General features: G+C 36.9%; 5 protein-coding genes across 6 annotated transcripts; 3 read left to right on the forward strand and 2 right to left on the reverse strand.

The window, feature by feature from the left end:
• Positions 1-2,896: 2,896 nt before the first annotated feature.
• On the reverse strand, positions 2,897-3,889 carry LOC133879164 (uncharacterized). Its single transcript, XM_062317700.1, has one exon. It carries the CDS (start codon positions 3,887-3,889, stop codon positions 2,897-2,899), a length of 993 nt encoding a protein of 330 aa, XP_062173684.1.
• A 31,430-nt stretch (positions 3,890-35,319) lies between these two features.
• LOC133879165 (uncharacterized) lies at positions 35,320-36,189 on the reverse strand. The gene has a single exon (XM_062317702.1). The coding sequence runs from the start codon at positions 36,187-36,189 to the stop codon at positions 35,320-35,322; it is 870 nt and encodes a 289-aa protein (XP_062173686.1).
• Positions 36,190-37,549: 1,360 nt separating this feature from the next.
• Positions 37,550-39,910, forward strand: LOC133880057 (UPF0481 protein At3g47200-like). Of its 2 annotated transcripts, XM_062318930.1 has the most exons (3): positions 37,553-37,733; positions 38,297-38,445; positions 38,968-39,910. In XM_062318930.1, exons 2-3 carry the CDS (start codon positions 38,302-38,304, stop codon positions 39,667-39,669), a joined length of 846 nt encoding a protein of 281 aa, XP_062174914.1. In that variant the 5' UTR covers positions 37,553-37,733; positions 38,297-38,301; the 3' UTR covers positions 39,670-39,910. The 2 variants fall into 2 exon arrangements, with proteins under 2 accessions (XP_062174913.1, XP_062174914.1); XM_062318929.1 differs by having other exon boundaries at positions 37,550-37,733; positions 38,297-39,910.
• Positions 39,911-54,414: 14,504 nt separating this feature from the next.
• Positions 54,415-56,847, forward strand: LOC133879355 (UPF0481 protein At3g47200-like). Its single transcript, XM_062317895.1, has 2 exons — positions 54,415-54,642; positions 55,297-56,847. The coding sequence occupies exons 1-2, from the start codon at positions 54,603-54,605 to the stop codon at positions 56,673-56,675; spliced, it is 1,419 nt and encodes a 472-aa protein (XP_062173879.1). The 5' UTR covers positions 54,415-54,602; the 3' UTR covers positions 56,676-56,847.
• An 8,460-nt stretch (positions 56,848-65,307) lies between these two features.
• LOC133879328 (uncharacterized) lies at positions 65,308-71,664 on the forward strand. Its single transcript, XM_062317852.1, has 2 exons — positions 65,308-65,599; positions 71,395-71,664. Exons 1-2 carry the CDS (start codon positions 65,384-65,386, stop codon positions 71,467-71,469), a joined length of 291 nt encoding a protein of 96 aa, XP_062173836.1. The 5' UTR covers positions 65,308-65,383; the 3' UTR covers positions 71,470-71,664.
• Positions 71,665-72,089: the final 425 nt, after the last annotated feature.

Here is a 72,089-nt window from a genome sequence, read left to right on the forward strand (position 1 = left end):
TCCTCCCCTTTGTTGTCCAATAAAACTCTAGGCCTTCATTGTAATTACGATTTTCATTGGGTATTCTTGTAATTTTGCTGTCTGTGTTAAGGTGTTTCCACTTGTCTCTTGCTCGGATGTATACGAGATGGTGAAAAGATAAGCTGTGGAGGATAAATTTGTCCCTTCATATGATCGGCCTATATATTTATAAGGATGCTTAAGCTGGTCTTGAAATAGCTCTCTGTAACAGGTTTTTTTAAGTGTTTAGGATTTTAAGGAAGAAATAGAGATATTAGTAGGAAGAGAGAAATGTGAGAATCTGAGAAAATGGAATATTACTGTATTTTTCTGGATATTACTATTAATTCGGCAATTTCTAGGATGCCAAAACCTTCATGGACTAATCAAATCATAATTCTCAAAAGCTGGTTCTATCTCTTACCCGCTGGACTTATACATTGCCCAACCAGGTATTAGAAAACGCATATAAAAGCCTTAAAACGACTAGGTTGAAAGAAGACAAAAAATGACTAAGCATAACACATAAAACGCACTATAGCAATGTTCCCAAAACGCAGCCGTTTAGCATTAGAGAGGTTGAACCCAGCTGGTTCCCAAACCTCCAAGGCTCCATCCGCATGTTGCCACGTATCTCCTTATCTTCTAAGTCTAATCTACCACTTCTCACTTCAGTTCCAAGCTTTCACTAGGGCTGGCAATTTTGACACGACCCGACAATTCGACACGAACAAGACACAAAATTAGCTGGTTTGGGTCTAGCTTAAACGGGTTTGGATCATAAACGGATCGACCCGTTTAACTCAGTCTGGCGGGTCACCCGTGGGTGACCCACTAGACAAGATTAACTTTCCCTTTTTTTTCTTTTTTATTTTTTTATTTTTTTTTTATTTTTTATTTTTTATTTTTTTTACTGGGATCAGTCTGATTAGATTTAGAATCTTAGATTATTATTATTAGGTTAGGGCTGAAAACTTCTTCAGAGTTTTCTTTCTCCTTCAAGTTCAAGCTTCAGCGCCGCCCCATCGCCCCGCCCCCTATTCTTCTTCAGCGCCACACTGCCGCCGCCCCCTCTTCTTCTTCTTCCTCCCGCTGGACTCACTCGACGTAGCGACGCCAACGGCTGCACACCGTCACTTCCAGCCTTCACCACTACCGGAGAGAACACCGTCTGCCACCGACTGCCGCTATTGCACTCAGCCTAGCAACATTGTTCCGACGTTTCAGCCCTGGGCATAGGGTTACCCACTGTGACAACAATCACAAACACCCACGCACAGTGGAAATCAACTCAGCCTTTGCACGAACAGTGCTCAAGTTTGAAATTTAAGACCTAACTTGAATTGTTAAATGTATCTTTATATTCATTATTTTCCCTCTTCATTGTTGTTTGATGGGTATTCTAATTGATTGATCCCCACACATCAATTTTAAGATCTTAAACATCCCCCCTCCACCCCAAAAAAAAAAGAGAGAAGATAATAAAAAAAGATTGCCCTTTGAGATCTTAATGTTTAGTTGCATCTTTATGGATTTTTTTTTTTTCTGCAGAATGGCTAGTGCAGTAGTGCTGGAGAAGATTTTTCAGTTAAACAGGTCAGACGGGTCGTGTCGACCCGATACAACCCATTCTGCTAAACGGGTTTTACGGGGTCGTGTCGGGTAACCCCTGAAATTGTCGTGTCATGTCTAGAATCCCGACCCGTTAACATAAACGGGTCGTGTTTGGGTCTAGCTTAAACGGGTCGCGGGTCGTAAACGGATCGTGTCGGGTACCCATTTTGCCAGCCCTAGCTTCCACCTTTCAATCTATCCCCCAAAGCTCCACCGACAAGCCTCATGGAAAATACCAGTGACACTCTCCATGAGTGAATAGAAAGAGCTAGCATGATGGGATGTTTGTGGCATGTAGATAGTTAAAAGCCTATTTGAAATTGACCCGAACCCTCAACCTCAAGGCTTTGTTCCTTCCACCCAAATCACTTGGGCTACAGACGCTTTGTGTCAATAAGGGTTCGTTAATACATATAAGCATATCCCTATTTCCAGGCGACGTGGGACGTCACAATCACCTCCTCTAGGGACCCACCGTACCAGCTGGCTACTCTCATGGGATCATTCCATTCTTGGCGTCCCAGTAAGTGTCCGTTGGTGACCCTCATGGGCTTGTGCACACTCCCTGATCTCAGGCTGGGCAATAGCGTACCTCTTGGGAAGTCTGGTTTGGGAGAGCCAAAAGCGGACAATATTGTGTCATTAGGGGTGGGTCGTTACATTTGACTTCATCCATGGTTTAGGATGTGGAGTTAATTGGACCCTTGATGGTATTGTTTTTCTGGAAAAATTTGAACTCTTATGAAAGAGTCTATATGGACTACCAGTAAAAAAATGTGATAGAATCCTGTAGTAACCGCATAGCATATATATAATAGGACTCTATTCACTGAAATACAATCACAACACTGGTGCAAAAACACACAAAGCTGCCATAATTTTTATAGATATGATTTCTTGTCAACTTTTGACAAAACTATTCTATGTGGCAGAGAATCATAGGTACTTTGAAAAAAAAAAAAAAAAAAAAAATCACAACTATCCTATGATTTCCTGCCACATAGGATAGTTGTGATTTTAGTTGTGTGAAAAGTTGGCAATTAATCATATTTCTATTTTTATTTATGAAATATCATAAACCATTTACAAAGTTCAAGATTACAAGCTATTAAGACGGAGAGGGTATTACAAGCCAACAAGATAACAAAGTCGAGATGCCATGCATCCAATGCAACTAAAAGCAAATCACTTCAACAAACACTAAATTAACCACAAAGATAATTCAAATCTACATGACATAATTAAGTCTTAAAGAAATTCCGCAAAGTCAAACCCAGGACAATTAGTCCAACCACAGTTGCGGTTCCTTTCCAAATATCGGGGAATACAGTACTCTTGTTAGGGATGCCAAGATATGGTTGCAAGGGTAATCATAGTGCTCATTAAGATTTTTAGCGATATCATGGTAACATGACGTAGATTCCACAATCTGCTCACCGAGTTTGTTAATTAGATCCGCCATTTCAATGTTGCTACCAAGCAGGTTAACAATGACTTTCTTTTTCACAAGCAAATTCACATCTTCTTCAGTGTCGATAGGACAATCCAATAGCACAACATAATTGCATATGTAAGCATTACGTAGATAGTCGTCAATCTCCAAGGGTGGGACTTCCAAGATACACTGCATACTCTCCACGAACGGAAAGCATTTAAAGCATGGTAAGCAAGCAAGGAGGCATGAGCAATCGAAGCAGCGACAGAAATTCTGATGGAATTGTATCTCAAGTAATGGTCTCTTTTCAGCTGCTTTGAATTTCAATCCTGCATCATCAAGCTTTTTGGCACAATATCGAGTATCCGAAGGTGCGTGAGTGGAAAGGTCCGGTAGTGAACATAACAAATATCTTAGCAAATCTGTGAAATAGTTTACTTCCTCACCGATGGGTACTTCCTCACCGATTCCAAGTTTATAATAGTCAGAAAAATACTTGCGGGAAAGCTTGACAAAGGGAGCATCATGTGTCTTCAGGTCATTTTTGTGTTCAACAATTTCCTTGCCTTCTTCGTGATGGTTGCAACTAGAAGAGTCATTGAAGGGGAACTTATATAATTTCTCAAGAACAAAAATACGAAGTTGATTCTCAAGCAATATCAAGTCATCTTGTATACCAATTTCCAGCCATGGTTTACGTAATATGTAATCATTTCGATAATTTAGAGTCCTCCAAAAGAGCTCAATTATAAAGATGGCATCCAATAAAATCATTTTCACAAAATCATCACTGTTTAGTTCAGTCTTTTGAATAACAATGACGGATTTTTGCTTCGTCATCTATAATAATCTTTAAAAGATCCTCCTGGCCGTTCTAGGTTCAATACAAGAAATCTTTAAAATATCTCAGTTTCTACATTTCCATGTCCTTCAATCCATCCCCATTGTGATGAAACGTGCCTGTTGAGATGTTATAAGAATTGAAGAATTGCAGCCGTCAACCTAGGTTAAGAGTTGATGCCGTCAACCTAGGTTTAGGGGTGGCTATTTCAATAAGGAAATTATTTCCATTAGGTTATAAATTTAATAAGGAAAGGATTCCATCTTATGTAAGATTCTGAGCTATTCCAAAAAGGAGTCAGATTCTACTTTATTTTCCTAGGTCTAGTTGTATTTGTTTTTCCTAATACAAGCCTTGCTCGTATTCCCTGTTATAGTCGGTTATTGTACTCTATTTAAAGGAGAGCAAATCAATAAAGAGGTAAGCAAAATTTTATCAATCAAACTTATTGTTTGAAGAGCTTAGGAACTCTTAAAATTCCTATTATCCCGTTCTTTATTCAAGATAGGCAAGAAGAAGAGATTTATTCCGGCCTCTTTTCCTTTGGAAAGGAGAATTATCCAATCAATCTCTAATTCTTGTAACATGAGAATATCTTAGGAGTGTAGGCCTTTTCATTTACGTTCTGCAGTTGCTTGGGAACCCTGTAGATGCAGCATTCCGGCCACATCCTAGAGGGAAGGTCTGGTTGAATGTTAGTGACAAAGTCCTCGCACTCAGGTTCTTTTCTAATGGATTCACTAGCCATGTTTTCCATACCCCAACAATCAGTGGCAATACAATAGAATCCAATTAGCTGCAGATCGCTTATTTCAATTAGCATCCATTTCTGTATGCATGGAACCTGTTAATTAAGCCCCCACCCAATATGCTTTGTATGAACTTTTATTTTTATTATTATTATTATTTGACTATAGGCCAATTTTTTCAAAGCAATTTTTCTTTGAAAGGCCGACTCCTGCTCGGAGTATGACATTCAATTACAACAATAGTTTCTTAAATATCTTTTTCTCATCATTATTGTTGATACAAGTGATTCCTATACAAAATTACCATCGTTTAAAGCACAACCACTGGATACCAAGATCCTTGTATTTTGACCTGTTATATATCTTGAATATCTAAGAGCATTCTTAGCGAGCTTTTCAAATTTTCTCTAAATTTGATGAGAAAAATTTACTTTTTTCTATTTTGGAGAGCCACTTCTCTAGATACTACCATAAACGCAATCCATAAGCCCTGACTACATAGAATATATAGCTAGCCTATCTATATATATAAGCAACAAAAAGTTTAAAAAACTCAAAGGAGGCATGTACGTTATGTTATTTGTTAGATGAGTTTGTGAAATTGAGAAAGGGATGGAGAAGACCTGAGCATGAGAGTGTAGTGCTGAAGATCATAGAATACGAGAACAAATATAAGCACAGTAGTGATCGATGAAGACAGATCGAAGGCCACATCAGCGATCAAAGAACGAATTGAAATAACATTTAAAAACTAAATAGCTTTCACTTATTGGCACTTGATATTTGGGGAGTATCTCTCACAATAGTTAAAATTTAAATTGAGTAGAGAGCTTAGAAAGTCATAAATTTTCATATTCAATCCTTACTAATTTGTTATAATTAGATTTGAATTTAAGCTTCAAAGTTATTATGTAAAATTTAGCAATTTTTTGCCACTCTCTTCCACTTAATTTTTTTTTTTTTTAAAAAAAAAAAAAATTAAATTTTTGTTTTTTAGTTTTTTTTTCCCCAAATTTATAGGGGTATTTTGTCTTAATAAAAAAGTTTAGGGTAATTTTTGCCTTTTTGCGGGACCAAAAGGTATATGTTGCAAATTTTTAGTGGTTTGCATGGAGCCAGGAACAAAAAAAAAAGAAAGAAAGAAATGTTCCTCTTGAATTATAAATTACATCAAGGTCCCCATTCCCTGGCTCCATGCAAACTACTAAAAATTTAAGGAGATAATTAGTATGTGTACTTTATCCTAAAAGTAAATATGTAAAATTTAAGACAATACTTCACGGTCCAAAGTTCATTTGTTTTATCTCTTACCTAAGTAATTGATAAGAGAAAGGATAATTATGGTTGAAAGAGTCTCCTTATGTGTGAATATTGAAGAAACCTTTTTTTTTTTTTGTGAGTACATTTCTAAAGGAAACAGCCAAGAACCAACAAAGCTAGGCAGAAAACATTACAAGCAAAGGATAAGTGGATTTTTCCACTACAAAAGAGAATAGAGTAGAGAGAAGTAAAGTAAAGTAAGTGAGACTGCAGCCAGAATGGGAGTTGGCCGCAGCTCAATAAACCATATGATGAACACAGAAGTTAACACTTCTGTGAATCTTCTTAGTCTTCCAAGAGGAAGAAGGTGGGATAAAAAAGATAATGTACGTTAGAAATGAGGTCAGCAATCTTTCAATCTTGCACCAAGGATGAGTGTTGAAGACAAACAAGCTTGAATAGGTAGATCATTCGTATCTTATTATTTTTTAGTAGCAATATCTAATTAGTAGATGAGTGTAAGAGCATTTGAGAAAACCAACAATACAAATATATGATTTGCCCTCCCAAAAGGTGAATATACCATTTTTACTATGTAATAAATCCATTTTCAAGAATTTAATGGACAATTTAAGTAAGATGCATCATATGTGACACATTTTTTTTGTCGAAATTTAACAAAAATTCTAATGAAAATGACTAACTAAGTGAAAGAGTTAAGCAGTTAAAGGATGTTGATCGTAACTTAATTTTTAAGGTTTGAAAAACATCACAAATGTGGTGTAAATTGGAAGGGGTAAGTGTAGTTTGCCAAAATTAAAAGATGTTTCTTTGAAAGGTTTGTTGTTCTATAATATAATACAGACAATTGGAACAAACAACTAAAAATGGCTAGGCAGCTATATCTTGATCAATAGGATAACATACATTATGGGAAATCTCCTACAATTGCATGAAAAACTTCAAAGAAATCAAAATCGTTGTACCTCAACCAAGTATATACTGATAATATTCATCTCTAATCAATCTTAATATTGCAAAGTTATTTATACACATATAATTTTGATATATATTATTTTATGAATATATTGAAATAACAAATGAAAATTTATATTATTTCTTCTGAACTTGTGAATACTTGAATGTATTTTATTATTTTGTAACAATGAATTCTAGCTAAACTGATCAATGTATTAACAAACTCAATTGGATCTAAGAACTTTTTTATGAAAAAGTATATCATAAAGTGAAAGGAGCTAGAATGTAAGAACCTGCAAATTTGGCTTGCAAGTAAAGCTGGTAATATTGCTTGATATATAGCACTAAATTCTTCCCTTAATTAGCTGGGAACACTCAGGGTTTTTATCTATTTTTTCTTACTGATGACACATTCACTCTTCTTTTTGCACTTGTATATTGTTAGAACGGTTTTCAGTCTGGTGACGTGTAGATCTTTGATTCGCCTTGTTCTTCGTAATCTGCAAGGAAGAACAAACGATGCGTTAGATGGGGGTCTCCCGATGTCCCTTTTCCGATGCCTAAGTCAGTGGGCCATTTTGGAGAGTATTGAGAGTCGAGAGTTTTGTATATTTTTAGTATATAATCAGTGTGTATTTTGTACCTGGGGTAGCAGCCTATTTATAGGCACATATTATCAACCGCATTGTTCCACCTTCATGTTTTGGCTGAGTGGGACTCTTAGTGAGATGAGATAGAGGTTGAATGGAAGAGTGAGAGAGTGGGATACTTACTCCTCATGGGATAATGTATTTATCCCATGTGTTCCAAATATAGCCTTCAAAGTGTTATAGGACTCTGTTTGCCCTAATGACTGAGCGGGTCAAATTGGGCCAGCAAGATCAACTGGGCCATGGTTCGGGCATAGGCCCATTTGCCTAGGGGATAATAATTTCCCCAACAGATACCCCCCTGATTCTCATTGGCTGATTTGTTCAACTAGTCGAGCATTGGGAATCTTCTTTTGTACTTGTGGATGAGACTATTTTTGTTCGTTGATAATGAGGATTCAATGTTGATGGTCAGACACTTGTGGAGACCATGGTTGTCGGAATGTCTAGCAAGCAGCATAGCTTTTACCCCCTTGTGCTTGTGACTTTTTGCATGTGGTGGTAATTTTGAATGCTCGAAGTTGTTCGCAGTTGAGGCCTTTCACTGGCTGTTGATAAAGCGGAAGATTTCCTAGCTGCGTCAATATGGCAATCTCTTTCATTTGACAATGTTCTACTTGGGATACAGGGCTATCTCGGGAAATTTCCTGTTTTTGCCTCAGAATTTTGCTCAGATTTGGAAAATTTCTTAGGCTCAGAAAATTTTTCATCTCGAAAACTCTTTTAGTTTTAGAAGAATTTTTGTCTCGGACATTTTTTTTTTTTTTTTTTTTTTAAAGTCTCTGTAAATTTTTTGTCTAGGAGACTTTTTCAGACTTGGAAAATTTTTTGTCTCGGAGACTTCTTTACTCCCGGAAAATTTTTTGTGTCGGAGACTTTTTTCAGACTTGAAACTTTTTTTCGTCTCGGAGACTTTTTGCCTTGGCCTCGGATCTTGGGATCGGACCTCAGATTTCTGGCATGTAGATCATGTAGGGTACTACTATGTGTTTCTTTTGTAGGGGTTGTCTCCACTCGACTTCTTTACCAACACAACATTGGCTAGCCACTCGGAATAGTCAACCTCTCGGATGAAACTGGCTTGCAGTAGCTTCTCCACTCCCTCATGTATGGCTTGGTTTATTTCTGGAGCAAAATTTCTCCTTGTATGATTTTTTTTTTTTTTTTTTTTTTTTTTTGTAGGGGTTGTCTCCCCATTTGGTTTGTTATAGGGGTTGTCTCCCCGTATGGTTTTCTGCCATGACTTTTGCCGAAGCCGGATCCCTGAAATCTATTGGAACAGATGTATATATGTACCGAATAATGATCAGTTTGCATACTTGAGTCTATAGGCTGATTTCCAAGCAACTGTGGTTGTCGGCGTTTGATGATGTTTGGAGCCTTGGCTGAGGATTTGGATGCTCGGACTGGTGTTGAGGCTTTAGTGGTCTGAGGCTTACAGCGGCTCGAGGCTTATTGTGGCCCGAGGCTTATGGCAGCTAAGCTTGTTCCGAGGCCTTTTTGTGCTCAAATCGTGCCGAGTAATCTCGAGGCAGGATGAGGCTGTAGTGCTCAAATCCCCTCAATGTGATTCAAGTCTCGGCTCGAATCCCCTTAACGTGATTCGAGTCATATAAATTTCTCCAACCTGAATCCCCTCAACGTGATTCAAGTCTCGGCTCGAATCCCCTCAACGTGATTCGAGTCATATAAATTTCACCGACCTGAATCCCCTCAACGTGATTCAAGTCTTGGCTCGAATCCCCTCAATGTGATTTGAGTCATATAAATTTTTCCGACCTGAATCCCCTCAACGTGATTCGAGTCATATAAATTTCTCCGACCTGAATCCCCACAACGTGATTCAAGTCTCGGCTCGAATCCCCTCAATGTGATTCGAGTCATATAAATTTGTTGCGATGGCGTTTTGCATTTTAGTATGCAACACAGGGTCTTCTGGAAGCCACCTGTCTTCCAAAGAATATTCTTTAGTTGGTTGCCATCAAAATTCTCTCGACGGATCCTCTTGACGAGCTCTTGACTTCTGTAGCCAAGGAAGACCTGCGTAGGAGAAGCTTGACAAAGCATGGGTATTTTTTCAGAATTTTCCGATCTCGCTAGATAGAGACCTCTGGTATGAAATATTAGCCTCGCATGTGTCTAAAAGGCACATAGGGTATGCATATATGCAGTAGAATCTAGCAATTAACAATTTATTATTGCAAAGTATGCAAAATTGCACTAAGATTCAATCATGCGACTTGATATAGTCTTTTGTTTCAGTTTTCTATTTCACCGGGTTGGTACCCCCCAAACTTTTATCCTTACCTGATTTTTAGCTAAGTATGAAAGTTTAGGATATTTGTTTTGTACTACCGGAGGAAAAGTTTGTTGGTACCCCCCCAATTTTTAGACTTGATGTGTAATCATTTTTATATGTTGCGGTGAAAAGTTCATTTTAAACTTCACCGATCAATGCATGAGATATATTTGACTATCTAAAAATTTATGAGTAGGCTAGCATAAATGAAAATGTAAAGAGTGAATTTATCTCAATATTCTGATGAAGTTGTGCATTGAGCCTCGATCGGATTGCTCCCTTAGCTCGGAATGTTTCCACAGCTCTGAATTTATCTTTGATTCGGATTTTTATCCTCGAAAAAATTGGACCCTCAGTCGGATTGGAGCCTCGGTCGAATTTATCCTTGGCTCGGATTTTACCCTTGGTTTGGGATTTATCCTTGGCTCGGAATGATCCTTGACTCGGATTGGATCCTCAGCTCGGATTTCACCCTCGGAAAAATTGGAGCCTCGGTCGAATTTATCCTTGGCTCGGATTTTTTATCCTCAGATCGGATTTATTCTTGGCTCGGAATGATCCTTGACTCGGATTGGATCCTCAGCTCGGATTTCACCCACGGGAAAATTGGACCCTCGGTCAAATTTATCATTGGCTCGGATTTTCACACCTTCTGATTTTTTATCCTCGGCTCGGATTTTCCCTTGGGTCGGGATTTATCCTTGGCTCGGAATGATCCTTGACTCGGATTGGATCCTCGGCTCGGATTTCACCCTCGGGAAAATTGGAGCCTCGGTCGAATTTATCCTTGGCTCGGATTTTCACAGTTTCGGATTTTTTGTCATCGGCTCAAATTTTCCATTTTTGTCATTTCTGCAGAAGATATTAACAAAACACATTTTCCGGTTTTTTGGGTGAGCACATGCCTTAACAAGAGTAACTAGTAATGATAATGGTGCAATTTCAAGCATTATAAGAAACTTTTAAAATATTGTTTCAATGATGTAGTAGGCTGTTACGCATGTGATTCAATCTACTTCTCTTATAAACTTTGAAATACGATTCAGATGTGTACAGGATTGCGTACACCGAGGAATCTTCTTTCCTTCTTACTTTGGTATATATATATATATTTTGCTATAGAAGCTTCTTGGACTACCAGCAATTTCAAACAATATAGATGCACAGTAGGGCTTCCATAAAACATATAATTTATAATAGGAGTTTATGATAAACTTATCTCATTTTTTTTATGGGGATGAGCACCGATCCGGATCTATTGCATGTAAGCCCAAATCTGAGCAAATCTACCTCTGTTGGATGAGGGGCATGATCTGATCGCAAGCCACCATTTCGAATTTATTTTTCATAAGAAACGATCAATCGCTTCCCACAGACGGCGTCAAACTGTTAGAACGGTTTTCAGTCTGATGATGTGTAGATCTTTGATTCGCCTTGTTCTTCGTAATCTACAAGGAAGAACAAACGATGCGTCAGAGGGGGGGTCTCCCGATGTCCCCTCTCCGATGCCTAAGTCAGTGGGCCATTTTAAAGAGTATTGAGAGTCGAGAGTTTTGTATATTTTTAGTATATAATCAAAGTGTATTTTGTACCTGGGGTAGCAGCCTATTTATATGCACATATTATCAACTGTATTGTTCCACCTTCATGTCATGGCTGAGTGGGACCCTTAGTGGGATGAGATAGAGGTTGAGTGGGAGAGTGAGACACTTACTCCTCATGGGATAATGTATTTATCCCATGTGTTCCAATTATAGCCTTCAAGGTGTTATAGGACGACTCTGTTTGCCCTAATGACTAAGCGGGTCAAGTTGGGCCAGCAAGATCAACCGGGCCTTGGTTTGGGCATAGGCCCATTTGCCTAGGGGATAATAATTTCCCCAACATATATATACATATCAATCACTAAAAAAAATATTTTTAACGTCATTTAATTACAAACTTACATGTGCCAGAACTTTTTTTTTTTTTTTTTTTAAAAAAAAATAAAAAAAAAATTCTGAAATACTTAGAAGTCTAACCTTTTTCAACTATATTGTTATTAGGGATAAATTTAGTATGTGACTTGAATGAAAGTATTCGGTATCATCATTCCAAATATGCTTTCTCACTTAGCCACTCGGTTGACAAAGCCACGTTGTGAATGCCCTTCGTTTACGGGTCAATTATAGGTTTAGAAATCTCGATCTTCCAGGAAAAATTAAAGGAACATATAAAACTAAATAATCTAGCAGGAGGCTGAATAGGCTAATGAAATTATTTGTGACATGTCTGCCACGCCAACTGTAATCTTTACGAGCATCTTGGCCTTTAGGCAATTAGGCTATGTTTGTTAGAGTCTTTATTTATTTGTTGCCACGATCAAAACCATATTTTATTTTCACATATGCCGAGGTTGCGAGATTTCTTGCATGCCTTTTCACTTGGCCACTCAGCCAATTAACAAAGACTTAAAACTGTTGTGAAGTCTCTTCTTTTGTGGGTCAATACTAGGTTTAAAGAAAGACTCTTAACTTCCTGCAGTATTAATTTTTTTCAAGTCTTCGTCGACATCAAATTAATATTGATAGTTGTTAAATAATTCCATAAAAAAATATCTCTGTTAAATAGTACAAGCAAGTTGCTATTAATCTACTAAACATGCACTAATTAATGAGCACATTCTATAATTAATATAAGCAATTAGTAATAAGCAAATTCTAGGAATATACAAGGAATTAAGTTGCACTATTTGTTTTTAGGGGTAAGCAATTACTTAATTTATATATATATATTTTGATCCAACTCTTCCATTTGACTGAGCCTTCGAACCAAACATATTTCAGATCTACTTTTGTTTATCTTGGTTCTACCATCCTATATATCGACTGTACTTAATTTGACTCAAGCATTCTATCCAAACAAATTCAAAATCTTTCTCCATTAATTGCTTCAAATACACTAGAGCTCTAAATATATACTCACAAGACAGTAAAGTAATATACACATTTCATATCTTTTCCATTTTACATACAACTTAATTACACTTGTCAATAGCCTTAATACGAACCTCTATTGTGTGCCACCTCTAATCTTGCTGTTTGTGAGCTTCATCATTTTCTTTGTTTCGAATGATTTAATTAAAGAAAGACTCTTAACTTCCTACGTACAGTTAGGGTTGAGCATGGGGCAGGGGGGCGGGAATGCCCCTTTTTTGGCCCCGCACCCCGCTAAAATTTCCCTGCATCCGTGCGGGGCAGTTGGGGATGGGGAGGGGATGCACGGGGCGGGGGTTAGCGGAGATCCGCGGGGATTCCTCACCCAGTTCAAGCCTACTCTAGGTATCTAATTGTTCCACAGATAACACAAAAAACAGCTAAATATAATCACAAGCAGCAACAAGCATACGAAGAAGAAGAAAGCCAATGAATCATCTAACAAGAAACCATCACCTTTTCCCTCGTCTTCCTCTTTTTTCCTCTCATCTAGTCCTCTTCATATTTTTCCAAGGTCGAAGAAGGCTCGGAGGCCTCTTCCTTGCCATTCACAGGCACCGCAGTCCCATTTTCTTCAACAGAAACGTCTGTATTCAATTTTTCCTCCGCCATTGATCAAACCCTGTAAACATTCACCAAGCCTAAATTTTAACGCTGTAACGATCGATGTTAATGAAGAAGAAGAGGAGGAGGAGGAGGCCTACCTAGGTCTGGACCCACCAAAGGCCACCCTGCCGTCGATCTCCGGATCAGAGACCGTGAACTCGGAGATGTCACGGTTATTCTCGCGAGCCGGATCGCCATGGTCGACGAACACTTGTGAAGCCTCCGAGCAGCGCTAGGGTTAGAAAAGATGAAAGTGAGGCGTGAGGTGTGTGACTGAGGGACTGAGTCGTTGAAGAGTAAAGAAAAAAAAATGAAGAGATGTGCGGCGTGTGCCTAGGGTTACAGGGTTAGGGGTTTTTTAATTTTTTTTTTTTTTTTTTTTTCTTTCAGCGGGGAGGGGCAGGTCCTCGGGGTTTTTTAAAACACCAACCCGCCCTGCCCCGCACGGGTTGGACAAAATCCAAACCGTATCCGCATATTTGGGGTGGGGCGGAGAGTGCGGGTTGGAGCGGGTTTGCGGGTTTTTGCTCACCCCTACGTACAGTATTAATTTCGTTCAAGTCTTCGTCAACTTCAAAATATTGATAGTTGTCAAATAATCCGTAAAAAATATCCCTTAAATAGTATAAGCAAGTTGCGCTTAATTAATCTACTAAACACTAATAATTATAAGCAGATCGATTCCATGAATATATTGCTTAGTAATAAGCAAGTTTCACTATTTCTTTTTAGGGGTAAGCAGGCTGTTTGCACTTAATTAATTAATATTGTTGTTGACGCATGGAACTCGATTGACTCTGCCTTGGAACCAAACATATTTCAGATCATCTACTTTTGTTTCTCTTCGTTCCATGCACCAACCTGTCGACTGTACTTTTTCGACTCAAGCAATATTCTATTAAAGGAGATGTTACAAAAATGAAAAATGTTGGGATTTACAAAATCATCGCAATAATTACACAACACTTTCTCATATGGGGTGGGGTTCAGTGTGTGGGGCCCACCCCCATGTAAAGGGGTGTTGTGTAATTGTTGTGGTGGTGTTGTGTAGGAATCAAACCCTAAAACTACAAAAATACTCATTATACACTATTTCTCTTACGGGGCTTGTTATTTGCACTTCAGGTGCACATCTGGGGCACAACACCCCCTCACATAGGGGTGGGTCCCAATGTGTGAGGCCTACCCTCATGTGAGGAGGTGTTATGCACCTGAAGTACAAATAGTATTTTCCTTCTTGCAGCTCTTACATGAGATGGAACTCATGTGATGGTGCGTCCCACCCCATGTAAGAGGGAGAGTATAGTGAGTATTTTTTTATATGTAAATTTGGTAGTCGATTTACGAAGGCTTCCAACGTGTATAAAGGCAACAGAAATGAAAATAACAATTATTGCTCTAAATACTCACAAGACATTAAAGTGTAACATGTACACACATTTCATATCTTTTTTTCATTTTATATACAACTTACTCAGTTACTCTTGTCAATAGCCTTAATAGGAACTTCTAATACGTGCCGCCTCTAATCGTGTTGTTTGGCAACATTCATCATTTTCCCTGCAAAAAATATTTACAGATGGTTGAACGATTTTACAGCTTAGTAAGTAAACATCAATTCAAAATTAGTACGAGGAGTGAGACCTTAAACTCTGTTGTTAAAATTCACTGTCATTCATAGGATAAATTATCAATTACAAAAAGCAATTTTCTCTTTGTTTCCTTTCATAAAAACTCTGGCCTTGATTAAATTTAATTCTTTTTGAAGAAAAAAAAAACAACATTAACATTTGTTTTTCTTAAAAATCCTAAGAATATTATTTCCTTGCCATCAGGATGAACTATAAACTTTCGTTACTCTATTTGTCGCATGATAACTTTAAACATTTTCAAATAAAATTATACTCTTTCTAGCTTTTCTTCTTGGCCTATTTTTGTAACATTTACTCCCGTACTATTGAGATACGAGTTACAAGAACTTAAGAGACAAGAGTTACAATCATTCAAGAGACATGAGTTATAAGCATTCAAGAGATAAGAGTTACAAGATGATCAATTAGATTTATTGTTGTTAATGTAGAAAGAGAAGAGACTTCTAACATTCAGACTCAGCTTTCTCTATAAATAGAATCTTGTATACAATAAAATAAATTAAGGAAAGATGTAGCCAATAAAAGGCTTTGACGTGTGGATCCATAGGCCGAACTACCTAAAATACATTTTTCATCTAAATTATTTTTAGTTCTTACAAGGCATCAGAGTTATAGGGTAACACCAATATTTGATCCTGTGCCAAATCTTTTTTTTTTTTGGTTCACTCATCCTTTTGCATCTTTAATCATAACCAAAATCAAAATGACAACAAATATCCATCGTGTGCCAGATTTTTTTTTTTTTTGGGTTTTCTTATGCTTCCACATTTTTTCATCCTATGCTCGACTCTCGAGCTATTTCTCTTTCCACACTCACATGAATCTCTCTCTTTGTCAAGATGACATGCCACAACTACCATTGTTTCCTCTACCCGAAAATGCCACCACCAATTCTCTCGATCTTGTTGAAAAAAAAAATGCCTAAAAAGGTTTCATGCAATAGTTGGCTCAGTTCTAGCCATAGTAGTCACTTCCGGCCAAAGTTGTCAATGTCCAAATTCTGGCCTAAGCCACCGATGTCCAAGTCCCGACCATAGTAACCGATGCCGGCCAAAAGCCGAAGTCCAAGTTTCGGTCATAGAAACTGATGTTCCAATTAAGGCCATAGTAGCCATAGTTTTTTTTCTAGCTTTTTGATGTTCAAGATCAAACCTCAGTGTCCGTGATCTACCGTTGGGTTTGCTAGGGGCGTATTGAGACAAGAGTTACAAGAATTCAAGAAACAAGAGTTACAAGCATTCAAGATATAAGAATTATAAGCACTGAAGAGATAAATGTTACAAGCACTCAAGAGATAAGTGTTACAAGATAATTAAATAGATTTTTTATTGTTAATGTAAAAATAGAAGAGACTTGTAACGTTCAGACTCTTTCTCTATAAATAGAGTCTTATATAAAATAAACAAATTAACGAAAGATGTCACCAACAAGAGGCTTTGACGTGTGAATGTAGGTCATAGGCCGAACCTACTAAAATCTATGTTTCATCTATTTCCTGTATTTCTCTTTAAATTATTATTAGTTCTTACATGTACAACTCAGAGTTGACGTGTTGCTAGGACCTCTAAGCACCTCTTGTCAAGGTGTTACACATCTTGTGGCAACATCATGCACTGATTATACATGAAAAACACTTCTTTGATCGAGCATGACCAAGCACCAAATCATGGCCATAGGTGGCTCACTCAACAAATGAATCCCTAAGTGGTATCCCACACCTTCGGGTAACCGTCCTCGATGTGGTCCTGTCTTGCTATCATTTAATTCATTCATTTTACTTTCATAGAGTACCAATGTCAAACATTAACTATGGAGCACCACGGGGTTAAGCTCTTACAATAAAAATGATGCACATGCTCATGCTCATTCATAACATGTAACAACCCGCTCGAACACGTGGCAATCGTTAATAAATTAAATTTTTTTTAACAATTTTGAGAGCGAGATTAAGACAAGAAATATGAGTCGGGTCGATAATCAAGGAACGATTAGGCGAGATGTGTTTGGAATGTAAGAGAAATTGAGTTTAAAACACTTGGGAGTTTTTCTAAATACAAGAGATTTTTTTAAGACTGGGCAATAATTAAACTAATTAAGTGACTAAAATGCCAAAAATCAGTTAGCCACGAGGGGGGGTCGTGGGTCGACCCCCCCCCCCCCCCCCCCCCCCCAAAAAAAAAAAAAGGAAAGAGAAAGAGAAATGGGTCTTTTATCTAAAGAAACAAACAAGTAAGAGTAATACTGAAAAATAATAATGACTCCTAAAAGGTGTAGTCAACCGTAAAACATGCAACCAAAATATAAAAGCATAAAAGCAATAAACACAGATATTTTGGTTACGAAGTGGAAACTTTTTGTACCAAAGAGAAAAATCACTTTGAGACAACCAAACCCAAGAAATTCACTATACAAAAGAAATAATTAGTTACAAACTTACAAGATAGTAATAGTCACAAACCCTTTTGTAGTAGTCGTACCTTGAACTCTAACACATACTTATACGTGAACGCCTCTCAACCAAACCTCCTGTCTGAAGAGTTCTTCAATGGATCCCTTTAACTTAGAGATCCCCTCTAAGTTAGACTTCAAGCGGTTGAATAATGCCGCACCAAATAAAACTCTAATAGAGTTAACACATCTAACAATTTTTACCTAAACACCCTCTCTTAGAACATTGGAATTCTACACTGAATTCTTAAAATTACACAGCCTATGAGCCTCTTTAAATAAGCTTCAGAAATCCTAATTCTACTCAAACTCGAATTCTCATAGGCTGCGTCGGACCTGCAACTAAAACTTTTAGAAATTACTAAAGCGCGTTCGAACTTGCAACCCTAGCATCCGGACGGTTGCATAAAGTACTTCCTTTGTCTGCAGTCATCGTATCAGCGTCCGGACCTTCTTGCAGACGGGTGCTCTCTGTGGCTTGCTTCTATTGGGCCATCTGGACTTCTTGCAGACGAATGCTCTCTATGGCTCACGTCCGCTGAGCTGTTCAAACCTTCATAGGACTTTGAGTTTCTGAGCTAGCCGTTCGGACTCTGACATTTGGGCATCCGGACAGGCTGTAGAGATAAATCAACTTTTTGAGCTGTGAAGTCTCCAGAATATTTCCTTCACTAGGACCTTTCATTCTTAGGAATATTTTGTGCAGATTCATGCCTTGATCAGTCCTTTCCATATTAAAATTAATATTCTGTAATATTCTTCTAGAAGACTCTGAAAATGTGGTGACCCTGCTATGGAAGTCCCTGAAATGAAAGCGTTTTTGTCAATTAGAATGTCGACAATTAAAATAAACCAACAAACTCCCCCTTTGGCCATTCTTGGACAAAAAAAACGACTGATACCAAAAATAAAAATTACTCTCCCTTTTTGTCTCAGAAGGACAAAAGGTAAAATAGGGTAATAAAGCCAGTAAAAAAAAACCATAGAGGTTTAAAGTAATGGACAAAAACCCAAATGTTCATCAATGTAGCCAAGACATAATAAAAAGTTTATCAAACAGATGATCAAACAAAATAATAAGTGACACAGCACTTAATCAGTTAATCTTCCTCATCTTCTGACGCCAAATGACGTAGAGATGCTGCAACGTTGATGTTGACTTGCTCCACCTTGGCATCTAACACTTGGAACCGCTCGTCAACGGATTGAAAATGCTCAGTCAAACTGGTGTCCATAGAATGAAACTGCTCACTCCACCGAGCATCCATAGTCTGTAGCTGACTTGTGATCTGCTCCAGTGCACTCATGACTGCATCACTGGGAGGGGCAGCCTAAGAGGAAGAAGCAGTTGATGGCTCTGGCTGAACTGGTGGAACTAGATGAGCTTGCTCCTCTGGGTCCATATGTCTGTGCAGCTAAGCATTGGATTTCATGATTGTATGCTTGCCAAAAGCTCCTTCAGGCGAAGCCTCAAGCTCATATATAGGAATGTTGTGCACAAACTTCAAACATATCCTAGTCACCAAGCAGGCTTTTGCAGTTTACGTTCAGTTGAAGTAGTTACATGTGCTGGCTGAAATATTAACCCACGTGTTTGTATAGATGATTGATGAGCTGTATAGATGAGCTGTTATTCTGTTATTCTTTTTCATACAGTATATAAACACATTATGTATCTTCTGATTCAATTAAAATGAGAATACAACCCAACTTTCTCATATCTCTCTCTCTCTCTCTCTCTCTCAACTCTGCTTTCACTCTGTTTTCCGCATACTTTCTGTTTGTGAAATGGTATCAGAGCAATAAATCGTTGCTTTCTGATTTCTTCTATTCTCACTATTTCTCTCATGGATTCCATGACGTCTCAATCTGCAAATTCAATTGTAGATGTATCAAGTCCTTTCTACTTGCATCATGGCGATAGCCCTAGTTTCAATCTGGTCTCTCAACAACTAGTTGGAGACAATTATAATACCTGGAGCAGATCGATGAAGATGGCCTTAATTGCGAAGAACAAGATCCATTTCATTGATGGAACCTTGCCCAAACCGGATGCTTCATCTGATCAAAGTCTGTCATGGTATAGATGCAACAACATGATCCTTTCATGGATTCTTAGCTCAGTTTCGAAAGAAATAGCAGCGAGTATTATCTACATTGATTCTGCTGAAGATATGTGGAATGATCTCAAAGATCGATTCTCTCAAAAGAATGGACCGAGGATCTTCCAACTTCAACAGACGATTTCTGCCTTATCTCAAGAAAACCTCTCTGTGAGTAATTACTTCACTGTTCTTAAAGGACTTTGGGATGAACTCATCAATTACCAACCTCTTCCTCCATGTTCATGTGGTTCTGTGAAGATTCTTACTGATTATCGTGAACATGAGTATATTTCTCGTTTTTTGATGGGTTTAAATGAAAGTTTTTCACATATTCGTGGTCAAATCTTGTTACTTGACCCTATGCCTCCTATAAACAAAGTTTTTTCTCTAGTCCTTCAAGAGGAACGACAGAGGCAGATTGTTCCACTTGTTAGTTCATTGAATCATAATACTGCTGCGATGATGATCACTACACCTCAAAATCAGTCATCTGGATCTAAAACCAATTTTATCCGAAAGGATAGGCCGAAGTGCACTCACTGTGGAGTTCTCGGTCACACAATCGACAAGTGTTACAGAATTCATGGTTTTCCACCGGGTTTTAAGTTTAACAAAGGAAAAAATGTTCCTTCTGCTAATCAAGTTTCCGAAGCTGGTGTTCCTCATCTGCCGTTCACTTATGAGCAGTATGAGAAGCTGATTTCCTTGATCAACCCGAAGTCTGGAGAAGATATCCCTTCGGTTCACACTGTTGCATCTCAGGATCCTCTGTTCGCCGACATGGCAGGTAGAAAAATAACTCATTTTGATTCCATGAGCTTAGATAGTAAACATTCTGTTTTCTCTACTTCATCATCTATCAACTATGTTTCACAAATCAAATCCACAAATCTTTGGATCATTGACACAGGAGCAACCGATCATATGGTTTGCTCTATCTCCTGTTTTACTTCTATTACTTCCACTGTTACCAAATCTGTTAGATTACCTAATGGAAATTTTGCCTCAGTCACACATATTGGTACAGTTCGAATTACTGAACATCTCATCTTAACAGATGTTCTTTGTGTTCCTTCATTTTCTTTTAATTTGATTTCTGCAAGCAAAATACTCAAAATTCTACATTGTTGCATAATTTTCTTGGCTGATTTTTGCTTCATCCAGCATCTGTCAAGTTGGAGGACGATTGGCATGGGTAGAGAAAGAGGCGGATTGTTCTTGTTGATACCTAATCCGAAGCCTTCTCCACCTATTGCTGTTCCAGTTTCTACCAGCATAGGTGCTGCTCAAGTTTCTACTAGCAATTCCAATAATCTTTGGCATTTTCGATTAGGTCATCTTTCTGATTCTAGGATTAAACTTTTGCAACATATAATTCCTGATTGTAATGTTGTTTCAAATAAATGTTGTTCAGTTTGCCCTTTAGCTAAACAACATCGTTTGCCTTTTCATGTTAGCACTTCAATTTCAAAACAATCCTTTGATTTGATTCACTGTGATATATGAGGTCCATTTTCTGTTAAGTCTACCAATGGATCTCAATTTTTTTCTTACTATTGTGGATGACTATACTCGTTTTACATGAGTATACTTAATGCATAGTAAATCTCAAACCAGAATCATCATTCAGAATTTTTTTCAGCTTATTCTTACTCAGTTCAATGTTAAAATCAAATGTGTTAGATCTGATAATGGTCCAGAATTTAACATGGTTGATTTTTATTCTTCTCATGGAGTCATTCATCAACTTAGTTGTGTTGAGTCTCCACAACAAAATGCCATAGTTGAGCGTAAGCATCAACATCTCCTTAATGTGGCTAGAGCTCTTCGGTTTCAAGCCAATCTTTCATATCATTTTTGGGGTGAGTGTGTCCTTACTGCCACTTACCTTATCAATCGGATTCCTACACCCCTTCTTTCAAATAAATCTCCTTATGAAACCCTTTATTCAGTTTTACCTCCTTACAATCATCTTCGTGTTTTTGGTTGTCTTTGCTATGCTTCTACTATAACTAGAAATCGATCCAAGTTTGATCCTCGAGCTAGAGCTTGTATTTTCTTAGGTTATCCCTATGGCATCAAAGGATACAAATTATATGATCTTAACACTAAGTCTATATTTGTATCTCGTGATGTCATTTTTCATGAAAATACTTTTCCTATGTCTTGTTCATCATCATCTCTGCCACATAATGAGTCCAATGATAACATTGTTTTGCCTCTTTCCCATCCTAATGATATTGAATCTTTTCAAACACCACAATCTATTTCTCATAATTCTACTTCCTCTCCAATTGTATCATCTCTTTCAAATATTCCTAGTGTTTCTCTACCTCATGTACCTAATATTCCTCCTCGAAGAACCACTCGTATTAGGCACCAACCCGGTTATCTCCAAGAGTATCATTGTCAACTTGCTGCCTCTTCTCTCCCATCATCTTCTGTTCCATTGACAGCTGGTTCTTCAGGTATTCCTTATGATCTCTCCACTGTTTTGTCTTATGATAAGCTTTCTTCAACTCATAAACACTTTAGTTTGGCTGTCTTTGCTCATGTTGAACCAAAATTTTTTCACCAAGCTGTCAAAGATCCTCTTTGGAGGGATGCCATGCAAGCTGAAATCTCAGCTCTTGAACAGAATAATACTTGGGTTCTTACTGATTTACCTTCTGATAAACACACCATTGGTTGTAAATGGGTGTTCAAAATCAAACATAGGGCTGATGGTTCTATCGAGAGATACAAGGCCCGTCTTGTAGCCAAGGGTTACACTCAATCCGAAGGGGTCGATTACTATGAAACGTTTTCACCCGTTGCCAAACTCACTACTGTGAGATGTTTGTTGGCTATTGCTGCTGTTAAAGGGTGGCATCTTCATCAACTTGATGTCAATAATGCCTTCCTCCATGGGGATTTGGATGAGGAAGTGTACATGAGCTTGCCTCCTGGTTATTCAAGCAAGGGGGGGTCTCAAGTTTGTCTTTTGAAAAAGTCTTTATATGGCTTAAAACAGGCCTCTAGACAGTGGTTTTCCAAGTTCTCCACTGCCTTGCTCAGTCACGGTTTCATTCAATCACGTTCTGATTATTCTCTTTTTACAAGAAGTGTCGGTTCTTCTTATATTGCATTGTTGGTGTATGTAGATGATATTGTTTTAGCAAGTAATGATTCGAATGCTATATCAGACATCACTAATCTTCTCAATGCTCAGTTCAAATTAAAAGACCTTGGTATACTTAAATTTTTCCTTGGGCTGGAAATTGCAAGGACTTCTCTTGGTATATCAGCTTGTCAACGGAAATATGCCTTAGAAATTCTTGAAGATTCAGATCTTTTAGCTTCAAAACCAGTGAAGTTTCCAATGGATCCAAATGCCAAATTCTCTCGTCTTGATGGCCCTTTACTTTCGGATCCTACCACCTATAGAAGACTAGTTGGACGTCTTCTTTATCTTACTATTACAAGGCCAGATTTATCTTATTGTGTTCAAACTTTAAGTCAGTTTATGAGTGCACCCTGTCAATCTCATATGAATGCTGCATATAGAGTTCTCAGATATCTCAAATCCAACCCCAGCCAGGGTTTGTTTTTCCCTTCTACTTCTGATTTGAGATTGAAATCCTTTTGTGACTCGGATTGGGCTGCTTGTCCAGACACTCGTCGATCCGTAACTGGTTTTTGTATCTTTCTTGGTGACTCTCTCATTTCATGGAAATCAATGAAGCAGCACACAGTGTCTAGATCTTCAGCTGAGGCAGAATATCGATCCATGGCATCTACTTGTTGTGAATTAATGTGGCTCACTTCATTGCTTCAAGATTTCCAAGTCCCGCATTCTCAAGCAGCGTTGCTCTTTTGTGACAGTCAAGCTGCTCTCCATATTGCTGCAAACCCTGTATATCATGAACGAACAAAACACATTGAACTTGATTGCCATCTTGTAAGAGAACAGATTCAAAAGGGCTTAGTTCACACTTTACATGTTAGTTCCAGAAATCAGCTAGCCGACATTTTTACCAAAGCTTTATGTTTGTCTTCATTCTCTGCTCTTTTATCCAAGATGAATCTTCTTAACATATATGCTTCATCTTGAGGGGGGGTTTTGCAGTTTACGTTCAGTTGAAGTAGTTACATGTGCTGGCTGAAATATTAACCCACGTGTTTGTATAGATGATTGATGAGCTGTATAGATGAGCTGTTATTCTGTTATTCTTTTTCATACAGTATATAAACACATTATGTATCTTCTGATTCAATTAAAATGAGAATACAACCCAACTTTCTCATATCTCTCTCTCTCTCTCTCTCTCAACTCTGCTTTCACTCTGTTTTCCGCATACTTTCTGTTTGTGAAACAGGCATAGGGTAATCCCATCTGATGCTCTTCTAGCATCCCCATCATGGTCAAAACAATGTGTTTGCATGGGCAAAACTGAATTCGTCAGATGATGGCATACATAAATTTGGCCCTTCGAATGGTGATATTGTTGTTCCTGGAGAGCAACCACAGATTTTGCATCATAATGCAAGCTAGTAGCCTATGAGGAGATTACAGCTAGCCAATTGGAATGTGTTTCATGTCTTCTTGCCTATCTTGAGCCCCTTGAGGATCAAACAACAAACTCAAGTCTTCCATGGAGAGGGGGGGGGGGGGGTCCACAGAATCTGGATACGGAATCCCAAGAGCAGCAGGAACCAGCGGGATGTGAGCCACTGTGCTGATAAGAGTAGGATCAACTATGATTGATTGTCCACGCACTTTGGCCTTCAGTATTGGACAAATCTTATCAATCTTTAAATTCCCATAGAATTCTCACACAAGTCTAATGTAGACTTTGTTGCAAGTGAATATGCTCTGCCAGCCATTTTCTTGAAAGATCTTATTCATGAAGTCAAAAGGAGGGACCATGAAATCTTGTCTTACAACGGCCTGTTCTATCACTATGGTCTGTTTCTCAATCCTTGCCCTTGCAGCGGCAATCTCTGTTTTTGACTTCTTGTTTTGGCTAGACATATATGTAAAGCAAAACAGAAAAATATTCCCAAAACATGCACCAATCATCCAAAAAAAAAAAAGATCTCTTTAGCATGTCAGAAACAGTATGATCAAAATATTAGCACATGATAGGCATGCCTTAAGCAGTATGACAAAATATAAGCGTGCGAAAAATGATCTAGTCCAATAGTAATTGCACGTGCAAAACTAGTATAGGACATGCAAAAATAACAAGTGCATGCATAACTAATATTAACCAAATATTATGGTACATGCAAACCTAAAATAGGCCAAGTAAAAATATTACGTGCATGCATGTAATTAATACCAAAATAAATTACCAACCCCAACAAGCGAGCATTAATCTCAGGCAAATATCCGAAATTCCTATGTTCAAACATTTATGAAAGTGAGTGAAAGGACATACCTGGAAATATTGGATAAAAGAGAAAATGCAGAAAAGATGAAAAAGCACCAAAAACTCGAGAAGAGAACAAGATAAATCGAGAGAGAAACAAATGAAAATCTCAAGAAAATATGAATAGGTGCGGCGGTTGGGGGGAAAGCAAGGGTTTTATGTACCCTGGGTCGCTTGTCCAGACGGCAGTTTGTCAAAACGACATTGTCATGCGTGTCTGGACTCTATCCATAGATGTCCGAACGCTTCACACAGAACCTAAAATTAGTAGAAAATAGCAGGAAAAAAAAAATTCCCTAATATGCTCAAGTAATTTATGAGCTAAAAATTTCTCTACAGATATGAAATTTAAACAATTTACTCAACTCATGCCAAGTGTGTAGTGTGTGATAGCTTTCTCAATAAGGCAATATGTTCACAGATAAGGTTTAAAACAATTGAATTTTCTAAATAAGAAAAAATTATTGCTGGATTACTCAAAAGTCAAACTTTATCTTACTAGGACTAGCCACTCTCATCTAATACATTCCCCCTAAGTCACAACACTTTTTTTTGTACTTAGTCCGTTAGTGATCGTCTCTTTTCGTAATGATTTGATCACCGACTCTTTCTATAGGGACAAGTATAAGAACAGTTTAACAACACAATTAGCAGTTAAACTTTTTATTTATCCATATTTTCTGAAAAATTATTACTTTTTAACACTTAGTGCTGCAACTTAGAAAGAATGCAAGAATTTTTAAGTTCTAGATTTAACTAGCGAGTTGGTCAATTTGACCATCTTAGCAAAACAAAATATCTCTTATTAGAATATTCAGTGTTAAAAACCAGAGATTAAAAAAAAAAAAAATTACCTTAGAAGAGTTTTGAATAGTGCACAAATTCATTGCATGAGATGAATAAACTATCTAGCTTTTAGATGTAGTAGAGAAACTCAACAGATATTATACAAAGAAATCTCAATTACATATAAGCATATTTCATTAATGCACAAAAGATTGAGATATCATGTAAATATACATGAGATATCTGAAAGCTAAACACAAGAAAAAACAACTTTTGTACTGCATCTCCCTTATATATATATATATATATTGTTGAAAATTAAACAGGAAAAAAAAAAAAAAAAAACACACACACACACACACACACACACATGCTTTTCAGAGATGACTAAGATATCAAAGCCTAAATCTAGCATGTCAAGAAATACAAACCTGTCCTTCTAGAGAAGTTTGATACTACCAAAAAAAACAGCTGTCCGATGTGCTTTTTCTGCTATCATCATCAAAGCATGCGGAAAATTCTCTAAAGGAAACTAGAGAATGATAAGGATAAAGTTCCAAATAAGGATGCAAACCATGATCAAATCAATATGTCAATGAATGTTAGATATATGCAATGCATAGATCCAGATATGCTCTAGGATAGGAACCATGATCCTAGGCATGCTAAATACTCACCTTATCATTAGATGAGTCCACTCACCCTCAAGGGGTGAATGATCTCATTCTTTCTTACCCATACCTTCTTGACTTTTGGTGTAGGAATGTGAGCCTTGTCCAGTGTGTCTAACCTGCTCAAGACACTCTTCATCATGCTGAATAGCCCTTCAAAGAGCTGATTCTCTTTGGTCTTCTGAGGCTTCAACTTGAAACAGTTGTCCTTGTTGTGGCCAGTCTTCTCACAGTGACGACATGAGGGAGCAGCCCTTTGGGGGTATTGCTTCTTTTGCCGAGGAGCATGATGAAGCTTGGAAGGTCTTGTGCCAAATTTTCCCCCCTTTAGCTCTTGATTCTTGATCCTAAGCTTTTGAGAGTAGATTTGAGGATAGTGTGGTCTGATATGACCAATGATGCGTACCTGGAGTCTCTTCATTCTCTGAATCATCACTGAGAGTGGCATTGAGAGCCTTACCTTTTGCCTGCTTGAGGTTTCTACAATCTACTCTAATGTGCCCAAAACTTTTTGAACATTCAAAACATCTAGGACCTCAAAAATAATTTTCGTTAGTATCAATTTGTTCAACACTTTTGGGGTTACCTTGAAAATTATCGGTAGATCTTTTGAATATTTTAGATTTCATCAATTTTTTGAATTTCCTGGCAAGCATAGCCAATCCATCCTCATCATCAGTTTATTCATCGGAAGAAGTTTTGTTCTTACCTTTGGTAGCTTTGAGAGCAATGGATTTGTTCTTTTTGACAGGAAGCAAGGTCAACTCATAAGTTAGAAGAGAACCTACAAGCTTTTCTACTTTCATCTCATCAAGATCTTTGCTTTCTTCAATAGTGGTTACCTTAATACGGAACCTTTCATGCAAAGATCTAAGAATCTTTTTGATGAGTTTTAAATATGAAACTTTCTTCCCAAGATTTATCATAGAGTTTCTCAAATCAGCAATTTTGGTGTGAAACTCATTAAAAGATTCGTCTTCTAGCATCTTCATTCCTTCAAACTAGGAAACCAACATTTGAAGTTTGGCAAATCTTACAATTTTTGTGCCTTCATATGTGGTTTCTAGTATTTTCCATACATCTTGGGCAATTTCACAATGTGAGATTCGCGAGAATTCAGATGGTGAAAGTGTTTGGCAGATGGCATTTAAGGCCTTGTCATTCGAAATACGCGAATGAGTTTGAATGATAGTCCATTCAACAGTTGGTGCTTCTGGTGGGGTCCATCTAGACTCAACTATGTGCCAAATGTCTATAGATTTTAGAAAAAAATCTCATTCGCACTTTCCAATAGCCATAATTAGTACCATAAAAAATAGAGACAAAATTAAAATTCAGAGACATGGTAGGAGTCACGGTAAACACTCAGGAAATAAATCAAAAAAAAGTGAACCCGCTCTAATACCAATTGAAAAATAATAATGACTCCTAAAAGGTGTAATCAACCGTAAAACATGAAACCAAAATATAAAAGCATAAAAGCAATAGACACATATATTTTGGTTACGAAGTGAAAACTCTATGTACCAAAGAGAAAAGCCACTCTGTGGCAACTAAACCCAGAAAATCCATTATTCAGAAGAAATAGCTAGTTACAAGATAATAATACTCACAAATCATTTTGCAGTAGTAGTACCTTGAACTCAAATACGTACCTATACATGAACGCCTCAATGGATCCTTTTAACTTAGAAGTCATCTCTAAGTTAGACTTCAAACGGTTGAACAATACAACACCAAATAAAACTCTAGGAGAGTTAGCATATCTAACAATTTCTGCCTAAACACCATCTCTTAGTACATTGGAATTCTACACTAAATTCTTAAAATTACACAACCTATGAGCCTCTTTAAATAGGCTTCAAAAATCCTAATTCTACTCAAACTCGAATTTGCATAGGCGGCGTTCGAACTTGGCTTCTGGCGTCTAAATCGACAACTAAAAACTTCAAGAAATCACTAAAGCATATCCGGACTTGCAACCCTAACATCTGGACGGTTGCATAAAGTGCTTCCTCCCTCCGCAGTCGTCGCATCAGTGTCTGGACCTTTGTGCATATGGTTGCTCTCTATGGCTCGCGTTTGCTGGGCTGTTTGGACTTCTTACAGACAGATGCTCTCTGTGGCTTGCATCAGTTGAGCCGTTCGGACCTTCATAAGACTCTGAGTTGGCTGTTCAGACTCTGGCATCTGGACGTCCGGACGGGCTATAGGGAAAAACTAACTTTCTGAAGTATAAAGTCTCCAAAATATTTCCTTCACCAAGACCTTTCCTTCTTAGGGATATTTTATGCAGATTTATGAATTGATCAGTCCTTTCCATATTGAAATTAATATTCTACAATATTCTTCTAGAAGACTCTAGAAATACGGTGTCCCTGTTATGGAAATCCTTGAAATGGAAATATTTTTATCAACTAGAATGTAGCCAATTAAAACAAACCAACAAATATTATAAGGAAGACTCTTGTCTTATTTGAGTCATCTCAAAATTGTTGTGATTTTTAAAATCACCATTACATATGTGACAGATCTCTATTAAATTTTGATCAAATTGTGTTTTTAAAAGATACATCAATTTTGAAAGGATTTAAAAAAGACATAGATCCTCTTATCCTTATAGTATTGCTCAACTAGCCATGGGGTTTCCCTCATTTACAAAAGTTACTATAGCAACGTTCAATTTGTAGCCAATCAAAAAGCTGACACGTAACATATTACAAGAATGTAACTGTTCTGAGAAGACAAAGGGAATTTGCAACTATGTTAATTACAAATTGCCACCAAAATCAAGAGCTTAGTCTCTCTTTACCATAGAGCTTGGTCTCTCTCGCTCTCCTCTCGTTAATTTTTCTAGCAATTTTGACCTTAAAAACTCCTCCTTGTTCACGCTGTTTGAGGAGGAGGAAGATCTGTTCCCATAACTTGTCACGTGTTAACATGTAATTTAAGACATATCAATCCCTAAAAAAAAAATATTTTTAACATCATTTAATTGCATACTTACATGTGCCAAAACATTTTTTAAAAAAAAAAATAAAATTGTAAAACACTTAGAAGTCTAACCTTTTTCAACTATATTGTTATTATATAGGGATTAAATGATGTGGAGCTTAAATATTTGTTATTTATAAGCTCCACATCAACTATATTGTCCTTAAACTTTTACAAAGAAAATCTTATTAGAATGATGTGGAGCTTATTTATTGGTATCTGTAACATTTCCTTTTATTAATTATTTTGATCATCTTCGATAAATAAACTCCACATTAGTTAATAATGTTCCATTTGTAACGGGTCAATTAATCTAAGTTTAGAATCTTGATATATATCTTTCGGGAAACAATTAAAGAAATATATATAAATAAATAAATAAATCTAACACGAGGCTGAATAGGTGAATGAAATTATTTTGTGACATGTCTGCCACGCCAACTGTAATCTGTATGAGCATCTCGGCCTTTAGGCTATGTTTGTTAGAGTTTTTATTTATTTAATTTGTTGCCATGGAAACCATATTTTTATTTTCACAAAAGCCGAGGTTGCGAGATCTCTTTCTTGCATGCTTTTTCACATGGCCACTCAGCCAATTAACAAAGACTTAAACTTTTCTAAAAGAAAGAAAAAAGAAAGAAAGACGAAGACAAAGACTTAAACTGTTGTGAAGGCTCTTCTTTTGTGGGTCAATACTAGGTATAAAGAAAGACTCTTAAATTTCTGCAGTATTAATTTTTTTTTTTTTTTTTTGAACAAATCGAATCATTCTTCATAAATCATCAAATAGTGATCCAACAATTAGGATCTAGGGACAATCTGTTCCCTAAGAACAACATCAGAAATACAACTGGGAGTCTCTTCCAACCACACACGATCTAAACAAAACCCAGAAGCCTCCTTTGCGAGGCCGTGTGCTGCATAATTTAATTCTCTAGGAGCGTAAACAAAATGGATAGATTGGAAAAAGTGAAGCTCCCTCTTAATAGCCTCTACAAAATGCCCAAGTCGAGAAAGATAAGGAGGGTTAGAATTTATATCTTTAACGACGTTCAAAGCATCCCCTTCCATAATGACATCCCGAAACCCAGCTTCTTTGCAGAACACAACTGCCTCCAGTGCTGCACACATCTCAGCAGTATCCGGCGTAAAAGATTGCCTTCTATATAAACATTTGGCCCCCACAACTTTCCCTGCATAGTCCCGAGCCACAACTCCAAAACCAATACAACCCAATGAATTATTGATAGATGCATCCCAATTAATTTTAATAGAACCAGGAAAAGGAGGTTGCCAACCTTTGGGAGAATCCTTTACCTCTACTTCTGTTTCCCTGGACGGTAACGATGAAATACTAGCTTGAAAATCATCAAGGCCAGCCTTAGCTTGTTGCACCACAGTAGAGGGATGTATCCATTTCGTATCAAAAACAATTCTGTTTCTTCTGAACCAAATTTTCTGACACAAGAAAGCCATCAGCACCAAGTCTTCATTGCACAGCCTATCAGAGAAATATCTGAACAGTTGCTGAAAGGATGTTCCAATGAAACTGCTCTTCTGGAAAATCCGTTGACCGCACCCCCAAATATCTTGTGCAGCTGGGCAACTCCAAAGGGCATGGAGAACGTCTTCGTCTTCTATTAGGCAGCAGGGGCATGTTTTTGAGTCAACAACTCTTTTTAGGAATAAATTAGACTTTGTGGGAAGAATATTTCTGCTGGCCCTCCACAAAAACATCTTCACAGAATTTGGAGCTTTTAGTGACCAAATATCCTGCCAATAGCCATCTTTTTTCACTGGGTTTGAACACTCACCTTTGCTTTTTTGATGCAGCTCCATGCAGAGGTGATAAGCGCTTCGGACTGAAAAAAGCCCTGATTTGGTGCCCAGCCAGATAAGACGATCAATGGGAAAAACCGGACTTAAGGGAATATTTAAGACCTTTGTCGCCTCCTCCTCACTAAGCACTTCCCTCACAAGATCCGAATTCCACTCCTTCCTGTTAAAATCAATAAGAGTAGCAACTCTTGTCTCCGCTGGCAGACTGCTAATTTGAGATTGAATAGCATAGGAAGATGGACTATGCACCCATCTGTCACCCCAAATCTTAATCTTCTTTCCATCTCCCACCCGCCAAAGAGACCCCTGTATAATAAGCTCTTTTGCATATAACAAGCTTCTCCAGGCAAAGGAAGGCCGGTTCCCCAACGATGCCTCCAAAAAAGAGGAGTTCTCATAGTATTTGGCTTGGAAAATTTTTGCCGTGAGAGACTCTGGATTTTGAAGTAGCCGCCATCCTTGCTTAGCTAACAGTGCCTTGTTAAACAAGACCAGATCTCTGAATCCCAAACCCCCTTCTAATTTTGCACATCCCATTTTCTCCCAACTCATCCAAGCTATTTTCGAGTTCTTTGAAATATGACCCCACCAGAAACGTTGCATCATGCTGTTTATCTCTCTGCACAGGGTGATAGGAAGTTGGAACACACTCATGCTGTACGTAGGAATGGCTTGGATCACTGCCTTAAGTAGAATTTCTTTCCCTGCCTGCGACAGAAACTTGACCTTCCAATCCTGTAGCTTCTTCCAAATTCTGTCTTTTATATTATTGAAAGCTTGGACCCGAGATTTCCCAACAAGGCATGGCAAGCCAAGATAGGTATCTATACGGTTAGCCTCTGTAAGCCCAGACAAAGATAATATTTCCTCCCTCTTTTCCGCACTAGTATTCCGGCTGAAAAAAATAGCTGTTTTTTGTATATTGAGCTTCTGTCCCGACCCTGCCTCATAAGTGCCCATAATTCTAAATAAACGTCTCCATTCAACAGAATTAGCCTTACAGAAAACCATGCTGTCATCTGCAAAGAACAGATGGCTAAGCCTCGGCCCTCTCTTTGATGTGGGAACCCCTGTGAGCACCCCTGTGTTAACTGCTTGTTGAATGAGGGAACTTAAAGATTCAGCACAAATCAAGAAAAGATAGGGGGAGATGGGGTCCCCCTGTCTGATACCACGGGTTGGTTTAATATGACCCACCGGCTTCCCATTTACGACCACAGAGTAGGAAACAGATCGAACACAAACCATTACCAACCGAATCCACCTAGCATCAAAACCCAACTTGCTCATCATAGCTTCAAGAAAATTCCATTCCACCCTGTCATAGGCTTTACTCATGTCCAATTTTAGGCCCATATATCCCACTTTACTCCACATCCGGGTCTGCATAGTATGCATTGTCTCATAAGCCGCCAAAATGTTATCTGTTATTAGTCTGCCTGGAATAAAAGCGCTCTGGGAGCTAGAAATGATAACTGGCAATACACCTTTGAGTCTATTAGCCAAGACCTTAGAAATAATCTTGTATAAAACATTACAAAGGCTAATAGGGCGGAAATCAGTAACACAAACAGGGTTGGGAACTTTTGGGATCAAGGCGATATTAGTCGCATTGATCTTTTCATCTAAAATACCTGTCTGAAAAAAATGAAGGACTGCATCACACACCTCATTTTGAATTGTTTCCCAATTTTGTTGGAAAAAACAGGCTGGAAAACCATCCGGACCGGGCGCTTTCATAGGAGCCATTTGTTGAAGGGCATCAAAGATCTCTGGCCTTGTGAAATCTGCAAGAAGCTTTTGATTCATCTGTGCATTAACCTTCCTCTCCACCGGCTTTGTGCAGGCCTCCACCTCTAGAGAATCTCCAGCAGTAAACAAGACTTGAAAATAGCCCACAAAAGCATTCTCTATATCAGCTTGATTAACACACTCCCGGCCATCTATATCCAATACTTCGCAGATAGTATTTTTCTTGCTACGTTGGTTGGCACAAGCATGAAAGTATTTTGTGTTTCGATCTCCATTCTTCAGCCAATTTTCCTTTGCTCTCTGCCTCCATTTCAATTCTTCTTGTTCCAATAGAGAGTTTAGCTCTGCTTTAAGTTTTTTTTCCCCTTCATTTCCAACCTGCCCCTCACTAGCTTGTAAGGCGAGTAGATCATTGGATTTGGCCTTAATCTGATCCTCCACTGATTTAACTTGTTTCCTGACCCACTGTTGAAGGGATCTTCGGCAACCCGACAACCTTTTCCCCACATTACACCATTTGTTTGATGACAAAGGTTTTATTCTCCACTCCTTCCTAATGATTTTCCTGGGCTCTCTTTGAATCAGCCAATCTGCTTCAAATCTAAATTGCCTCCTTTTATTCCACTTTATGGCGCTACTGGTTGAATAAACAACATGAATCGGATTATGGTCAGAACAGATTCTGGCAAGGATTGAGACCTCCACGACATCAAACAATTCGCACCACTCCATGTTAGCCATAGCCCGATCCAGTCTCTCCATCGTATGATCTGCCCCTTGCCTGCCATTTGTCCAAGTGAATTTTGGTCCCCGGAAACCAAGATCTTGCAGCCTGCATTGCTCCAAAGCTTTTTGAAACAGCTCCATTTGGCTTCGAGCCCGATAGTGAACTCCAGACATTTCAGAAGTCGTCAAAATTTCATTGTAGTCCCCAACGCATAGCCAGGGGATTGGCTGTAGAGTTGATAGATGATGTAATAGAGACCACCCATCAGACCTCTTAGCAACCTCCGGATGGCCATAAAAACCGGTGAATTTCCATGGAGAGTCATTCACACCATCAGAATGAATAATTGCATTAATATGACGTCTGCTAAAGTTTTGAATTTCAAGCTTCAAAGTCGACTTCCAGAGAAGTATAAGTCCACCACTCAAACCCTTACAGTCTACCGCAAATACATTATCATAACCGAGCTTTATTTTAAGAAAGGAGGCCTTAGCCTGCATACATTTGGTTTCTATGAGGAAAACCAAATGGGGTCGCTTGTCCTTCACCATCCGATGAAGTATCCGAACTGTCTGGGGGTTCCCAAGCCCCCGACAGTTCCAAGCTAGGATACTCATTTGGCTGGGCGGGGCTGACCATCAGCCACCGCCATATCCCCCTGATCAAGAACTGAGGGTACCTTTGATTTCTTCGTCGCTCCATGGCCACCCTCCCCACCTTCTGAAGCCACCAAATCAACTTTCCTCTTACCTTTCCCATTCACAGATTTGGCCGACCCTCCAACCGCATAGCGAGGTCCTTTCCTTGCCCGCTTCTTCGAAGCTGAGATTTTTCCTTTGGAGCTCTGTAAGACGTTGGGGAAGAAAGAACTGCCCGAAAGAGGCTCAAAAGGTTTGTCCCATTGAGAATAGGACCTTCCAGAGACTTGTGGGGAACTTGGTCCCTTAGCAACGTCACTGTGGACTGCATGATCTGAAATTACTTTCTGTGGATGAGAAGGCTTTTGACTTAAGTCAGGTGGGACATGCTCATCCAAACAGACACGTGGAGAAAAAGGGGTGGATGCTGTATCCTGCACCAGCTGGACACAAGCTTGTCCCTTTTCAACGCACGTGTACTTCATTTTTCCTGCCACCGAGTCCCAACTTCCAACATACACCATATCGTTATTTCCGGATTTACCCTTCTCCGCAGGCTCTGGAGCAAAATCCATGTGTGCCTTTTCCACGTACGAGTCTTTCCGCTTCTGGCTTGGGGTGGGATCAGTAACGGTTCTTTCCGAAACATCTCCTTCCATAATTGCAGCAGATTTTACGCCAGCGTTACCCAACGAGCCGCATTCTTCATCAGTCATAACGTGATCATCAAGAATGGGCGAACCATTTCCTCGTTTCACTCCTTCTGCCTTAATTAGTTCTGCAGCCGTTTTAGACGTTACCCGAGAAGTGCGCTCCCCTTCCAAAATGGGTTGACGATCCCACGACCCCCGGAAACTAGGGTTTTGCTCCGAAGCGCCGCCACCCACTAAACCTTTAGCACCCCGTCACCTTTCAGAGCTGAATTACTGTCACCCATGGAACTGGAACCCTCATTTGTTGGTCTCCACTCCCTTTCTCTGGGTTCTTTTGGTCTCCCATATCTCTCAGCTCCTCCCATGCGGCGTCCAGGCAAGGATACCTTGAGCCAGGAACCAAAAGGAGCCTCTCCTCCACTTCTCCTATTTCCCAAGTTCCTGCATCCAGTTTTGCAATGCTTGATCACCCCGCAACTATAGCAGAACTTGGGAATCTTCTCATATTTGAAAGGAATCCATATAGATTTATCTTCCAGATGGAGCATCCTTCCCCGAGCCAAGGGCTTTGTAATATCCAGGACTATGCGGACTCGTAGATATTCCCCCCACCCCACTTCATCATCCAGAATATCGATATCATCTACCGTACCCACAGATGCACCAATCTTTTGGCCAACTTCCTTCCCCATGCAAGCCAACGGGAGATTGTACATACGAATCCAGAAAGCCTCCTTATCAAAAGTTATCTGAGTTGGAGGGGTTGTGCCATCGAAATCTACCACCGAGATGAGATTCCCATCAAGCAACCATGGACGCCCCTCCAATATCCTGGTCTTATCCCATACATTTTCAAAATCAGCAAGGAAAAGATTCTCCCCCAGAACTCTGAACGAAACAGCACCTGATGGTCTCCATGCACGAAGCAGAGGAGTCTTAAAAAAGTCTTTAGGAATCACCCTGTCCGACTGGATTTTCACCACAACGCATGCTTCTCCCCTAGACACCAGGGGTTCCAATTCATCGCTACCCACCGATACCCCCACATTCTCCTCCTCCATAAGGGAAAAATTTCTCCACATGTCCGCAAGATCGTCCTCCATGGGGGCAGAGTAACCAATAAAACAGAGACAAGGAAAAAACCCGGCACAAAACTCTCAACCTCAAAGGCTAGAGGACAAAAAACTTCACCCCAAAAGTCACAGATCGTCGAGACTCAGGGGGAAGAGCTTATACTTTGGTTGACCTTATTTGTCGGAATTTGTTAGAGCAGAATATTTTCCTTTAGCAAGGAAAATTCTGCAGTATTAATTTATTTCAAGTCTTCGTTAATATTATCAAAATATTGATAGTTGTCAAATAATCCGTAAAAAATATCTATTAAATAGCACAAGCAAGTTGATCTTAATCTACTAAACACTAATTAATGAGCACATTCTATTAATAAGGTTTATAGTGGTATTTTAAATTTGAGAAGGTTTTAATCTTTTAAAAATGTGTGAAAGTGGAATCATTGTCAATTTGTTATATTGTGAATTTGTGATTTGTAGTGAATTTTGTCTTTTTGAATCATGATATTCGTGAATGATGGCTTGAAAGTTGGAGGTTTGCATTTAGAAAGTGGTCCAAGTAGAGTTAATGGGTTAATTAAAAAAAATTGGGTGAGGGTGAGAATTATTAAATAGCTTAAATGATTTGTTCAGTGATTATTGAATGATTTGTTGACGATTTTTTTTTTTATATTATTTGTTTAGTTTTTACTTTACAGTATTATAAAATTTTGATTTTGAAAATTATTGATTTAATCTAATTTCTACGACATAGAATAATAATCAGTTTGCAACACAGAAGCGGTACAAAACCCTTACCCCAATTTTAATATATTTGTAATTCATAAGTCGATGTTTATGACAACGGATCTACAGCATATTACAAATCCAAACATATTATATATAAAGAAAATGCGAATACAGTTATTAACCACATATCATATTTTTAAACTATTATCCGCATTCGAATATGCAGATAGCAAGTTCGAAGACTTATTATTGCACGTATTTTCAACGCTACTAACCTCACTAGAGAATCTACCATTCTTTTGTTTTTGTTTTTTTCTATATAGAGAATTGACTATTCAATGTGAAAGATTGAACTAGTCGCCTACCATATACGGTATTATTAGAGAGAGAAGAGATGATCAGATGATATAATAAATTGGACATCTGCTTAATTGGATTCGATTGTTGCTTTCCAAGCAATGGCGCTCTCACAATTAATTTAATCCCTCGACAGGATCGAATTGATAATTCTTCTCTCTTTACAAGGAGAAATACTATTCTACATTTTTCTAATAGCCCTATTGATAGCCCCATTGACATTTTCCAACCATTCTGAACCATTGATTTTGCGAAAGCATGCGTGCTTTGTGTGAGACTTGACATTGATTGGCCAGCCAGGAAAGAACTATATCTATAAATATATACACATGGGTACTGCAAGAGGAAGAAGAGAGGACATATTACGAGTAAGAAATTGAAGCCAGAGAAATCCTGAGTGTTGGAACTGAAGAGGAGGAATTCCGGAGCTCTCAATTAAGCAATACATATATGGAAAAAAGATAAATTGCAATTGCTAGCGGATTATCCAGGTTCCTTACTCTCTCTTTCACTTTACTATCTACTCTCTGATAAGATGTGTTAAAAATTTCTTTAATGATATAGTACTTGATTTTATTTATACACTGGATTTCTAAACTTAAATTTTTTTTCTTTAAGTTCAAACTCATGTCCAATTGATGACTTAAAACAAAGAAATGAAAACTTAGATATCGAGATATATATAACAAGTCAAAATTTAAGGATCTTAGAGTTTGTTAGAATACAAATTAAATAATTTTAAATAAATTAATTTTTATTGGCTTAAACATTAAGGGCAAATGGTGATTTAACACAGTATGAAAGTAAAGATATTGAATTCGAACTTTGTCTAGGTCATTCACGTCATATTCCAACTAAATATTTCACGTATTGAACTTTACTAATTAAGGAGAGTTTTGAGTCCACATGTGAGAGAAAGTGGTAAATTATAAATTAAATTATCTATTTTCTATTAGCTTAAACTTTTGAAAGAAGTAGTGATTTAACGATTCCTAAAGTGTGTTTGTGTGAAAACTTGGAAAAGTAAAACATTTTTATTGTGATTATGTTATAGTTGTGATGGAAAGCATAGCCGGCTCCGTAGCTAGTGAATTCACTGGAAAAGAACCAAAATGCGAGTTAGCCATTGACATATCACAAATCAATGAACCTGCAAAGTGGCCTGAGTGCTGCATCTACAAAGTTCCCCACAAGCTTCGTAAGGTAAACGAAGAAGCCTACATTCCTAAGCTAGTTTCAATTGGCCCATTTCATCACACCCTACAACAATTGACGGGCATAAAACAGCAAAAATTGATATATTTTAAGGAATTCTGTTTGCGGACTAAGAAGAGCCCAAAGGATCTTGAGAGCATCATTGAAAAAGAAGAAAAACAAATCCGCCATTACTATTCAGAGACCTTTCCTCAACTCGACGGAAAAGAGTTTGTGAAAATAATTCTATTTGATGCTATCTTTATCATAGAGCTCTTCCTCAGGAATTCTGAAAGCAAAAAAAATGATTATATATTAAGTAATGCGTGGCTAGAATCACACATAAAGCAGGACTTGATATTATTGGAGAATCAGCTTCCATTTAAGTTTCTCAGAAAGTTATACAAATTTGCCATCAAGGAAGAAAAAATTATAATTACTCCATTTCTTGAGCTTGCCTGTAAGTTCTTCTTCTCTGGTAAGCACCAAATAGTCAAGGCCAAGAAAGTAAAACATTTCACTGATTTGCAGAGAACGTTTTACTGTCCTACGGATTCAAAACCTAATCCGAAAGAACATACAGAACATCTAAGATATACAGCCACAAAGCTTGACGAGGCAGGATTGCAGTTCAAACCATTAGTTGACATAGATTTGAGTAAGAAATCCATGCTTGACATAAAATTCTCTAAGGCTAAATGCTTGGAAAGCTATCCATGCTTCAATCTCTCATGGCTCTTCTCTTGCTTACCATGCTTGAAATCCTATTGCTGCTTTAAGAGTGTGCAGTGTTTTTTGAAAGTCCCACAACTTGTGATAGATGACCAAACTGAACCTCTTTTCCGAAACCTCATGGCTCTGGAGCAGTGTCATTATCCATCTGACACGTACATCTGCAATTATGTTTTGTTGTGGGATTGTCTTATCACCACTAAAAAAGATGTGTGTTTGCTCGTTGATAAAAAGGTGATTGTCAATAGGCGCGGTAGCAGCAAAGCAGTGACTACTCTGATCAACACACTTGGCCATCAAATTATTGAAAGTGAATCATATTACCACGATCTCTACAAACAGCTTAATGAGCATTGTGATAACTCTTGGAACCGTCTCGTGGCATCCCTAACAAGTGTATACTTCCGCGATTTTTGGAGAGGCACTGCAACTATTGCTGGAATTTTTGTCCTTGGTTTTACTTTCGGGAACTTCCTTAGGCCTTTTGTCATGAAGCATTGAAACATTTGTGATTTTGTGTTTGTTAGAGTGCTTTGCTTTTAGTTCTACTAGATTGCATTTCAATTTTGTAATTATTTTCAGCTTGTGATATGTTCTGTTATTAGCACTATGTCCTGATGGAGTATGTATTTTAGAGATTAGAATTCTATTCTCAGTTATTAGCATTATATCCTATGAGATATCCTAATGTCTTGTTCTTGTATTGCCCGTTATATTATTAGTTAAATTATTAAATTCATAATTTTTTAAGTTTTGAAATAAGCTAGTGGTGAGATAGAATCAAAGCAAAAGTCTTGATTTCTAATTTTGTCGATCTCCACAATTTACCTTTCATTCATGAATTCTTTCTTTAAGAGCTCAAAATTTTCCCAAGCGAGATAGCCCTAAATTTCATTAAATTGACATTTTCCCTATTAAATATTTATTAATCCAATTTTTTTTTTTTCATACTTAACTCTTTTCAATGAAGTTCGCACTAGTTCAACAAGAAGCGTGCACGGCAACTAACTGTCCAAAGAAGAAATAGACTCACTTTTATGGCTGCTGCATTTATTTCTATTAAGGCTGTTTCTATGGGAAAATTTGAACTCTTATGTAAAGAGTCTAACCTTTGATTCATTAGTTAGTCGTTAGTCTTACATGTGTCCTACATATTTAACGGTCAATAATTAATTTTTCTTAAAAAATAAATAAATAAGTGATGAAAAAAAAAAAATGACATTTCTCAGGGCTTAGAGTAAACAATGTCCTTTATTTTTCGTGCCGGTAGTCAAACAAAGTGCTCACTTCAGTTACAATATCTCCGGCAGCAATAGCCTCCCTCTTTAGCTAGTCAAAAGCTCTATTTTCTATTTTGCTTCTTTTTTTCTTTTTCTTTTTCTTTTTTCAACACAAACTCCAGCAAGTTATTTATTTCACCCTCTACTTTTTCTTTAAATTTTATTCTCCAATATTTTTTTATTCATTTTTTTCCACTTCATTTTTTATTTATTTATTTTTCACTCTACCCCTTTCCCCTGTTTGTCTTCCAAACTGAGAGAAAACAAGAGAGAAGAAAAATGGCCCATATAAACACGCAACTATTATTACTGTTGAATGCGCTATTATTATCACTATTGATGACATTGATATCATTGCTGATTTTATCAAAAATACTGTTGCTGAACCTTAGGCTTTCCTATCCTGTGGGATTGCAAGCTTGAGTCTTTTGTTGGGCTATAGTGCCCCGAAAACTCTTCTTGCACGTGAGCCAGCATTCCTTGGGCAAAAAAATCATTCATTAATGAGTTCAAAATTTAAATGAATTTAGACAAATAAAGTCGAATGTACACCAACTAAATCGAATTGGGGTTGACTTTATGTCGGTTTAAGTCCTTTAATATTCAAGATAAATATATTGATTAAACTCCATTCATTTATTAAATAAATCCTCTAAGAGTTATTCATGAATAAGATTCATTGACTGTCAAATTGACAATGAGAACATATAGTTTTATATTTTTCAGAACCGTCTTCTTTGCACATTTTTGGTTCAAAGGCACAATCAATGGAGTTGGATCAATATATATCAACCCCTAAAAACAAATATTGCAACTTGCTTGCATATTCATAGAATTTGCTTATTACTAATTACTTATATTAATTATAGAATGTGCTCATTAGTGTTCAGTAGATTAAGAGCAACTTGCTTGTACTATTTAACAGATATCTTTTACAGAATTATAATTTGACAACTATTAATATTTATTTGATATTGAAGAAGACTTGAAAGAAATTAATACTGCAGGAAGTTAAAGAGTCTTTCTTTAATATTGTGGCCACTTGTTTTCCATATGCAACTTGTCATGTTGTCATCAAGACACGTGTCCAATTTGCCGCATGGCTACAGTAACCACTACTGTAGACACGCGGCGATAGTAAAAGTAAGAGAAACAAAATTAAAAGTAGATCTACCAAAAACCTTGTAATTCGCCGCATGGCTACAGTAACCGCTACTGTAGACACGCGGCGAATTACAAGGTTTTTGGTAGATCTACTTTTAATTTTGTTTCTCTTACTTTTACCATCCTATCCGCTGTACTTAATTTGACTCAAGCATTCTATCAAAACAAATTTAAAATCTTTCTCCATTGCTTCAAATGCACTAGAGCTCTAAATATTCACTCACAAGACAGTAAAGTAATATACACATTTCATATCTTTTCTATTTTACATACAACTTAAATATTACACTTGTCAATAGCCTTAACATGAACTTCTAATATGTCCCACATCTAATCCTGCTGTTTGTGAGCTTCATCATTTTCTTTGTTTAGAATGATTTTCACACTATAAAATGGTAGAATTAACTTTAGCTCTTTGACATGTTGGTGTGTAGATCTATAGGGCTTTTGAGGTGTTAGTGGAGGAGAAATGGTGGAGACGAGAAAGCTAGTCTTAGAATGACTTGAATGGAGTAAAGGTGAGATTTTTCGGATCGAGGTAGGAGTCACTGAACACGAACCGCGCGTCCGAATCATTTGAAAATTTTCCTAACGGTGAAAATTAACTGTTCTATTAATTGTTACCATGTAGTATTTTAACGATTTTCTGACGGAATGCAGGAAATTAAAGTTTTAGGCACTAGAATAGAATTTTTGGCTTAGAGGCTTAACTAATGTTAGAATAACTTGTAGACGAGGGGACCGACTTGTACTGTACGAAAGAGATCGATTTTATATATTGAGGACTACTACTACGAACAAGGTGAATAATTGTGACGTCAACCTAAACAACAATAATTGTTGCATGTTGTTGGTTGTATGTGTATGTTTTCTTTTAACTATATATACACATGTACACATCCATGCACACACTATTTGGGGAAATATTATTTTTGTTCATGCGTTAGCTCGATCTGTGGATGGTCATAACTTGCGTTCGATGGAGTTTCTGTATTTGATCACTTGCTAGCTAGCTGGTTCATTTTGCAAGCATCTCCGACAAATAGAGCAATTAATATGCGATTATCATTTTTTTCAAGAACCTCAAAGAGTTATACATAATTTTGAAATTGGTCATGGATATATAGATCAGTACTTTTGATAATAATTTTGATATATATATATATGAAAAAAAAAAATACAATTTAGTCTCCCAAACTTACACACTTTCTTCGGATGGCTCCTCAAACTACTAAAACTTGTAATCTAGCCCTCCAAACTACCAAAACCTTTGAAAAATGTCTATTTTGACAAAATATTTCCATGATACCCCTATCACGTATCATTTTTCAAGCCTTGGTAATTTGAGGGGCCATCCGGAGAAAGAGTAGTAATTTGGAAAGTTAAATTGTATTTTTCCCCATATATATATATATATATGGCACGAGTTCAATTTTTTTTTTTTCTTAAAAAAATATTTCTGTAGTGGTGATCGATCATTTTAGGAAGTGTGTTTATTCAGTTTCTCTGAGCCAAAAAAGTGGTACTCTATCTTAAATGAATTTTGACATTACATTATGGTAATGCACACCTTTTTTCTGTCGTTCAGCTTTTTCCTCTTATATATATATGCATTGTAATGCATCAAAGCCTTTTTTCGCTTCCAATACTAGAGAAGTAGCTCTTTCCAAATTTTCAGCATCAATTAATCCTCTTAATTAATCCAATTAATTAATGACGATTTCATCTGCTTCTTTAGTCTAATTTAATCTGATGTTTTGTTTCCTTGCTGGTAAAATATTGGATATGTTCCTTATTTGGGTACGTACGTTAAATTGTTGTAATTTTTTGGTAGCACAAGGGTTTGTTTTTGTCTGTGTCTAGACCTCGATCAATTATTAATAGAACTTTATAGTTCGACAAAGTCGATCATGTTATTGAAAAATCTATATTGCCATTTTCTGATGTTATTTCAGAAAGACATGTTATTTAATACATTTGGGTCCTTCTCGCATCCTCCAATTTTAAAAACTAATCATTGGATCTGTGACTGTGAGATCTACAAGTGAATCCTACAAATATTAGTCAAGAAAGTTATCAAATTTAAACAAATTAATCATTTTATTTTTCTATTTTTTGTTTACCTGTAATTTAATTTGATGATGCATCGATCCCTCACAAGAAAGAACGTACTAATTACTACTAAAATAGAACCTGCAGCAAGGGAGAGGCGAACTTCACACAATAGAATTCATGGACTTAATTAGAATAGTACCTATTATTAGTACCAAAACTCTTGAATGTGTGAAGTGTCGCATTTCCACCATAATAGGGCGGAGAGAAGTGAGACAAACATGACATGGAAAATCCTCATACCTGAAAAAGATTCGTGCTTCCTCTCTTGTAAAGTATCCCTTGTTAGCAACACCTTAATTAACTGATCCCACCAGCTAGTGGTCCATTGATTCTCACAATCTGTAGTACAGGTGAAAAGACGATTGTGATTAGAGGCTATGGACTATAACCGCAACTACTTAGGGTAGTTATTAAAAATGAACAATGACTTCCACTAACCGCGTAAGTGGTTAGCGGTTATTTAATAACTGCATGTTAGCGGTTATTTAATCGTTAAACCACTTTTTAAAAGAAAAAAGAAGTAAAAATAAAAAATAAAGAAAGGAAAAGAAAGACAAAAGCAAAGAAGAGGAGAACTACAACTTTCAAGTTTGAGATTTCTCAAACAAATTTCAGATTTTAAACCAATATACATCAACAATTCAAGCTACAACTGATATACATCAAAACCATTTCTCAAATCAACTAACAAACAACACCCAAAATCAACACCTCTGAATCAAACCCATCAGCCGACAGGAAGAATACCAGAGCTGGACCTTGATGACTTTGTCCTTAATGGTGATAGTCCTGGTCTGAAATTCAACCCCAATGGTAGACTTGGATTCAATGCAGAACTCGTTCTTAGCAAACCTGGACGTGCAGTAGCTGACTCTTCCCAACGGCTGAGTCTCGCAATCACCACCGGTCCACCACCTTGAACACATGCATAATCAAATTTCTTAGGCACATTCCCTTGGCAACTCTGTCTCAATCCCACTTATTTCTTGATTCATTTTCACGACGAAAAAAGTCACCAAGATCAAGTTGGAGGTATATATATATACATAACAACTCATTGTCTTCGTCCCTTTAGTCTTGAGAGAGAGAGAGTTGAGAGTTGTGTTCGGGTTGTGCAGGGCATAGAGAGAGACATGTTTTTACTAAGGGTTAATTTAAATCCTAGATGTGAAACAACGTTGTTTTATAAACAAAAATATTTAAAAAAAAAAAAAAAAAAATTATATACAAACAAAGGCAGTTAACGGTTATAGCAGCTAACCACCTTACTTAAAACTTTCTTTAAAAGCGGATAGGTGGTTTAGCAATTAGGGGTTAATGGTTAGTGGGCGAACAATAACCGCATGCCTTTTTTACCCTAAATTATTTTGTACCACACTCACAATTAATTAGGAGGACTTGTACGAAATAGCAGCGTTGAAACATAGCTAAATTGATCAAACAAATTAATTCATCTAGAATTGACAATTAATTAATTTTCACTTACTTCTAGATGCATGATGGTATATTTCCAGATGTTGAAAGAACTGGGTCCTTACATTTTTGTGCATCTCAGCCTTCAAGGCCGGATATATATAGGTTCTTTTTGTAAGATGTAACGAATGACTGTTTGATTGAATTTTGGTCATCATGGTGGTCTAATCTGCCATGAAACTCCAGCTGCTCATCCGGTATGATATCAGTAGCTAACCGGTGTATATATATATTATATATGGTTTGATTTAACAAAAAATTCTAGCATAGTACTGGTGACATTGCAAACTCTTTAGAATTTCATATACTAAATTGAGAATTTTAAAACTTTAGATGTGTGATTGAAAAAACAATAAAAGTTCAAGGGGTTAATTAATTGAAGCTTCCCGTAAAGGATATTATCATTTTATTACTCATTAAATATAATAAGAGTTTGACTCAAAAATTGAAGGTCAATTCAGGGAAAGTCTTCCAGAAAATATATATATATATATATTAGGTGTCGGGAACTCATGGTAAAAATTAGAGATGATCAGAGTACGTTTAGGGGCCTAATTTAAATGGGGAAGAAAAATGGGCCGGAATTTTCGGGCCATCCAAAGTTAGGTCAAACGAACTCAAAATACTTCACGCCGGAGAGATCTACATGCTAATAATTGTGGACTCGTTAGCAAACTGAGATGTCTTTGTTTGATGATCACGAGGGTCTGTAGCTTATAGAGTGCTAACTTTAGACAAGTCAGTCAGTTTGGTCTAGAGTTGGCAAAACAGGTCACCCGACACGACCCGTTAAGACCCGTGACCCGTTTAACATAGATCCAGACACGTCCCGTTTATGTTAACGGGTCAGGGCTCCAGACACAACACGAACACGTTAATTTCACGGGTCACCCGACACGACCCGTTTAAAAAGAAATATATATATATATCTGCAAACATATATTACGGAAAAGAAAAAAAAAATCACCCTACTTAAACTTAGCCTTTTCCAAAAACAAGAGAATAAATGCACAATCAATACAACAATCAAATGCAGTCATAATGAAAATCGGCTAATAGTTTATCATCAAAAGTTAAAGGATCATGTCATCCAATTACTCAGAGAAACTGCAGGCAGCCAGGCAGAGTATAGTCAAGATTTAAGTGAAAATCATCAAGCTCAAATATTTGACTAAGAATCAGGTTGTTAGCCGAATAATAAAAAATTAAAAAAAGAAAAAAAAAAAAAAAAAAAAAAAGAAGCAAATTAAGTAAATTTAGTCTCTAAGACAGTTTTGATTTCCAATTTATGAAAAACTTAACAAGGTTGAGCCAAATATTTATCCAAAACAATTAGTAACATTCTCCTTTCTTAACTCCCAGATTATTATCCACAAGTTCTTTTCATTCCAAACACACCTCCCGATCCAGGTACAAATATTTTTTCAAATGAATCAAGCTCCCATAAGTCAAAAGCTCATAAATAATACAGCCCAGAATCACATTTAAAAACACAAATTATTAGCAACCAAGATTTAAATTCCTTCAATTTCCTATACTTTCTCATCAATCAAGCACACTTGTTCACCTTCAAACTCAACTCCACTGCCGTGAGTCGCTCTCAGATCCAAACTCATTGGATCAGTGCCTAAAACGTCCCGATTCGCACCACTAACGTCCCCGAATTGCTCGCTCGGCGCTCCCAAGCCGCAATCCCCGTCCATACTCCCCCACGCCCCCGCTGCCATTCATCGGGAACTGAAGAAGAAGGGGCGGTGTTGAAGAAGACCAAAGAGAGAGAGCACGCTACATCAAGCGAGTCTAGCGAGAGGAAGAAGAAGAAAATGGGAGAAGAAGAGAGGGTGGCGACAGTGGTGGCACGGCGCTGAAGAAGAAGAAGAAAATGGAAGAACAGGGGGCGGGATGGCGCAGTGTGAAGGAGAAAGAAAAGAAAACTGAAGAAGTGAAGTTAGGGCAACCGGTCCTAAATTACCTAGTAATCCTAAAATTCTAAATCAGTAAATCTAATCTCATTTTCTTTTTATTTTTTAATAATTAATATATATATATATATATAATAAAATAAAAGAAAAAGAAAAAGAAAGAAGCTAATCGTGTCTAGCGGGTCACCCGCGGGTGACCTGCGACACGACCCGTCAAATTAAGATAAACGGGTCATAAACTGGTAGACCCGTTTATGTCCCAAACCCGTTTAAGGTAGACCCAAACCCGCTAATTTCGTGTCGTGTTCGTGTCGGGTTTTCGTGTCGTGTCAAAATTGCCGGCCCTAGTTTAGTCCGTATATATGTCGTATGCGGCATAATTTGATAATTTATTTATATTTAGTAAAGTTTAATTTTGTAATAACAATTTATAGAAGCTTGGTATATTTTATTGGTGACTTTTAATGTTGCAAAAGCAAAAATTTATTCCACTATCTTTTTTTTTTTTTTAATTCCACTATCTTTATATTGAGGAAAAAAGTTTCTCCAACAAGCCAGTCCTAGACTTTACCTTTTAAAAAACAGATATGCTCCCTCCTCATTTTCCTTTCCCTTTCTACTCCCAACTCCTACCATCCCCCTCCAATTCTGGTTTTTTTCTTTTGTTTGTAGGTGTTCTTCAACTAGATCAACAATTTTGACATTTTCACTATACATTCGTCCATCTACCTCCGTGTTATGCCATTCATCTCCTTCCTGACCGTTGCTGCTGTTTGCTGGTTGTGTTTTTGCTTTGAATAAGAGTTTTTTTCTCTTTAAATCTGCTTTCATGAGCGATCTATGGAATAAAGGTTAGTTAGGTGTAATGAATTATCTCTCACGGCCTAGATAGTTCGGTATAAAAAGTTATCTCTCACGGCCGGTTTAAATAAATTTTTAAGATATTGGCTATCTTTATCTTAGATCTATTCTGCTCTTTAACTATTTTTGTACATGGGTTAGTAGAATATGAAAGTCATAATTGTAAGAATTTTGTTTATATCTCTGACTATGTAACGTCATAGCATGTAGTTATGATTTTTCAAAACTTTTATACGTTATGATATAAGAGCTTTATGCTCGTGATTTTTGGTCAATGAAATACTCAAATTTTTCATAAAAAAAAAAAAAAAAAAATTCCGCTATCTTTACCAGAGACGGCCAAAGTCCGTCCAGTCTCTCATAAAGGAAATAAATTGTAGTAGCATTTAATATATATATTCTTTAATTTGTTTCTATAAAGCAAGGCAAAGTTATTTCAAAATTATTTCTCAAAGTTAATGCAGTCACTACCATATATCTGTACTTTACATTTAGAAAACATATATATTATATATTTTCAATAGAGTAACACTTTTTGCATACACTTTATATACAAAATCTTATGTGGCACTTGTTTTTATTTTTTATTTCAAAAAAAAAAAAAATCTTTTTCCCTCCCAATATCTTTTAAACAAGTGCCACGTAAGATTTTGTATACAAAATGTGTGTAAGAAGCATTACTCTTTTCAAGTTTTTCATGCTATAATGAAATATATTGACATTAAACTACTCTTTATCAAACCATATTATTCTTAGTTGCCCTCCTAAAAACATTTTAGAGCAAGAACATAAAGGGGGCATTATATGCATGCGTTGATTGGATACAAGAGATTTTTTTAAGAGTGGGCAGTAATTTAACTAATTAAAGGCTGAAATGCCAAAAATCAATCGGCCACAAGGCGGGTTGACCCCCAAAAATTAAAAAAGGGGGGGGGGGGGAGGTGGGGAAGCTAGGGGTTTTTCATCTAGATAGACAAACGAGTAATTAGTAGTATTGCCATACAATTTCTCTCAGATCATTTAAAATTTTAAAAATAGTCTTTTGAAAATGTAATTTTTAAAAATATAATTTAATATTTGGTAAAATCATAATTTAATTTTAAAAATTATATTTAAAAAAAAAATCATTGCCAATAATTTTAAGAAGTAAATTTTTTACATTTTCATATCGTAATTTTTTTTAAAATACAATCGCAAACAATTTATTTTTTATTATTTAATTTAAAGTTGTACTTTTTATTTATCAAATCGCAACGTCAAACCTTACAAAAGTTACTAATAGCAGCGTTCAATTTGTAGCCAATCAAAAAGCTGACACGTATAACAGATTCCAAGAATGTCACTGTTCGGAGAAGACAAAGGGCAATTGTAACTATGTTAATTACAAACTGCCAACGAAACCGAGAGCTTCGTCTCTCTTCCCCCATAGAGCTTCGGCTCTCGATCTCCCTTTTGGCCTTTCTATAAGTTTTAACCTTAAAAAAAGATCCTTGTTCACGTTGTTTGGGGAGGAGGGAAATATTTCTTCGTACCTTTTGTCACGTATTAGCATATAATTTAAAACACATCCGTCATTTAAAATAATAATTTTAACATCGTTTAATTACATACTCACATAGTCACATGTGCCACAAGTTAAAAAATAATAATAATAATAATAATAATAATAATAATAATAATAAATAAATTAGAAACCGGACCCTTTTCAAGTGTTTTAGTTACTATATAACACTCCGGTCCCATATTGAGAAGCGATGAATAGCTCACATAGAGTGAGTAGTTTATAAAAAATAATTATGATGAGTATTAAGTTTCACATTTTCAAGTTACTAGGTGAAGCTGAACTTTATAAGGAAAACTTCAAATTGACTAGTCATTTTAGAGTAATAGTGCAAATGTGGCTAACGCTTCTTCCTATGTCATTATAAATGGTATTAGAGCCATCTAGTAACGCCAGGTCATGTGATACAGGAGCATTGCATTGCATAACGTGACCCTTACGAGAACGTTAAGGGTTTAAGGGAGAGAGTTTGTAACACTCCGAATCCCATATTAGGAAGAGATCGATGAATAGTTCACATAGAGTGAGTAATTTATAAAAGATATTCATAAGTGTTAAGTCTCACATTGCCTAGTTATTAAATAAAACTAGGCTTTATAAAAAATTGTAAAAATAAACTTTAAATTGATTAGTCTTTTTAAAGTGATGGACCAGATATAACTATTATTTTTTCTTAATTCGTTACATATTAGGAAGAGTAAATTTAGTAGGTGGACTTAAACCGAAGTCTTCGGTATCATCATTACAAATATGTGAAACAATGTATCACGTATTCACGTGTGGAAATCTTTCTTTGATGTTTTAGCTTTTTAACTTTTCTTTACATAATGAAAAGCGATAGAATGAGGCCAATTGCGGTGGACTCCACACCACTCCATGTCATTGAATAATAGGACTCAATTAAAGAAAGATCAAATTACTTAGGAAACTGATCATCATACTCCATGAAAGGAGACTCGTACAGAAGTCTAGATTTGTGTTGTCACCCACCAAATCAATGGACCTCGGTAGGGATCATTTGGTAGTGGAAACCTTTTTCCCTGTGTTTTTTCCTCCTTGTCTTTAGTCAAAAGATCGAGAGAAAGATTAATTCTGTTGATTGATGGATGGTGCTAGTGGCCAATTGTGGTGGATCCACAGTCCATGTGATTGGATTAGGATTCACAGGAAAATGAAAAGTAGGAAACATTTTTGGCGTATGGAACTTTCTCATTCAAAGTGGGATGGTGTTATGTGCTTTCTGTGACTTGGTACATTGCATGTTCAAGCATTGAGATAAAATACATTTATAATTTTTGTATAAGTTCAACAATAATTTTTTAAAAAAAAAAATTAATTATTAAATATAGAAGACTCATACGTAGAAAAATAAATCTAATAATTAATTTTAAAAAAAAATAGTAAAAAAATTATAAACGTATCAATATTCAATAAACGATGGCCAATTAATTCCCATCGTCATTAGGTTCGTCAACATTGCCACGCGCGGAGACATGCTTAGTTGTGAACTAGTTATCAACTTGGCATTTTTGACCAAAACATGGATTTTATTGCTCTTTTTTATGTCTAGCTTCATACTAAGGACAAGGGCACTAAGGACAAGGGCACCAAGGAGTAGGGCCGGCAAAACGGGTACCTGACACGACCCGTTAAGACTCGCGACCCGTTTAAGCTAGACCCAGACACGACACGACACGGTTATTTCACGGGTCACCCGACACGACCCGTGAAACCCGTTTAACATAACGGATCATATCGGGTCGACACGACCCGTTTAACCCTTTAAAAAAAAATAATAAAAAAAATATATATTAGGATTCTGTGAAAGCATTCACTGAATCAAAATCAAAATCATCAAAATCAAAAACTCTCGGAGCAATATCTTAATCAGCTCAAGCTCAAACACAAAATCAAAATCATCAAGCAACAGAACCAAAATCAAACACTCTTCCAACTTCCAAGTACTAAAACCAAAGAGAAAGGAAAGTAAAAACAATGACAAGAACATGGAACAATAACCCTCAGTCAACCGATACACTGCACACAATGCCCACACATACTCAAACAATCCGAAATACTATACTCTCACAAAGCCCAATCGATTCCCACAACAAAATTTCAACATAAGTTCAAATCAATAACACCCAAGCTGTCAATCCAACTAATCATCACAGGATAACGCTAAATTCACAAAATTACTCACTTTCAGGATTTTTCCCAGAAAATCCACCGGAGAAATTACCGAAAATCAGCTTTGCTTCGCCAGAATCGTCACCGTCGACCCACTGGTCGGATCCTCCACGATCGGGTCTCTCCTTCCTCCGGTCTCCCTCGATCTCTCGGTCTCATCTCTCAGCTCTCAACCCACTCTCTCTCTCTCTCTCTCAATTTCTCGATCTCTCTCTCTCGTCTCTCGCTGTGTCTCTCGGAAAGAAGAAAAAGAAACGAAGAAGGAAGAAGAAAGAAGAGTCAGAAGAGTCAAAAAAAAAAAAAGAAGACCAAGAAAAGAGAGAAACGAAGAAGGAAGAAGAAAGAAGAGTCAGAAGAGTAAAAAAAAAAAAAAAAAAAGACCAAGAAAAGAGAGAGAAAAGAATATCTGTCAGACTAATCCCATTTCTCCTTCTTTTTTTTTTTTAAAAAAAATATATATATATATATAATAATAATAATTAAAAAAAAAAAAAAAGTAATCGTGTCTGGCGGGTCACCCGCGGGTGACCCGTGACACGACCCGTTTAACTGAGATAAACGGGTCCGTTTAAGGTAGACCCAAACCCGCTAATTTCGTGTCGTATTCGTGTCGGGTTGTCGTGTCGTGTCAAAATTACCAGCCCTACCAAGGAGAGAGGAGAGAGACGTGTTCTTTTATTTCATTAAAATAATGTATTGGGTAGCAACAGTGCTACTCAATACATTGGGTAGCACTGTAGCTACCCAAGCAAGTCAATGGATAATGATGAGAAAGTTGTAACTTGTATTTTACAAATTTTTTTCAAATTTTTTATTTTTTTATTTTAAGAAACAAAACTACTTATAAGACACCTGCTACTAGTACTCTAATACTTAATTTTGATAGACTATTTCTAGAAAATCATGAATATTGTAAGTTTTTTAAGCACAATCTTTTGCTATTTGAAAGTGACATTGATATTTCTGATTAAGATTCATTGAAGATTGACAAATATGAGTGTGGGTCTTCGTCGTCGTCGTATTCTGGAAATGGTACCATCTCTCTTTTGTTAAAGTGTCGCATCCTGCTTTTAGGGGAAAAAAACAAGACGTAAGATATATACATCAGCGGCATATGTGATTGAGACACCTCACATCTGCCACTCTATTGGCCTTTTCAGCCTCAAAATTTGGGATAATTACATAATTGGTTTTTGAAATTTGCTATATTTATTTTTTATTTTTTTTTATTAAAAAAGTTAATGAGAAGTCCTCGTGATAAATAATAATTACAAAAAATTAGTACAGAGAGTGATTTGTAATTATTATTTACGACGATGATCTCTTATAAACTTTTTGAACCACAGAAAGTGAAAAATAATTATGACCAACCCTAAAGACTAACGGTGCAATTATCTCTCAAAATTATAATTTTTATTTTGATAAATATAAAAAGGTATTATTTATAATTAAAATATTATGATTCAAATCACACTCGATAATCAATCTACCATGAGATTTTATCTCATACATTATTTAGTTTACCATTATTAATTTATCTATAGTTGGTAAATGAAAAAAAAATATTAGAGAAAACAATAATAATAATAAAGAAAGAACATATAAGGCAATTAAATTAGAACAAATAAGAAGAGTTTCCTAGCTCTGAAATCCAACAACATTGCAAATCCTGCAAATATAAAAAATAAAAATAAAAATAAATAAATAAATAAAATAAAAAATTACAAATCTGGCAAACATTAAAAAACGAAAAAACAAAAAAACAAAAAACAAAAATTAAGTCTAAACGTAACTCATTCATATATATATAAGTCCATGTTGATGACAACGGATGGCACAACATGAATTCAAATATATTATATAAAATGGGACCGCAGATGCAATTATTAAGCACATGTTCACCAACTATTATCCTCACGACCGCATTCACATATTCAAAGATTCGATGCATGCAATAATTATCTGCTCGCATTTACAGCAGTACTATATACCCTCGTTACTCACTAGCTAGAGAATCTAGCTACCATTCTTTTTCTTTTCTTTTATATATATTTATATTTTTTCTATTCTAGTGTATCGGCCATTCAACATGAAAGATGGACCTACACACCTACCACATATGATATTATTAGAGAGAGAAAAGGAGATGATCAGATGATACAATTAATTGGATATCTGGGACTTGATTGTTGCTTTCTCACCAGCTCTCACAATTTAATTTCTCGACTGATAACTAATCTTTAATCTTTACATGAAAAAAATACTATTTTACATTTTCCAAACACTTTTTGAGAGTATTTTTAAGTTGACGTGACATATTTAAAATAGCATTTTTGTTTTTACAATATATAGAAATATACCGTGGAGAGTATTTTTTGTTTTTATTTAAAAATATGTTTTGATGTGACATAAAAATAAAAAATATTTTTTGTCTTTCTTTTTTTTTTTTTTTAAGAGTATTTGTGTTAATGCATGTTTTTGTTTTGCCAAAAAAAAAAAAAAAGAAAAAAGAAAAAAAAAGGGTAACAAACAGAAGTTGGTTTAAGCTTGATAACCCTATTGACATTTCGATCTGCTGAGCTCATGTACGTGTAATAATGTTGAGGAGTTTGAGCGTTAGCTGAGAAGGGATATTTTGAACCATTCGTTTTGCGAGGCTGCGAGAGCATGATGCACGTGCTTTGTGTGAGACGACTTGGCATTGACTGGCCAGGAAAGAACTATATGTATATACACATGGGTGCAAGTGGAAGAAGAGAGGACATATTATGAGTGAGAAATTGAAGCCAGAGAAATCCTGAGTTTTGGAACTGAAGAGGAGGAATTCCGGAGCTCTCAAGCAATACATATATATATATATATATATATATGGATAAAGATAACTTGCAATTGCTAGCGGATTATCCAGGTTCCTTTCTCTTTCACTTTACTATATATCTACTTTCTGATAAGATGTGTGAAAAATTTCTTTAATGATAGAGTACTTGATTTTATTCATACAGTACTGGATTTCTAAACTCATGTCCAATTGATGACTTAAAACAGAGAAATGAAAACTTAGATATGGAGATATAACATGCCAAAATTTAAGGACATGGGAGTTTGTTAGAGTACAAATTAAATAATTGAACAAATTACTTTTTATTAGCTTAAGTTTTTGAGAGTAAGTGAGAATTTAACATGGTATTAGAGTAAAGATCTTCAGTTTGAACTTTGTCTACGTCATTAATGTCACATTCCAATTAAATATTTTACATGTTGAACATTGCTAATTAAGGGGGAGTTTGAGTCCACTCGTGAGAGGAAGTGTTAAAATAAAAGTTAAATTAACCATTTTGTTTTTTTCTTGGATGAATCAAATCTATTAAAAGCAAGAACGCAACATTACAACTCTCCAGTAAAAACTAGAACTAGTCTAAGAGACAAGGACACCATGTCTTCAACAAATAATTATTTTCTATTAGCTTAAATTTTTTGGAGAAGTAGTGATTTAATGCTTGCTACAGTGTGTTTGTGTGAAAACTTAGATAAGTAATACAATTTTATTGTGATTGTGTTTTAGTTGTGATGGAAAGCATGGCCTGCTCCATAACCGGTGAATCCACTGGAAAAGAACCAAAATGCGAGGAGTTAGTCATTGACATACCACTAATCGATGAACCTGCACAGTGGCCTGAGTGCTGCATCTACAAGGTTCCCAACAAACTTCGTAAGGTAAATGAAGCAGCCTTCACTCCTAAGTTAGTTTCAATCGGCCCATTTCATCATGATCTAAAAGAATTGAGCGGCATGCAAAAGCAAAAACATATATATTTTAAGGAATTCTACTTGCGGACTGGGAAGAGCCAGAAGGAACTTGGAAGCATCATTGAAAAAGAAGAAGAAAAAATCCGCCATTACTATTCAGAGACCTTTACAAAGCTGAACAGAAAAATGTTTGTGGAAATAATTCTATTAGACGCTATATTTATCATTGAGCTCTTCCTCAGAAATTATGAAGGCAAAAAACATGATTATATATTAAGTAATGCGTGGCTAGAATCTCACATAAAGCAGGACTTGATATTACTGGAGAATCAGCTTCCATTTAAGTTTCTCAAAAAGTTATATGAGTTTGCCTGCAATGGAGAACAAGTTATAATTACTCCCTTTCTCGAGCTTGCCTGTAAGTTCTTCTTCTCCGGTAAGCACCGAATATCCATGGACAAGAAAGTAAAACATTTCACTGATTTGCAGAGAATGTTTTACTGTCCTACGGAGTACTCAAAACCTGATAAAGAAGAACATATAGAACATCTAAGATATACATCCACAAAGCTTGACGAGGCAGGATTGCAGTTCCAACCATTAGTTGACATAGATTTGAATAAGAAATCCATGCTTGACATAAAATTCTCTAAGGCTGAGTGCTTAGAAAGCTATCCATGCTTCAATCTCTCATGGCTCTTCTCTTGCTTACCATGCTTGAAATCCTTTCGTTGCTTTAAGAATGTGCAGTGTTTTTTGAAAGTCCCACAACTTGTCATAGACGACCAAACGGAACCTCTTTTCCGAAACCTCATGGCCTTGGAGCAGTGTCATTATCCATCTGACACATACATCTGCAATTATGTTTTGTTGTGGGATTGTCTTATCACCACTAAAGAAGATGTGTGTTTGCTAGTTGATAAAAAGGTGATTGTAAACAGGCGCGGCAGCAGCAAAGCAGTGACTACTCTGATCAACACACTTGGCCATCAAATTGTTGAACGTGAATCATATTACCACGATCTTTATAAAAGGCTTAATGAGCACTGTGATAACTCTTGGAACCGTCTTGTGGCATCCCTAACAAGTGTATATTTTCGCGATTTTTGGAGAGGTACTGCAACTATTGCTGGAATTCTTGTCTTGGGTTTTACTTTCGGGAACTTCCTTAGGCCTTTTGTCATGAAGCATTGAAGCATTTGTGTTTGTACGTTGGAGTGCTTTGCTTTTAGCTCTAATGGATTGGATTGCATCTCAACTTTGTAATTATTTTTAGCTTGTGATATGTTCTATTATTAGTACTATGTACGTCCTGATGGAGTCCTGTATTTCAGAAATTAGAATCTATTCTCCGTTATAAGCATTATATCCTATGAGATATCCTAATGTCATGTTCTTAATTGTATTGTACGTCCGTTATATTATTAGTTAAATTATTAACTTTATAATTTTTAAGTTTTGAAATAAGTGGTGACATTGGAATCAAAGAAAAGGTCTTGATTTCTAACTTTGTTTCCTCAATTTACCTCTCATTCATGAATTATTTCTTAAGAGCTTAACATTTTCCCAAGCGAGATAGCCCTAAATTTCATTAAATTGACATTTTTCCTATTAAATATTTATTAACCCAAATATGTTGAAATAAAACGCCCTGACAATTTTATTTTATTTTTTTTTCATACGTAACTCTTTTTAATGAAGTTTTCCACTAGTTCAACAACCTTATTAATTAAGTGTACTATAATGGCAACTAACTGTCCAAAAGAAGAAATGGACTCACTGTTATGGTTGCTGCATTTATTTCCATTAAGGCTGTTTCTATGGGAAAATTTGAACTCTTACGTAAACAGTCTAGTGTTAATTTTCAAAATTTGAAAATTTGAAGACAAACATATATAATTTCTTAAGAACAAAAGGAGGAAGTTGAATCTCAATTGAAAAATAATAATGACTCTTAAATAATCATGCGCAACCAAAATATAAAAGCAGTAAAGAGATAGAGACAAATATTTTGGTTATGAAGTGAAAATTCTTCGCACCAAAGAGAAAAACTACTCCAAGGCAGCCAAACCCCAAAAATTTACTAACAGAATAAATTACTAGTTACAAGATAGTAATATTCACAATACCCTTGCAGTAGTCGTACCTTGAACTTTAACAAGTACCTATGCTTGAGCGCCCCGATCTCTACCAGACCCCTGTCTAAAAAGTTCTTCAATAGATCCCTTTAACTAGAGCTCATCTTTCGTTAGGCTTCAAAACGGTTGAACAGTTACAACACAAACTCTAAGAGAATTAGCACATATAACAATCTCTGTCTAAAAACCATATCTCAGCACACTGTAATTCTATTCAAAATTCTTAAAGAAACAATGCCTAGAAGCCCCTTTAAATAGGCTTCAGAAATCCTAATTCTACACAAATTCAGATTTCCATAGAAGGTGTCCGGATAGGTCATCGTGTGTCCGGACAGGCAGCAGTAAACACTATGTTTTGTTGAAGGGCGTCTAAACGGCTTAACCTAGCGTCTAGATAATTGCAAGAAAAAGCTTCTCCGTCCGCAATCTTCACTTTTGCGTCCGGACATCCTTGCAAAGAGGTGCTCTCTGTGGTTTGCGTCCGCTGGGCCGTCTAGATAGGTAGCGAACGGGAACTCTCTGTGGCTTGCGTCCAATGGGCCTTCTGGACAGGAATCGAACTCTGACTTTTTGTGACTTGCGTGCAAACGTTTCTTCTGGTCGTCCGAACGGTCTTCTTGGAAAACCGACTTTCTGAGCTGTAAAGTCTTACAAAATCTTTCCTTGATCGGAACATTGCCTTCTTAGTGATATTTCGTTTAGATATTGCCTTGTTCAATCCTTTCCATTCTTGATTAATATTTTTGCAATAAATCTTCTGCCGATTTTTTAGAATTACAGTGTCCCTGATATGGCAATGTTTTTATCGACAGAATGCAGGCAATAAAATAAACCAACATCAAGTAATATCAAGTCATGTCGTATACCATTTTTCAGCACTAGTATATGTTAAATTTTGATCATTTATTCCAAAAGCTTAAGCGGATAGGAATTAATTAATTTAATCTTTTAATTTATATTCCACTCGCCCTCACATGGTTAAGTACAGTCTTAACTATGTGTGTGTGTGTGTGTGTGTATATATATATATATATATATATATAAGTTCTTGTACACTCTTTCCTTTCAAGCTGATTTTCAAATGTGAATCTTACCAAAAGTTTGTATCGGCATCCCTCACATTAAAGAATGTACGTATTAAAATAGAATCGGTGAGGAAGGGGCGAACTACACACAAAATTGGGGCAGTGACTGTCTTAAAATTTTGATTTTTTTTTTCTTCTAAAATTATATATTTTTAAGAGATAAATTCTATAAAATTATTTTTTTTTTTATCCCTCCTAGAAAACCTTTTTCTTTTAGTTTTGCTCCCCTTCTTAATTTTTTAATTTGGCCCCTGCTGTGAGGCTATCGATTACTTTATTTCTTGTTGAAAAAATATATGAATTCCAACCAAGAGGTAAATTAAGAGAATTTACCAAAAAAAAAACCTATTAACACTAATTATCAAGACATGAAATTGTGTATTTTCTTTATTCTCTCTCTTATTACTACTACGTATAACGTACTTAATTGACTTCATTTTCTAGAGATGGGGAGGGGCTGATGATCTCATGCCTTACGCAATATCTCCAACTCAACAGTCGCTTTTGAGTGATGTATGCATGCATACCTTACGTCAGTACTGTAAACAGTGGAACAAGCACCTTTCGTTTCATTCATTCGTCAGTCTTATATAGGCCATACAAAACAAATTTAATGGTAATAATTTTTGATAAAAGATGAATGAAAAAAATACAAAATGACATATCTCGGGCTAAGAGTAAACAATTTGTCCTCTTATTTTTCGGGCAGGTCGTCAAAAAAAAAGGTGCTCCCTTTTCTTTTCTTTTTTTTTCTTTTTTTTTTTTTTTCCTTTTTTTAACAAATAGCAATTGTTATTATTGATACTGGAAAGTCCGAAAAGCATACCCAACACTGTAAGTCAGAAAGATCTAACTTAAAAAACAGCTGCTAGACTGAATCACAAATCTTAGTAGAATTACATTTAAGCCCTCCTTACAATAAAAATTCCAATAAAATTTGAGACATATATAGACAGACTGTATATAGAAATAAATGAATAGAGAAACACATCTAACATAAAAATTACCTAAGCCGGCAGTAGGAGCATTGTCATCGCCGGAGACCGGCGCGTGTAAGGCACGCACCACCCCCATAGCTATCTAGCAACAGATCAGCCTCCCTCCCCGTCCCTTTGCACGGCGAAAAAAGGCGAAACGTGACCGTCACGCGCTGCTCAAGAAGAAAACTTCCCTGGCGCATGATTGTCACACGTCGATCACCGGTAACCCACACAACCGATGCAAACGACGACAAGACCAGAAGTCGATAGTGGACCCATCTAAGAGGCACGTGTCTCTCAGAAGCCAGTGGAAAAGCGAAGATCTGGCATCAAAAAATAGAGGAAAGGATGAAGTCCGGCCATATGCTCCACCAGTAACACGAACGATAACAATAACTCTCTACCGGATGTCTCAAGATAAACCTTCTTGTCAGAGAATGAGAAGAAGAAAAAAAAAAAAAAACAAAGCAAAATAAACAAATTCCATAGTTTTAAAAGCTAAGAGAATCACATCCACCACCAGATCTAACGAGGGGAAACAAAAGCTCTACAATCCTATTAGTTGGGAGAAATCTATCTCTACTGGAACAAGCTAGGGGGAACAAAAAAACCGCCAGGGAAAACAAAAAAACCACCTTAACTCACGAAGAGTCAGAAGGAAAATCACCATCAAGAGGCATGAGGCCGCCCCCCTTCTAGTAAAACCCATACTCACAGGTAGGCTTGGCAATTTGGGTTGTCGTGTCAACCCATTTAGTTAGTGTGTCAACCCATCGGGTTAGCGTGTCAACTCATTTAACTAATTTGGTAAAAAAATGTGTAATTATCGCGTCATAAATATGTTATAAACGGGTTGATGGGTCATAAACGGGTCATAAACGTGTCATAAACGGGTTATAGCCTAAACCCAAACCCTATATATTCATGTCGTGTTCGTGTCAGATTCGCGAGTCGTGTCAAAATTGCCAAACCTACTCACAGGAGGGATCTCTAAGAAGAGAAGAAAAGGAGTAAAACCCTAGCTTTTTGGCGTTTGTCGCTGAAAAAAATGTGCTCACTTTACTTAGAATATCTCCGGCAGCAATAGCCTCTTTGGCTATTCAAAAGCTCTACTTTCTATTTTGCTTACTTTTTTCCTTTTCAACACAAACTCCTGCCGATCGATTATTTATTTTACTCTCTACATTTTTTTTAAAACAAAAAAAAAAAAAATTATTTGCCAGTCTCTTTTTATTCATTTCTTTTCACTTCATTTTTATTTATTTTTTTATTTTATTTTACACTTTACCCTTTTCCGCTGTTTGTCTTCCAACCTGAGAGAAAACAAGATAGATAAAAAAAAAAATTGCCCATATAGATGTACAACTATTATTACTGTTGAATATGCTATTATTATTAGAGCATTCACAGAAGTTTCAAAATCATTTTTTCTAAATATAAGGAACAAAATCACCTTTCTTTTTCCTTAAATAAAAATACTCGACAAATAACTCTTCTTTATCTTTTTTTATAACATTTAAATATTATTTTTTCTTTTTTCTTTTGTCTTTTTTTCGTTTCTTTTCTTTTCTCTTTCATTGTCTCCGTCTCCGATCCCCTCCTCTCACCCACTCTCATCCCGAACCAACCCAGACCACTCCGCCGGATCCGACTCCGACTCCAAGCTCCCGTTCACCACCGAGCTTCGAGTACTGGGACGAGGAGGAGTTCAAGGGCCTACCGGTTCTAGAGCAAACGCGCCCCGAGACCCCGATAATTACTGAGAATGCCACCCCGTCCGATCCGAAATCGAAGCCCTCGCCGTCCCCGAAATTGAAGCTGGGTCCAAAGTCCTTCACTGTGGAGTCGTGTGCGGGACCTTTTTGATCGAGCGGAATTTCAGTCTACTCGGAGTCGGCGAAGGCGAGGACTCGTCGTTGCTACTGAAGGAGCTGAGGGGCAGACAGCGTTCAAGTTCTGAGCGGCGGAGATGGATGGACGGCAGGGAGTCATGGGGCGAAGATGACGTGGATGAGTCGGGGGCGTTGAGGAAGATGGTAGTCGGACGTGGTAGTTCGGTGGTTGTGAGATTCTTGGTCATGCGTGTTGTTGTTGCTTTTCGTTTCAGGAAGATGTTTCACCTCCATTATTATTGTCGAATTTATACCGACTAAATCGAATTGGGGGTGACTTTATGTCGGTTTAAGTCCTTTAATATTCAAGATAAATATATTGATTAAACTCAATTCATTTATTAAATAAATCCTCTAAGAGTTATTCATGAATAAGATTTATTGACGTTCAAATTGACAATGAGAACAAATAGTTTTATATTTTTCATAACCGTCTTCTTTGCACATTTTTGCATGCGGTGAAACACGTGAGTGAGTCCTCCTCCCTCGTAAGGAAGATGAAAGAAAGAGAAGAGATTGTTGTACAATGGCAGATATTGAAGAATTTTGGAGAGAAAGGTTTTTGTCAACTTGATTAAAAACCGTAGCATGCTTCTTATTTATACTGATATACAAGGTGTAGATACAAGGTAAGAATAATAAGAAAATATGTGCCTAGTCTATAAGGATACAAATCAATTACAATCAATTACAAGAAAGGAAAGAATCAGACATAGAAGGAATAATCATGCATAAGTCAAGTCTTGGACTGCACGTGTAGTTGTGTAAGGAAGTCCTTGAGCAACATACAAAGATCTTGGACAGTGCGCATGGTGAGGAAGGAAAGTTTCTGTGAATAGTTGGAATATTGCTGCATATCTTCAATATTCCTTGCTGAATTGGGAGCCTTGATTGTAGGGACACATGCTGGAGTAGGATTTGTGATTGCAGTAGATTTCGGATGCTTGTGTGTCACGGTATATACGCCGTAATCATGCCTGGATCCGATACTGATATGGGTGAATTGGCAGCTGCTCATGAGGCTGGCAAGGTGGAGGAAGCAGTTACTGAATCAGCTGTTACGGTGGAGGCAGGATGTACGTACACTAACAGATATAAGTATTGTCCAACTTTGCTTACGTGACAGTTTATTTTTATTATTTTTTCAAGAAAATTAAATGATCTAACATTTTTCCTACAATGATTCCATCGTTTTTTCAAAAAAGAAAAAATGAAAAAAAAAAAAAAAACAAACTGCCACATAGGCAAAGTTGGACGGGAGTTGTGTCTACGATTGTACATACAATAATCATTTTTCAAGGAGGAAATTGTACCTTTTTCTTCGGGTGTCGCATTTCTTGCTATTAAAAAATACAAAAAAAAAAAAGAAGGGGAAAAAGAAAAATTCCTGCCTATCTTTGATATGCATACATCAAGCACATGTGATTCGGAGAGATGACCATTAAATGTGAAATATGGACATACATCTGCTTAGCCATGGAGCTCTCACAATTTAATGTAACCCTATTGAGATTTCTACTAATTAAGCTAATAATTTAGAGATTTTTTTTCCAAGCTAGGGATATTTTGAACCACTCATTTTGGGAAATCATAATGTATTTTACGTGAGAGACCTAACAGTCAAATGTTTTTCTAGGTTGTTTGTTAATGTTTTTTTTTTTAAAAAAAAAATAAAAAGAAAAAGAAAAGAAAACTATCTCATAATACTCGGTGTCAACCGGCTCTCATTATTCCCTTTGCTGAAGTCATTTGTGTGGGACCTCTCGTAAAAGACCACACCAACTATTAGTACTCTTTACCAATTAAATATTTATTAATCCGGTGGGAAAGACTCCCCACCCTCTTTGTCCTTTCCTGTTGTATCTCAAAGAAAAAAAAGAAAATCATTAACCCAAAGAAGTTAAATCTCATTGAGAAAATATTTTTCGTACGTAACTAAATATTTGTAATGCAGTATTGAGAAAAAAACTTCATTTTCAAGGTTTTTTTTTTTTTTTTTTTTTTTTTTTAAAGTGTGTTTTGATTGCTTTTAGAGTAAAAATGTCAAAGAAATACTTATTGAGGTTTTCACCGATTAAGCAGATTCATTTTTGTTTTGCACAGTTTTTTATGTATTAAAAGTACTTTTTAAGCTTCTTAGCACAATCCCAATCAAACTTTAAGTATGAGAGTGGCACAATTTTGAAAGGTTTAAAATTTTTGGTTCACATATTTGTGTGGACTACTAGACCAAATTAAATGTGAATGGTCCTATGAAAGAAACAGTGTTGTCTTCATCAAGCATGCAGTGTTTTTATCTCATGAAAAGATCAATCAAAATTAATATGAGATGCAAACAAAATAAAGGTTGTTGGGACTGAAATAACACTACCCTAAGCATTTCTCCACGAGTGATTAGAGCTCATTTCTCCATGATTTTCTTTTTTAGATGATCCAGTAATTAAGCTTTATTAAAGGAAGAACAAAAGATTACAAATAGAATTAACACAAATAAGCTTGCACAACCCCCCAACCGGAGGGAAAATAACAAAGTAGAGGAACAAGCATAAGAGATTAAGAGATCAAATAAGAGAAACCCCATCACCTAACCAACCATTTATTAGAGAGAGAATTATAAACCCGGGATAAAGAATTAGCCCTTTCCCTGAAGCACATAATATAGGATTTGTCTTTCAAGTTTTCTATAAGAAAGAGAGAGATCGAGTTGATTTAAATGATCTACATCGTTGAAAAAACTAAAAAAAATGTGGTCTTTTTTTTTTTTTTTTTTTTTAATTATTATTATTATTTTTTTAAGTAATGTATATTTCAAAAAGCACAGAGAGGTGCAATACACAGTACGCAGGATGTATACGTGAAATCTCTAATTTAAAGAAAAAAGAGAACACACCTATCTAGAAATTCAGAATAAGAACACTTAGATTTAGACTATAGTTTCTCTCTCCACATAAAAAATGTGTTTTTTTTTTACCCATGATCGTATTAAAATGGTGCCACGTGATCGACCACTCTTTTACTGCTATTTTACTCAGTTCTCTCTTGCTCGTGGGACTATTTTAGAAAGCATCTATTCACCCCTTACCTCTAGGTATTGTTTGGGGTTGTTGGGCTAATTTCACCTTTAAACAACATTGGAAAAAGTACACATATCCCACTTAAACTACAATCTCATTTTCAATGTCCACCTCCTACACTGCTGAATCTAGCTCTAAGGGATTGAGAGATTGACACAATTGGTAGTTTGAAAGAGACAGATAAACAATGAAATTGTAGTTTGAAGGATATATATGCACTCTTCCCAATAACATTCAATAACGTTTAGTGCCTTCATGTATAGTCCGCAATAATTGATGCTTGCATAAATTTCCAATATATAACATAAATAATTGCAAAGGGACATGCCTAATAGACTTTTTATAAACACAACTCATAAAACAATCCTAGCCTTATCAGCAAGTCATAAGTAGATTAGCCTTAACCTGGCATACCTTTAAATTTTTGAATGAAACATGAAATAAGGAACTAATGAGAAAACCACAGGACCAATTTGGTGAAAGTCCAAACTACAAGAACACCTCCAAAAAAAAAACAATAAATAATGTAATTTAAATCCAATGAAACACTTTTGAAGTCCATGAACAGAGTACAAAGCCCAAGAACAGAGGAAGCCCAATACACGTGAAAGAGCAAAAGCGCAGCCCATATGAAGAAAGAACAATATAATCAGAGCGGTTGGAAAAAGCAAGAAGAGCTGGCCTACTAAGCTCGACACTGGCGACCGAGAGAGGCGGATTACGATCCCTCAGGATGGAGGAGGAGAAGGAGAGCGGTAGAACCTTCAGCCACTGGTGGTGGGCTCTGGCGAGCGTCGCCCAATTGGGTTGGGGCGTGTCATCGGTCAGAAGAGGCTGCGCCGGGGAATCACGCCTCATGCCCTTGAAAGCCTTCGCAGTTGCCTCCCTCTTCGTCGGCGCCGCCGCCTCTGCCTCCGTCTCCGCCCTACATGCCTCCGGCATCTACAAGGTCCGCTTCTCTCTCTTCCTCTCTCTCTCTCTCTAGAAAATGGAAACATTTTTGGTGTTTTCAAGTAGAAACTCAGGGGTGCCTCAGTGACTTTAACACAAAAAAACAACCACATTAAAACAGAACATAGAAGCCAACAAACTAGAAGACTAAGGAAAAATTCTGTGAAGATTCCACAAAGCCGCAAGCTGCAAAATCATTGAGGTCTTCTTATAAGGACCTTTAGCCATAATACGAGCCCAAATCTCCCATTTGATCTTTGCTAGAATCATCTCTTCCGAACTCAAAACATTCCCATGTAGGATATCATTTCTGTGTTTTCACAGATTATATATAGTAGCACCAAGGCTTAGAATACACAATCTGCTCTTTAGACAGTCAATTCTCAGCTCAAGCACACACCAATTTTCAACATCCTCCCAAGACTTCTTCGGTTCTGTTACCAAACAAAGACCGAGAAGCTCCTTCCAAATTCGATAGCTGAAACCACAATCAAAGAAGAGATGTTCTCTGGACTCCATCCTGCTACGACAAAAAGGACAAAGGCAGTCCCCCATATATCCCCAACCACACATTCTGCTCTTAGTAATCATAGCATCCCTAAAAGCAAGCCATAACAGGAAAGCATGCTTTGGGATTGCTACTTAATGCCAAACAACCTTCCACTAGTTTACTCGAGACTCCTTCTTCCTAATTGCATCCCAAGTTTCAGAGCATACATACTTCTCCATTTTGCAGTTCCAAACAGGCAGGTCATACTCACCAATATCCACTCCGGGAGTTTGCTGTGCAATTCAACTATCTTATCTGATCTTGCAGCAGGCCAGTACCGATCACCATTACGAATGATGGTAGACAATTTTGCATTAACTGAACTTCCAGCATCATAGACAGCACGATGACCATAATTATCTAAAAGTCATCCATCCGGATGCCACACATCCAACCAAAGGAAAATCTTACTTCCATCTCCCACCTTGAACCTTAAGAACTTTTTAGCAAGGCTTCTAAGTTTAAGGAGTTGCTTCCAGTTCCAAGAGCATGATTGAGGAATTGGGATTTGACAAAAGCTCATCCCCTCAACCAATTCTCTTGCACCCAAGCCACCCGCAAAGAACTAGATTCGGCAAAGAGATTCCAAATTTGCCTAAGCATAGCTGCTTTATTCCAAGCTCCTATCCTCTTGAGCCTCAAGCCACCTTCTTTCCTTGGAACACAAATTTTCTCCCAAGAGACCTTTGCCTTAGCTTTTTCATCTTTCCCACACCACAGAAACCGATTAAGTTTCTGCTCTAAAAGATTAATAACAACTTTAGGAAGAATTAAGATGCTGGACCAAAAAACCTGAAGGCTGAATAAAACCGAAGAGATAAGCTGTAACCTGCCAGCAAAGGACAGGTGTTTGGAATACCAAGAATCAATTCGGGATGTAAATTTGGCCACCAACCCCTCACAGTCTGCAGCAGTAAGTCTAGTTGTGATTAAGGGAACTCCCAAGTATCTAACTGGCAGCTTACCTTCTGTCATCTGCATCAAAACCAGTAACTCCTGCTTAATATCATCTGAGAGACCAGAACAAAAACAGAACTCTTAAGAGGGTTAACCTTCAACCCTGAGAGCTCCTCAAACTCCTTCAAGACATCTAAGATAATCCTAATGGAATATGAATTAGCAGCAGAGAAGATCATCTGCAAAACACAGATGAGTGAGTCCTAAGGCTTGGCATCTAGGATGAAAACCAAACCTAGGAATACTGCCAACCGCATCAGCCAACAACAAAGAAAGCACCTTCATAGCCATAACAAACAGGTAAGGAGATATGGGATCTCCTTACCTAAGACCCTTCCTGCCTGAGAAGTAACCCACTAAAGAGCCATTGAGAGCAATGGTGAACCGGGGGCTAGTTAGGCAAACCTTAATCTAATTAACAAATCTCTGAGGGGCACCAAAACACTTCAAGCAATGCACAATGAAATCCCAACTCACCGAATCATAGGCCTTCATTAGGTCTATCTTAAGGGTACATCTTGGTTTCCCATTGTTCTTATGATAGTCACTAACTATCTCTTGAGCAAGAAGTATGTTTTCAGCAATACTTCTTCCAGGTATTGCTGCCCGTGTGCTTTGAAATTCTACCTTTGGACAGGACATGTCTTGAACAATCTTCTATGAGTGCCCGCTCAAAATTTATGTCATGGAAACCTAACCTGAGAGCGAAAACTAGATGGGTTTATGTTGTCTGTGTCATTTCTTTTTAATTTGAGTGTGTTGATCATCAAGCAATTTGAAAGAAAAAGAACCATTATTTAGATGTATTGATGTCATCTTCATCTCAAAAGGGTTGGCAAGTGCACCCTGGTGGTATGGTGTCATTGTTATGATGGGCATTGAACAAAGAAGATGTTTTTGCCACATATAATGTGGAAAAAGAATCCGTTGTCTGGGGTCTACCTATTGTTTGAACTAGAAATTGTTAATCACTAGCTGGTGATGATGATAACATGAATGATCTATCGGTTATGTTGTTGAATTTGTTATGAGGTTAAATCTACTTGTTTGGAGTTGAGTAGGGTCCTTTCCCCACAATGTTATTTTTGCCATTTAAGAGTGATTTGATGTCGGGTGCCTTGAGGACATTAGAGCACTAGAAGTTTTTCAAACACACGTGAGATACACTTTGCCTTGATTTGCTCCAAATTCTGGTCCTCTTAACTGTAGTTTTGCCCTCTAGGCTCTAGATACAAACTGTGCCGTACATCATTGGTGAAACATTGCCTAGAAGGGATAATGTTCCCATTGTTTGTTGGGTTCATTGCTTTGATTTTCTTACTTTTGGTAGAAATTAGAAATGAGCTTTTAAATTGCTTGTCTTCTTTTTGCTCTTCTCCTTCCTCCTTCCTCCTTCCGGCCTCCCTGCTGTTACAGTCAAGTAACTATACCTCCTTTTGTTACCCCCCAAAGTGTACTCTTTTAGTCCTACTCTCAACCCTCTAACCTACCACCTCAATCGTAATTTTTTTTTATTCTGTACTAAGCTGCTTCTTTTTTTAAAAAATTAAAAAAATTGGCAACAATTTATAAGCTTTGGTACTCAGAAAGTACTCTGGACCCTTTTTCATTTTTAAAACATTGTGTATCTTTCCCACTTCATTATCACTAATTTTACAGGGTTTTGGGAACTTTGCCACTCATTATTTGACTGTTTGAAATGGATAATAGTTTTCATTTCTAGATGTTTGAAGATTTTATTGCTAATCACTAAAAAAAAGTGTAAAAATGTACAAAAGAAAAAAGATTAACAATAAAAATTAGCTTATTGGTGAACATGAAAGTAAATTTTTTCTGATAAGTAAGTGAACATGAAAGTAAATAACATTGATTTTTGGTACTTGTTGCTAATGAATATCTTGATAGGCGAATAAGATCAAGGAACCTGGTGTGCAATTTAATTTGGACCTAGAAAAGGCCTATGATCATGTTAATTGGGATTTCCTGTTGGATCCATTGAGAAGATGTGGGAAAAATGGAAAGATTGGACAGCTCATTATCTTTCTATGTTGCATTTCTCGATGCTGATTAATGGATATTCTTCCTGATTCTTTAATAGCTCTCGTGGCCTTAGACAAGGAGACCCTTTATCTCCTCTGATGTTTATAGTTGTCATGGAGGCTTTGAGTAGAATGTTGTCTGCCTTAGTGAATGGGGACTCTTATCAGGTTTTTCGAAGGGGTCGAGGAATACTGATTAGCTCCTAGTGTCTTATCTCCATCATCTGCATTCTCTCTTCTTATGTTTGGAAGCTGTCTCGAGATTGAAGAGTAACTTATCTAAATCAAGGTTAGTCCTTATTGGCGTGGTGGATGATGTTGGAGTTTTGACTTGTATCCTTGGTTATTGGTGTGTCTATGAAGTATTTGAGTCTTCCTTTGGGGTCTTGTATAAAGCTAAGTCAATATGAGATGTCATTGTTCAAAAAATAGAAGGTCGGTTGGCTAGTTGGAAGAGGCTTTATTTGTCGAAGGGTAGTAGCTCGACATTGATTGAAAGCACCCTTTCCAATTTGCTCAATTATTATCTATTCCCTTTTGCCATTCCCGTAGGAATTTCTAACCGGATTGAGAAACTTCAGAGAGATTTTCTGTGGGGTGGAGTTGTTGATGACTTCAAATTCCATCTACTCAGTTGGTCTAAGATTTGTTCTTCATTTTGCTTTGGTGGATTGAGGGTTAGAAATTTAATTCGGCTTAATTGACCTCTCCTGGGGAAGTGGTTATCTTGTAGTTGGAAGAGGCTTTATCTGTCGAAGGGTGGTAGTTCGACATTGATTGAAAGAACTCTTTCCAATTTGCTCAATTATTATCTATTCCTTTTTGCCATTCCCGTAGGACTTGCTAACCGGATTAAGAAACTTTAGAGATATTCTCTATGGGGTGGAGTTGGTGACGAGTTCAAATTCCATCTAGTCAATTGTTCTAAGATTTCTTCTTCAATTTGCTCTGGTGATTGAGGGTTAGAAATTTAATTCGGCTTAATTGAGCTTTCCTTGAGAAGTGGTTTTGTCGTTTTGCCATAGAAATAGAGGTTTTGTGGTGATCGGTAGTGGAAACCAAATATGATAATAGGAGGGGAGGATGGTTCTCTAAGGAGGTTGTTGGTCCTTTCGAGGTGGGGGTGTGGAAAAACATTCAGAGGGGGTGAGAGTTGTTTTATAGATTTGTCAGATAATAGGTAGGAGGCAAATCTAAGATACGTTTTGGCATGATTTGTTGTGTGGTGATCATCCCATGAAGGCTTCTTTTTCAGAATTGTTTAGTATTGCCCGCTATAGCTTTGGTGATGGATCATGTGCAATTCTTTATCGGCAATCTGTAGTGGAATATTTCTTTTACCAGACCAATGCATGATTGGTTGATGGACTTGGTCACTTTGTTCTTTGATCTTTTGTATTCTCTCAGGTTGAGACAAGGTGGCAAGGATAACATGTGTTGAATCACTTCCAAACGGTTGAAGTTCGAGGTTAGATCTTTCTATTATTCATTTTGTATTCCTGTTGGCTCTCAATTTCCTTGGAAGAGCATTTGGAGAATTAGGACTCCTTTGAGAATTGTGTTCTTTGTGTAGACAACAGTGTTAGGGAAGATTTTAACTTCAGATAACTCAAGAAAAAGACACGTTATAGTGGTGGATTGGTTTTGCATGTGCAAGAGGAGTGGGGAGACTATAGGTCACCATTCTTCTCTACCGTGAAGTGGCTAGAGAATTGAGTTTCGATGTTCCATGTTTTTGGTGTAAAGTGGGTCATGCCTAAAAGGGTGGTGAACTTGTTGGCTAGTTGGAGAGGTTAATGGGGAAGTCGGTGCATTTTAAAAGCGTGAAGGATGGCGCTTCTATGCTTATTGTGGTGCGGGCAGTTTCGAAGATTGTGAAAATCAGTGTTAGAGTTTAAAGTTGTTATGTTCAAATCTTTTTATACTTGGACGGCAGTATACAGTAGTCCTCACTTCTCTAGTTTTACGGAATTGCTGAGCTTGTGTTCTTTTTTTACTACTTAATTAGGGGTCTCTTTTGTAGACTTAATGTGTATTTAGGTTGCGCCCCTCTACGATTATAATGTAGTATGTTTTTTTACCGTTTGTCCCCAAGGAGATAATTGTTTCTATGACTATGTATAACCTTTCTACATATCAAAGTAAACGTAGCTATCCACTCACAAAAGAAGAAGTAGACATTGTTATCCTTTTGAAATAGCTTTCGAACCCTTGATAATGCAAACATTGGTTGCATATCTTGTATAGGTGGAAGACCTCCTGGAAGTGGGTGCAAATATAAGAAGTGGACTTGGGATTCGTGCAAGGACACGAAAAGAATGAGTATATTTTTTTTCATATGCATAAATTGGAAGATCATTGTTATTTTGTAGGCTCTGAAATTGAATTTACGGGAATGATTTTGGCTTTCTTTCTTTGAATGTCATTATGAATATTCTTTATGAAAACAAATCCAATTTTAGAGATAAAGCAGGTATCATGCATGTGTAAAAACACATCCATGCTTACTCTTTTCTATTTCTTTGCTTGGAGAAACTAGTAGAATATTTTTTGTATTATTATGAACTGTGTTTGCTTCTCTCTGACCAGATTAAGTATCCTTGCTCCCGTCCTCAATTTTTTTTTTTTTTTTTTTTTTTTTTTTTTTTTTTTTTTTTTTTTTTTAATAATTTTGAAGTCCAGATATACTGGCCTCGGCACACCTGCAACCAGGTGTCTCATTATGACCCTTCTGTCACCCCTCCGCCTCCAACACCAATGACCCTACACGCGCCGCCAACAGAGCATGTGTGTGCCATGCCTATTTTGGAGCGTAGATCCACCACATTCTGTCATCCTCCTCCACCCACACACCACACGTTGGTCTCCACCAGCCTTCTCTCCAGCCCTTACACGATCCCACATCCTCGTATGGCGCTCACATGCCTCCTCCAACACGTTGC

This window comes from Alnus glutinosa, chromosome 10, assembly GCF_958979055.1.
Source record: "Alnus glutinosa chromosome 10, dhAlnGlut1.1, whole genome shotgun sequence".
Taxonomy (NCBI): Eukaryota; Viridiplantae; Streptophyta; class Magnoliopsida; order Fagales; family Betulaceae; genus Alnus; species Alnus glutinosa.

Bases quoted from the DNA above. Each gene is read 5' to 3' on its own strand.
- LOC133879164 (XM_062317700.1), bottom strand. From the start codon at position 3,889: ATGACGAAGCAAAAATCCGTCATTGTTATTCAAAAGACTGAACTAAAC.
- LOC133879165 (XM_062317702.1), bottom strand. From the start codon at position 36,189: ATGGAGGACGATCTTGCGGACATGTGGAGAAATTTTTCCCTTATGGAG.
- LOC133880057 (XM_062318929.1), top strand. From the start codon at position 38,302: ATGGAAAGCATAGCCGGCTCCGTAGCTAGTGAATTCACTGGAAAAGAA.
- LOC133879355 (XM_062317895.1), top strand. From the start codon at position 54,603: ATGGATAAAGATAACTTGCAATTGCTAGCGGATTATCCAG. The intron at 54,643-55,296 runs GTTCCTTTCTCT...ATTGTGTTTTAG, and splicing joins ATTGCTAGCGGATTATCCAG to TTGTGATGGAAAGCATGGCC.
- LOC133879328 (XM_062317852.1), top strand. From the start codon at position 65,384: ATGGAGGAGGAGAAGGAGAGCGGTAGAACCTTCAGCCACTGGTGGTGG. The intron at 65,600-71,394 runs GTCCGCTTCTCT...TATCTTGTATAG, and splicing joins ATGCCTCCGGCATCTACAAG to GTGGAAGACCTCCTGGAAGT.